Here is a 72,089-nt window from a genome sequence, read left to right as displayed (position 1 = left end):
GTGGGCTCACATTTAGGGGCTGCTGTGTCATCTATCTAAGGGACTGCTGTGACATAAAAGGGGCTGCTGTGGACTCACATTTAGGGGCTTCTGTGTCATCTATCTAAGGGGCTGCTGTGACATAAAAGGGGCTGCTGTGGACTCACAATTAGGGGCTGCTGTGTCATCTATCTAAGGGGCTGCTGTGAAATCTAAGGGGCTGCTGTGGGCTCACATTTAGGGGCTGCTGTGTCTAAGAGGCTGTTGTGTCCTCATACAAGGGCTGCTGTGTCCCCCAGGGGCTGCTCTTTTTGTCAAGGGGGTGCTCTGTCAAGGGGTGCTCTCTGTCAGTCCATCCAGGGGCTCTGCCCCAGTTTAAAAATTTTTTTTAATTCTAGTGTGTGCTGTACCCCAGTATACTGTACATCCAGAGGCTGCTGCTGTTGGTCCATCAAGGGGCTGCTCCATCCATTAAGGGGTGCTCTGTTGGTCCATCCAGGGGCTCTGTCCAAATGTTAAAAAATATATAAAAAATATATATTGAATTCTATTTTGTGCTGTACCCCAGTATACTGTACATCCAGAGGCTGCTGCTTTTGGTTCATCAAGGGGCTGCTCTGTCCTCTAAGGGATGCTCTGTTGGTCTATCCAGGGGCTCTGCTCCAGTGTTAAAAAAAAAAAAAAAAAATATATATATATATATATATATATATATTTAATTAATTCTATTTTGTGCTGTACCCCAGTATACATCCAGAGGCTACTGCTGTTGGTCCATCAAGAGGCTTCTCCATCCATTAAGGGGTGCTCTGTACGTCCATCCCGGGGCTCTGCCCCAGTGTTAAGAAAAATAAGAATATATATTTAATTCTATGTAGTGCTGTACCCCAGTATACATTCAGCGGCTGCTGCTGTTGGTCCATCAAGAGGCTGCTCCGTCCATTAAGGGGTGCTCTGTCCGTCAATCCAGGGGCTCTGCTCCAGTGTTATTTTGTACTGTAGCCCAGTATACATCCAGAGGCTGCCGCTGTGTCCGTCCATCAAGGAGCTGCTCCATCCATTAAGGCAGGATGGGGAACCTTTGGCCCTCCAGCTATTGTTGAACTACACATCCCAGCATGCCCTGCAACAGTTTTAGCATGGCCAAATAACAAAATTGTAGGAAGGCATGCTGGTATGTGTAGTTCAACAACAGCTGGAGGGCCGAAGGTTCCCCAGCCCTGCATTAAGGGGTGCTCTGTCCGTCCATACAGGGCTCCGCCCCAGTGTAAAATTAAAATAATAAAAGCTAAAATCAAAAAGCCTAAAATTATTATTATAAAAAATATATATATATTTTTTTTGTTTGTGTTGTACCCCAGTGTACTATACAATTTTTATGTTATTTTCATAAGTACTGTAACACTGCCGGTCAGACCGCAGTATATTATTTCCTACTCATAAACACATTGTGCGATGCTGTTGATGCAGTCAACCACAGTGTGTAATTATTATATATATATTTCTGATTCATTTGTGCGACACTGTAACCGCCGGTGTGTGATATAAAAAATAATATATATTTTGATTTAAATTAATATTTTGTGCTGTGTTATCCCAGTATACATACAGCGACTGCAACTGCTCCGTAAATCTAGGGGTGTTCTGTCAGTCCACCCAAAATAAAAGATATCTTTTTCATATTTTGTGCTGTAATCTCCCAGAATACATCCAGACATGCTCTGTCCATTTCAGGGTGTGGTGTCCGTAGCTCATATTCTTATGTTATAATTTATTGTCCTATTTTCATAATTCTTCTTATCACCACATTGTGATTAATTCAAATTAATATTATTAATAATAATTATAAATTAGCTAAATTTAAATTAAATGAATATAAATAAACTCTCCACACTTAGATACTGAACTTTCTCCATATCGAAGATATCTTTTAGGAAATGAAGAATTTGATCCTAAATAAATGAAATAAAATAAATGTAATTAAATTAAATTGAAATTAAAATCAATTAAATTAATTACATCTAAAATATTGTCTTTTTTATTCTTCTTTGCCTAAATCATCTTTTTGTGAACTGAAATCTTGAGTCTTGTCTAATGCGTTGTTTTTTTTTAAATACAATCTTTTTTTAATATTTTGTCCTCCCAGTATTTACATCCAAGGGCTGCTGCTTCTCCAAAATGGAGAATGAGCTTCAATACAGACAAGTGTAAGGTAATGCACTTTGGTAGCAAGAACAAAAATAACACCTACATACTAAATGTGGTAAAATTAGAGGATTCTGTACTGGAAAAAGACTTAGGTGTTCACATAGATAGCAAACTAAGCAGCAGTACCCAAAGTGGAATTGCAGCAAAGAAGGCTAACAAGGTCTTAGCATGTATAAAGTGGGGAATTGACGCAAGGGATTTGAGTGTTATATTCCCATTATATAAATCCCTAGTGAGGCCACATCATGAATACTGTGCACAATTTTGGGTACCGTACTACAAAAAGGTTATTTTGGAACTAGAAAAGGTTCAGAGGCGGGCAACCAGACTAATTAAGGGGATGGAGATGCTGGAATATGAGGATAGGCTTGCAAGGTTAGGCATGCTTACACTGGAAAAGAGGAGACTAACAGGGGACACGATCTACATTTACAAATATATAAGGGGACAATACACAGAGCTTGCGGGAGATCTGTTTTTGGTAAGATCAACACAGAAGACGTGTGGACACCCACTTATGTTAGAGGAGAGGAGATTTCACACACAGAGACGTAAAGGTTTCTCCACAGTAAGGACAATACGTGTTTGGAATTCCTGCCTGAGAGAGTAGTAATGGCGGACTCGTCAACACTTTTAAGAATGAGCTAGACAAGTACCTAATGGATAAGGACATACAGGGTTATGGTGCGTAGACACGCACTATAGTTATAAAAAAAAAAAGAAGCATGAACAGAACGGTTGACACTAGCAACAGACAAAATTAGTCCTAAAAATAATACAGCATAGGAGACCACAAATAGGTTGAACTCAAAGAACAAATTGTCTTTTTTCAACCTCAGAAACTATGTTACTATGTTTCATTATGAATTAATAGAGATGTATCCTCATACATCTTTGCTGCAAAAAATCCTGCTCCCGCTTCAGTACACACAAAGTTGCAATGCAATTTCAAGCAGCGGGAATAGGACATACACAGGGAGGGGAAGTCAGCGGCATTGTATGGACACAGATGGTGGGGTGATATGCTCCCGCTACCCATTGCTACATGTTACTTTTCACGGAAACATTTTCATGGAAACATTTGCAGGTGTGTGCGTATGCGAGTAGTAGCAAAACAAAGGGTTGGTGGGGGTGCACGTTCCCGTGATGCAATGCTATGCCATGTTGCATTTTTCAACAGGACACATCTGTATATATGCAGTGTTATTAAAATGTGTTTGCTATGGACAATATCTCAAGCAAAAACATATTACATTTAAAAGTGAAGTATCATTTCAAAGTAAATTTAAAGTAGTCATAACATGTGCCAGGGTAACATAGAAACATAGAATTTGATGGCAGATAAGAACCCTTGGCCCATCTAGTCTGCCCCTTTGTTTATACTTTAGGTAATCTCAACCCTTATTGAACCTTAATTCTTTGTAAAGCAGGGGCGTAGCCAGAACTTTGTGGGCCCCATAGCAACATTTTTAAGGGGCCCCGTCCCAATGCTTCTAGAGAGACACTTCTCTGCAGCAGTTGTAAATTTTATGCCCTATAATAGAGCCCTAGTTCATTTTCTGAACCATAGTAGAGCCTTATTTAATGTTACGCCCCATAGTAGTGCCCTAGTTTCTTTTATGAATTGCAGTAATGTTTAAATTCACCTTATGTCACATTTCAGAGCTGCCAGTACACATTATACGGCACAGTCACTTTATGATATATAGTGCTCCCTATTCATATTGTGCCTCATTACAGAGCCCCAGTTCATATTATATAACATTAAAATGCCTTCCAGTTCATTTTATACCACAATACAGTGAGCAGGTCCAGGGACATACCTAGGTATATTGCAGGCCAAAAGGAAAAAGTTTTAAAGGACCCCTACGTAACACCCAATGGCGAAAAATGTATATAACACATGTAACTTTGACAGGGAAGGTGGGCCCCTCTCAGCTCTGGGCTCCATAGCAGCTGCACTGCCTGCACCTATGGTAGCTACGCCCTTATTGTAAAGATATTCATATGCCTATCCCAAGCATGTTTAAAATTGCTCTACAGTCTTAGCCTTTATTGTGTTTTCAAAAGGTAACAGGGAGTTAGTTTTTCAAACTGATGGGAGGGGCCGTGATTGAGAGTCTCACTCAGTGCGTGTCGTGCAAGATGTATGCGCACCTGGAGCAGCTGACCCAGGGTGAATACATATTTGCGAGATGTGAGCGAATGGTTGCCCTGGAAGCCCAGGTAACTGATCTAGAGCAGACCGTTATGCGACTGAGGGATATTCACAATCTCGAGCGAAGTTTAGAACGGTGGAGGAGTTGCAGCAGGGGTCACTGGTAGACGAGGATAATCAGGTAGGCAGTTGGGTCACTGTTAGAAGGAAGAAAAAGAGGGGGAGGCACAACATCTCGGATCTATCAAACCCGAACAAATTTGCCCGATTGGACGAAGATTCGGTGGATGATAGCGACGAAATGATGGAGCCGGAGGAGACTGCTTCCTCTAGCAACCGGAGGAGTGGTCCCTCTGGCTCAGATGGGATGAAAGCTAGAGAGGCGCACAGGCAGATGGTGGTGGTAGGGGGACTCTATCATTAGGAAGGCAGATAGTGCAATCTGCTACCGGGATCGTGATCGCCGTATGGTCTGTTGTCTCCTTGGTGCTCGGGTACGGCACATCGTGGACCGGGTAGATAGATTGTTGGGAGGGGCTGGGAAAAACCCGGCGGTCTTGGTGCACGTTGGCACCAACGACAAAGTTAGTGGTAGGTGGGATGTCGTTAAGAAAGATTATAGGGACTTAGGCCAGAAACTAAAAAAAAGGACATCTAAGGTAATATTCTCTGAAATATTACCAGTGCCACGCGCTAGCCCAGGGAGACAGAGGGAGATTAGGGAGGTAAATGTGTGGTTTAGGGACTGGTATAAGAGAGAGGGGTTTGTGTTCTTGGAACACTAGGCGGAATTCTCAGTCAGGCGCCATCTTTATTCTCGTGATGGATTGCACCTGAATGAGGAGGGGGCTGCGGTGCTGGGGGGTAGGATGGTTAGTAGGTTGGAGGAGCTTTTAAACTAGGAGCCTGGGGGGTTGGTTTAGCTAGAAACTATGGGTCATACAGCGAGTATAGTAGGGATGGTGGTAGTGTGATAAAAGGGGGTGGAGAAGGGGGGAGGAAGTGCAGCCGGTAAGGGTATTTACATGGGTTCTAATAAGGGTATTATGAAAGGTATTGCCAAAGCATTAAATAATAACAATTATGTGTTATCATTACAGTCTATAGAAAATGTTGTACGGGACTTAAGGGAAAACACTTATGTCAGGGCGGTGAATTTAGGCGGGAACATTGGGTTGACCAAAGAGAAAAGTAAGGTGGGCAATAAGTACGTTGGGATTGGAGAGGGAGCGAGAAGGACGGTCTGTATCAGTAACTCTAGAGATGCACTAGTAAACCAGGATGGGATATCTTTAAAAAACAAACTAATAAAGGAACCGATAAACTAAAATGTATGCTTGCAAACGCAAGAAGTCTAGCAGGTAAAATGGGGGAATTGGAATTGTTAGCATCAAAGGCTGAGTATGACATTAAAGGTATTACGGAAACATGGTGGGACGACTCTCATGACTGGGTTGCAAACTTGGAGGGGTATTCTCTTTTCAGGAGGGACAGGGCAAACAAAAGAGGAGGAGGTGTATGTCTTTATGTTAAACCATCACTTAAACCATACCTAAACCAAGAGCGTGCCCTTTTTACACATAACGGCAGACAGCGTGCCCTTTTTACACATAACGGCAGACAGCGTCCCCTTTTTACACATAACGGCAGACAGCGTGCCCTTGTTACACATTTCGGCAGACAGCGTCCCCTTTTTACACATTACGGCAGACAGCGTGCCCTTTTTACACATTGCGGTAGACAGCGCCCCCTTTTTACACATCACGGCAGGCAGAGTCCCCCTTTTTACACATTCCGTCAGGCAGATTCCCCCTTTTTTACACATTACGGCAGACAGTCCCCCTTTTTGCACATGAAGAAAGAAAGGGAAAGAAAGAAAGAAAGAAAGAAAGAAAGAAAGAAAGAAAGAAAGAAAGAAAGAAAGAAAGAAAGAAAGAAAGAAAGAAAGAATTATACTTATCCTCTCCGCTGCTTCTGGCAGAGATCCCGGGCAGGAGAGAAGGAGGAGGAGGGAGGTGGAGGAGGGAGCCGCAGCAGCACTGTGTTATTAGTGGAGGCGCTGCTGCTGCTGTCCCTCTGCTTCACTATAGGCTGTTCTCCGCCGCTGTGAATGCTGGGATGCACTTCACAGCGACGGATGACAGCCTATAGTGAAGCAGAAGGACAGCAGCAGCAGTGCCTCCACCAGTAACAAAGCGCTGCTGCAGCTCCCTCCTCCACCTCCCTCCTCCTCCTTCTCCCCCGTACCGCTGCGCTCCTCTCCTCTCTGTCCAGGCGGCTGTGTGCTGCGGGCAGCGGTTGCCCGCAGCACACAGCGGCATGTAATGAGTCAGTTTGACTCATTACATGCTTTGGGCCCCTAGACAGAGGCGGGCCCCAGTGCAACGCACTGGTTGCACTGGCGGTAGTTCCGCCTCTGGTTTAAGCGAAGAAGTAGTCCGGGAGAGACTAAGCAAAATTAAGATTAATAAATCACCTGGTCCTGATGGACTTCACCCGAGGGTACTTATGGAGCTTAGTTCACAACTAGCACGACCCCTATACTTGATTTTCAATAGTTCAATTAGATCAGGCATGGTACCGAAGGATTTATTTAAAAAGGGATCCAAAAATCATCCGGGAAACTACAGACCAGTTAGTTTGACATCTATAGTCGGGAAAATATTGGAAGGAATTCTAAGGGATAGCATACAGGAGTATCTACAGTCCACTAGGATTATTTGCAAGAACCAGCATGGGTTTGTGAGGGACAGGTCATGTCAGACTAACTTAATTAGCTTCTATGAGGAAGTGAGCGATAATCTTGATCAAGGAAAAGCAGTGGATGTGGTCTTCCTAGATTTTGCAAAAGCCTTCAATACAGTTCCTCACAGGAGACTGATGATCAAATTAAAGGAGCTTGGCCTAGGAAAAACTATTTGCACATGGATAAGCAACTGGTTGGATAGCAGGGTACAGCGAGTAGTGGTCAACGGGAAGTCCTCAACCTGGTCCCCAGTAGTCAGCGGAATACCACAAGGGTCCGTACTCGGACCACTACTATTCATCATATTTATCAATGACCTAGAAAAAGGCCTGGGCAACACAGTGTCAATCTTTGCAGATGATACTAAACTGTATAAGGTAATTAATTCAGAATTGGATGTGGAGTCCTTGCAGAATGATCTATCTAAACTTGAACTCTGGGCGTCTAAATGGAAATGAGGTTCAAAACAGACAAATGCAAGGTTATGCATTTTGAGACTAAAAACAAACTCACAACCTACATATTAAATGGGGAACGCCTAGGGGAAACAGAGTTGGAAAAAGATTCATTGATAATAGGCTAAAATAACCATACACAATGTCAAAATGCAGTAAAGAAGGCAAGTAAGGTGCTAGCGTGCATAAAAAGGGGAATTGAGACAAGGGACTCGGATGTAATCCTGCCGCTGTATAATGTATTGGTACCGCACCTGGAATATTGTGTTCAGTTTTGGGCATCATTGTATAAAAAAGACATCAGTGAACTCGAAAGGGTTCAAAGGCGAGCTACTAAACTGATTAAAGGCCTAGAGGGACTGGATTATAAGGAAAGGCTTACTAGGCTGAATATGTATACACTAGAAAAGAGGCACCTAAGAGGAGATATTATTAATATCTTCAAATATGTAAAGGGACATCACAAAGAGTTATCAGAAGAATTATTTATTAAAAGAACACAGTTTAGGACACGTGGGCACTCGCTGCGGCTGGAGGAGAGAAAGTTCCGAACGCAACGGAGGAAAGGGTTCTTCACTGTTAGGGCAATTAGGATGTGGAATTCCCTGCCAGGGAAGGTGGTAATGGCGGACTCTGTAATTGGATTTAAAAAAGGAATGGATACATTTCTGAATGAAAATTATATCCAAGGTCATAATATTTAAAATATCAACATGGTTAATTCGGGGGTAACATGAGTTATAGTAGTTAACTAGTCATAAAACATTATTCAGCGGGTATGTAGAATCATCACAACTTAATACAGGTTGAACACGATGGGCAATTTACCTCTATTCAACCTCAATTACTATGTTACTATGTCATACCTCCCAACTGTCCCGATTTTCGCAGGACAGTCCCGTTTTTTGGGGACTGTCCCGCTGTCCCACCCGCGGGCCACAGTGTCCCGCGGTGGGGGGGTCAGTTGGGAGGCTCTGTCAATCGCTGCTCTGCTAAGCAGAACAGCGGTGAATAGACGCTGTGCGCATGCGCACAGCGTCTATTCAGTGGAGTCAGAGGGAGAGGGAGCATGCCAGCGGCTCACAGAGCGCTGGGCATGCCCCCTCAGTGACAAAAATGGGGCGTGGCTCGCGAGTCATCACATGAAGCCACGCCCCTTTTCATAGGCCACACCCCCTTTTCGGGAGCACGCGCGAGTGTCCCGCTCCACAAGTAAAGAAAGTTGGCAGGTATGCTATGTTACCTCTGATGGGATGCTGTTCCACTTGTCCACTACCCTTTCTGTTAAGTAATTTTTCCTTAAATTTCCCCTGAACCTGCCTCCCTCCCTAACCTGCAATAATAATACTCATTATTTTTATATTTGCATCACAGATCACTTGCACATTAGTGGAGTGTGATGGATGATGTTATAAATAGATGGTTTGTCTCCGACTAGGTCAGAGCTGGATTAAGCCTATGGGGGGCCCGGGGCACTTCAAACAGTAGGGCCCCTAATGAAAAGGCAGACAGATGAATTACACACATTAGACATACAACAAAAAAACCAATACAGCCAGCTTACTTTTTGCTCTATTGCTGGTGACACACTCATTCCTCTCTGTGTCTCCCCAGCCTGGGGGGCAGTCACAAGGAAGTGGCCTGGCCAGCAATGTAAAAATGGGTGTTACAATAATGTTGGTGGTATGGTTTGCGTAATGTGTGGTTTAAATAGCTAATTAAATATTTAAAAAATTGTTATGACAAAGTGCTATAAAGAAATACATTACCTACCAGCCCTATCTGACTAAAGCCCCTCCATACACCAGCGATGGATTGGGGCATCAGGGGATTGGGAAAAATGAAACATATTTAAAAATCCCAATTCCCCCGATCTGTACCATATAGCTGGCGAAAAAACACCAAGGCCTGCACTGTGGTGAACGGCTCCCGAGCGAGCTGGAGCACACTAACACCAACGTTGCCTGATGGGTGTAGTATGTTATGCCGGCGGTCGTGACCCCGGCGCCCAGCATACCGGCACCGGGATCCCGACCACTGGCATACCGGCAGTGGGGCGAACTCAAAAGAGACCCTTGCGGGCTCGCTGTGCTCGCCACGCTGCGGGCATGGTGTGCTATGCGCGCCACGCTATTTATTCTCCCTCCAGGGGGGTCGTGGACACCTCAAGAGGGAGAAAAGTTGTTGGAATGCCGGGTGTCGGGATTCCGGCGCGCCGGGATCCCAACAGCCAGTATATCAAATACCACCTGGTCTGATAACTGCAGCCCTAGTACCAAGAATCAGTCTTGAAATTTCTACACCCATGCAGGCTTTGAAACATAAAAGAAAATACTCTCTAATGCAACCTGTTTCGTCAAACTGACTTTCTGAAGGAGATATATATATATATATATATATATATAGAGAGAGAGAGAGAGAGAGAGAGAGAGAGAGATGGCACTCGGAGGACGTTGCTACAGTATTTACTATGTATTTATTGCATCCGACATATGTTTCGGGCAGCAGCCCATCGTCAGGGATGAATGTACAATACAATAGTGCTGCTATGTACTTTCATCCCTGATGACGGGCTCCTGCCCGAAACATATGACAGTTTCAAAAAATACATATTAAATAGCAACGCCTTCAGAGTGCCGCCTCAACCTCTCCATATTTACTTTCTCATACACCAATGGAGGGCACTGGAGCAAGTAGACACGTATAAGAGGATGGAGTGCCGGGCTTCTCTCTCTCTCTCTCTCTCTCTCTCTCTCTCTCTCTCTCTCTCTCTCTCTCTCTCTCTATAAAATCTCCCCCCAAAAAAAACAAATTATAAATGCACATAATAATTGTGCAAGGCTGACCCATCTACTTAAAGTGGGAGCCCCAATGACCGGTCTCCGGAGTAAGCAGGCCCTGCGATTGGGGGGGGGGGGGGGGACGACAAAGGGGACACCAGTGCCGGGCCCCGAGGGTCAGATGGGCCCCCGGGGATCAAGAATAAAAAATATGAGGCTGCAGTGTCTATTGTTACTTGTTAAAAACCATCTCCTGAACGTCTGCCCACCAATTACTTTGTTTAAGACCCTGGCTGCTCTGGACATCCATCTCCCAATTCTCTCCCCCACCCCCTGCATACCCTAGTACTTGGTCTGTTCCATTGGTGACGCTGCACCGGCCCTTCCCACCCTGTCTCTTTCCACCAGCACCACCGCGGCATCGCCATGACCGAGGAGCCCAGCAGTTATAGGTGTACTGTGGTCAGCCTTCCACATCCCCAACGCACGAGGGTAGTGGGTGTGACAGACTGCAGCAGCCCCACTGTTATACTCAGCTGTCCTTACAGACAGAGATCCTTGCTCTGCTGAGTCCCTTGTGGTTCCTGGCATATATACGTATATATATATATATATATATATATATATACACACAGTACATATATATATATATATATATATATATATATATATACACACACACACACACACACACACACACACACACACACATGTACGAATACTGCTGTCACACATATACATTCACATCATTAAAGTTGGGTCATGTGTGTGTGTTGAGGAGTGGGAGGGGGAGGGGGAGGGGGAGGGGGGGGCAAGGGTGTTGGTTAGGGGCACAGTGATATCTGTGTACTGGGCCCCAAGATTTCTGTTGCTGGCCCTGGGGGTAAGTATCAGAGCGCTGAGGGGGGATTGTTGAGATGGAACAGCAATGGGTGGGGGGGTGTTGGGACGGAGCCACGATGTCTGCAGTCTGCCACCTGCATGTAACACCATTCGAGGAGAGGCACTGGGGCAAGTTATTAGTGACATTCACAATTGTGTACCAGTCATAAGAGAGCACAGATAGATAAATAGATACACATACATGCATATACATATGTACATATATATTTACACACACAGGTATACACACACAGAACAAACCAACCCCCCCCCCCCCCCCTTTGCAAAGTGTATCTGCTCCACAGTACAAACCACCCCAGGTACTTACTGTCACTGAACCAGCCGGCAGGAGAGTGGAGACCAGTGCTATATGAGGGAGGATATCGGTAGACAGCAGAAGAGAGGCCAGCCTGAAAGGAGCTCCGCTCTGATGGCTGGTCCCAGGGGAGGGGCCAACCACGATTAAAGCAAAACAGTGGCTAAAAGGGTCTGGCTCCGCCTCTAATAATCCCGGACAGGAGATCAGCAGTGTAGATCAGGGAATTGTAGCCCTGACTCATCTGCTCTGCCTGCAAAGCTAGCAGTACAGTCTGCATGCCTCTCGACCCCGGCCTCTTTATATGCGCAAGTGCAGCGCGGCTGCAGCACTTTCATGTCTGCGACTGCTCCCCAGGCATCACGCACCCTCCGCTGGCTCCAGTCCACACTTCTTTCCTGCAGCCTGCCCTGCGCGCCAAGCCGCAGGCTACTACTGTACACACCATTGGACAGCTGAGCCGTCGCTCAGCTGTCCTATACTGCTATGCGGCGCCGCGGTTTAGGTTGCCAGGGCAACCTATAGGGAGACGCAGCGCTGCAGATCGGATCAGCAACAGAGATCTGATCTGTGGCGGGGGCCCTTTTAGAAAGGGGGGCCGGGGTACTTATCCCCTGGGCCCCCCCCCCCCCCCCCCCTTAATCCGGCTCTGGACTAGGTGGTCTTAGCCCATCATGTGTGCAATCTATTGCGCCAAGAACATTGGGCATTTCAGCAATGCAAAAGAAGGCCACCCAGACTGCATGCCATTGTGACTTCTGGGTAGGGAAGCAGATAGAGGCGTCTATGTGGGGCTGAAATGCATCCAGCACTTGAGTCAGATACCAGGAGAGGGCAGACTGTGAGACTGAGATCCCTATCACTCTGCCAGTGACACACTGGAAGCTGCCAGTAGTAAGAAAATGCATCACAGGCATGGTTTTGTGCAGGCCTAAGACAAAGCGTGAGCGTGCTGTCTCAGGGTCCAGGTCCAGTTCACCTTGGTCATACAGATGGAAAAGGTTGTTATGAATGAGACGGAACATCCATATAACTTCGCCATTGAACAATGTGTTCAGGTTCAACCTGCACAAACTGCTGACCATGTTCAGTTTCAGGACACTGGTTTCTTCCAGAGTCTCAGGTATCCCACAGCACCCATACAAGCACAAAAGCCAGTGAACAGGATGCAGGTGCTTTGTCCGCTTTTATAGGCATCATAGTTGAGTTGTCAGTGATAGGTAACTATTCACACATGTCAAATACGCCACCAAAAGCAGTTCTATTTGAAAGTTCTAAGGGGGTCATTCCGAGTTGATCGCTCGCTAGCTACTTTTAGCAGCCGTGCAAACGCATTGTCGCCGCCCACCGGGGAGTGTATTTTATCTTTGTAGGAGTGCGAACGCCTGTGCAGCAGAGCACCTGCAAAATCTTTTTGTGCAAAACAAGACCAGCCCTGTAGTTACTCTTCATGTGCGTTGATTCTAACGATGGAGGGACGGCTTTTGACGTCACACACCCGCCCAGCGTTCGTCCGGCCACACCTGCGTTTTTTTTCCGACACGCCTGCTTTTTTATAAGCACTCCCTGAAAACGGTCGGTTGACACCCAGAAACGCCCACTTCATGTCAATCTTCCTGCGTTCAGCCGTGCAACTGAAAGCTTCGCTTGAACCAGTGCAAAACCATGATGCTCTTTGTACCCGTACGTTACACATGCGCATTGCGGTGCATGCGCAGATTAGCCATTTGTTTCACTGATCGCTGCGCTGCGAACAACGGCAGCTAGCGATCAACTCGGAATAACCCCCCTTTTCTGTACGAAATCCATACTTTTGTAGCCGTGTTTGAGTAAATTACGGCCGCTATTGCAAATACGAATCCAAAGTAAAATACTGTGTTCTACGAGGTGTATGTGAAAATCCAACCGTGTTTGGCCAATGGTGTAAGTGTTCAAACATGTCAGGACAGCCATAAACTTCAATATGAATTGGTCAATCTCTGCCTTGTTTGGTTAATTACTGAGATGCAATTTTCGGCCATGAATGCTATCTTGAATGGATTTGGGAGCTTAGTAAATTTACCTATTAGTTTTCCTTCTGAATCCAGTATGTATCTCTACCTCCTCATGTGCTAATTTAGAACATAAGTCTGCAAACTCGGTCCTCATTACCCTACACAGTGCATGTTTTGCAGGTCTCCTCACAGAATCGCAAGTGCAATAATTAACTCCACCTGCGGACCTTTTAAAATGTGTCGGTGAGTAATTAATACACCTGTGCACCTGCTGGGTTACCTGCAAAACATGCACTGTGTGGGGTAATGAGGATTGAGTTTGCAGACCTATGATTTAGAATAAAGATAGAAACTGTCCCTGTCCACTAGATGTCACTGTCTTCACATATAAGCGCTACACACATGGTTAGTACGTACAGTAAATGCATTTAAGAATGTAAACTTGTACTGGCTGACAGAGGTTTTTATCCTTGATATGATCTGGATTACTTTATATGGCCTCTATATGTATTCAATATGGATAGAATGAGTTACTGTGTTTAGCTTGGCTGCCAAATTCTAAATACACTATATGGACAAAAGTATTTGGTCACACATGTTAATTATTGATTTCAGGTGTTTCAATCAGACCTGTTGCCACAGGGGTATAAAATCAAGCATCTACCCATGCAGTCTCCATTCGCAAACATTTCTGATAGAAAATGGGTCATTCTGAAGAGCTCAGTGACTACGTTGTACTGTCATAGGATGCCACCTTTGCAATAAGACGGTTCATGAAATTCATCCCTGCTGGATATTCTATGGTCAACTGTGATATTATTAGAAAGTTGAAGCATTTAGGAAGAACAGCAACACAGCCATGAAGTTGAAGACCATGTAAAATCTCAGAGTGGGGTCAACAATTGCTAAGGCTCATGGTGCGTAAAAGTCAACAACGCTCTGCTGATTCCATAGCTGAGGAGTTCTGAACTTCCTCTGGCATTAATGTAAGCACCAAAGCTGTGTGGCGGGAGCTTAATGGAATGAGTTTCCACGGCTGAGCAGCTGCATGCAAGGCTCACATCACCAAGTCCAAATTCCAGCGTCAGATGGAGTGGTGTAAAGCACACCGACACTGGATTGTGGAGCAGTGGAAACGTGTTCTGTTGAGTGAAAAATCATGCTACTCTGTTTGGCAGACAGATGAGCTAGTCTGGGTTTGGTGGATGCTGGGAGAATGTTACTTGCCGGACTGCAGTATTCCGACTGAGAAGTTTGATGGAGGAGGGATAATAGCATGTGGTTGTTTTTCAGGGTTTTGGCTAGGCCCCTCATCTCTAGTGAAAGGAAATCTCAATGCTTCAGCATACCAAGTCATTTTGAACAATGCTATGCTTCAAACTTTGTGAGCCGCGTGGAACATTGGAAAGCAAGCACCGGATCCCCCATTAACCACAGTCGGAAACAGTAAAGAGACTGCACCAATTATTAGCGGTATTCCCCCAATTTTTGATGCAGGATGGAGAGTAAGAGTACTGCACATATAACAACTGTGTGCTAAATGCTCTCAGACAAATATTAAACTTAATGGCGGTATCCTGCGCCAGCGGGCACTGCTGTTAGCCAGCGAGGGGATAGAGTTGGGCATCAAGCCCAGAGCTTCAGGGAACGCTGTGTTGCCGCGCTCCGCGGCTTCCGGGTTTGGGGCTTCCGGCTTCCGGTTGCGTTCCACCTGCATTCCACAGTCGTGTCACAGTCACCTGACGCGTTTCTCTGCCTCTAAAGGGGATGGTTTCATCAGAGGTAGCCTATGCATGAGAACTAAGCTTTATACAACAGGCTATGTGTATGACTGTCAGCAAGTCTTGAGATACGGGACATTTGTCTTTTGAATTGCATAATTGCTTTTATGTTGTGATTTAGAATTTAAGGTGTATAGTGTCTATTTTAAATTATTTTTACCATTAAAATTTGTATATTTACAAAACCAGCAGCTGTTGCACAATCATCTTTTTAGAGCGCCCACATTTGTTTTTATTTTGTTGCTAAATATTAAACTATCTGCCTAAAATATCAGGATCAATCGCACTAAGGGGGTAATTCCAAGTTGATCGCAGCAGGAAATTTTTTAGCAGTTGGGCAAAACCATGTGCACTGCAGGGGGGCAGATATAACATTTGCAGAGAGAGTTAGATTTGGGTGGGTTATTTTGTTTCTGTGCAGGGTAAATACTGGCTGCTTTATTTTTACACTGCAATTTAGATTGCAGATTGAGCACACCACACCCAAATCTAACACTCTCTGCACATGTTATATCTGCCTCCCCTGCAGTGCACATGGTTTTGCCCAACTGCTGAAAAAGTTCCTGCTGCGATCAACTTGGAATTACCCCCTAAATACTCTGCTGTGTGGAAATACTTTAATAATAAGTATTACAGGTTGAGTATCCCATATCCAAATATTCCGAAATACGGAATATTCCAAAATATCGAATTTTTTGAGTGAGAATGAGGTAGTGAAACCTTTGTTTTCTAATAGCTCAGTGTACACAAACTTTGCTTAATACACAAAGTTCTTAAAAATATTGTATTAAATTACATTCAGGCTGTGTGTATAAGGGGGGTCATTCCGAGTTGTTCGCTCGGTAAAAATCTTCGCATCGCAGCGATTTTCCGCTTAATGCGCATGCGCAATGTCCGCACTGCGACTGCGCCAAGTAAATTTGCTATGCACTTAGGAATTTTACTCACGGCATTTTCATCGTTCTGGCGATCGTAATGTGATTGACAGGAAATGGGTGTTACTGGGCGGAAACAGGCCGTTTTATGGGCGTGTGGGAAAAAACGCTACCGTTTCCGGAAAAAACGCAGGAGTGGCTGGAGAAACAGAGGAGTGTCTGGGCGAACGCTGGGTGTGTTTGTGACGTCAAACCAGGAACGACAAGCAGTGAAATGATCGCAGATGCCGAGTAAGTCTGAAGCTACTCAGAAACTGCTACGAGGTGTGTAATCGCAATATTGCGAATACATCGTTCGCAATTTTAAGATGCTAAGATTCACTCCCAGTAGGCGGCGGCTTAGCATGAGCAAATCTGCAAAAATTCACTTGCGAGCGAACAACTCGGAATGACCCCCAAGGTGTATATGAAACATAAATGCATTCTGTGCTTAGAGTTGGGTCCCATCGCCATGATATCTCATTATGGTATGCAATTATTCCAAAATACGGAAAAATCCGATATTAATAAAAATACTTCTGGTCCCAAGCATTTTGGATATGGGATACTCAACCTGTATGCCTAACTAATATAGTGAACCAGAAATAATATTGGAGCTTTTTTTAATGAATATTTTTGGACTCTTTTATTTTTTATTTTTTTTAACTGACAGGTGTGCCACTATAAAGCATATACTGTATTTTATTAAAAATGAATGTGATGGTATACATTTAATAAATAATATCTACTGAATTTCTTTTTGTAGCGTATAAATACTTGTGTGTGGTGGTTACTTCAGCCATATCAGTATATAAGTGTAGTGATAATTTTACTTTATACTGGTATCTAGGTTTTCAGGATTCCCCTGTTTGGTGCATACTTATTCCATGGTAGTGTGCATACACAAGCATACTTAATCACTGCAGCTGAGTATTAATTGATCAGTAATACACAGAAGACAAGCTTGGTTTTAAAATAGCACCTACAATTTGTTCAATAACCAGTTTGAGCATATCTCCCAACTGTCCCGATTTTCGCGGGACAGTCCCTTTTTTTGGGACTGTCCCGCTGTCCCACCTGCAGGCCACAGTGTCCCGCGGTGGGTGGGGGGGCAGTTGGGAGTCTCCTGCACTTGCTGCGCAGAGCAGCGGTGAATAGACGCAGTGCGCATGCGCACAGCGTCTATTAACTAGAGGCAGAGAGAGAGGGGGCATGCCAGCGTCTCACAGAGCGCTGTGCATGCCCCCAAAGTGACAAAAACCGTGAAGCCATGCCCCCTTTCTGGAGGCCATGCCCCCTTTTTCCCGGCGGGGCGCTGCTACGCCGCGCCGATGTCCCTCCTTGACAGCCACAAAAGTTGGGAGGTATGGTTTGGGGAAGACACTTTTCTATTCCAACATGACTGTACCATAGTGCACAAAGCAAGGACTATAAAGACATGGGGAGTCATTCAGACCTGATCGATGCTGTGCGTTTTCGCACATCAGGCGATCAGGTCTGTACTGCGCATGCGTATGCACCGCAATGCACAGGCTCAACTGACCGCAGTAACGGGGATCGCCGGTCAGCGACGGGTTCGTGCGAAGAATCCATTCGCACGGGCGAACGCAAGGATATTGACAGGAAGAAGCCATTTGTGGGTGGCAACTGAGTGCTTTTAGGGAATTCCGGAAAAATGCAGGAGTGTTCAAGCGTTTGAAGGGAGGGTGTCAGACATCAAATCCGGTCCTGAATAGGCTGATGTGATCGAAGCGGCTGAGTAAGTTCTGGGCTGTGCAGAGACTGCACAAAATCAGTTAGTGCAGCTCTGCTACACAAGCGATCGCACACTTGCACAGCTAAAATACACTCCCCTGTAGGCAGCGACTATCTGATCGCAGGGCTGCAAAAATTGCTGCCTAGCGATCAAGTCTGAATTACCCCCATGGTTTGATGAGTTGGGTGTGGAAGAACTTGACTGGCCCAGGCCCACACAGAGGGGGTCATTCCGAGTTGATCGCACAGTAGCACTTTTTTGCAGCCGTGCGATCATATAGTCACTGCCTGTGGGGGAGTGTATTTTAGCATAGCATGTATGCGATCGCTTGTGCAGGGGAGCTGTGCAAAAAGTTTTTGTGCAGTTTCTTAGTAGCTCTGAACTTACTCAGCCGCTGCAATCACTTCAGCCTGTCAGGTCCCGGAATTGACGCCAGACACCCGCCCTGCAAACGCCTGGACACGCCTGTATTTTCCACGGCACTCCCAGAAAACGGTCAGTTGCCACCCAGAAATGCCTTCTTGCTGTCAATTACCTTGCGATCGCCTCTGCGATCGCTTTCTTCATAAGGTCCCACACTGCCTGGCATTTCCCGTCGCTGGGCAGCGATGCACCTGCGCATTGCGGTCGCGGCGCAAACGCAGTTCAGACCCGATCGCACTGCTGTATAAAACTGCAGCATGCGATCAGGTCAGAATGACCCCCAGAGCCCTGGCCTCAACTGCATCGAGCTGCTTTGGGATGAACTGGAATGGAGATGGCAAGCCAGGGCTACTCATCCAACATCAGTTTCCTTACCTCATAAATGCTCTACAGAATGAATGGGCACAAATTCCCACAGAACCACTCAAAAATCTTATGGAAAGCCTACCAAGAAGAGTGGAAGCTGTTACAGTTGCAAAAGACGGGCCAACTCCATATTAAAGTATATGTATTTGAATACAATAGCATTACAGTCCCTGTTGGTGTAACAAATTACATGGCCCCATGTGGTCACTGCTATCATGTAATAATTTTCTAATGTTTTTAATGTGCCGAAGGGAAATGTAGTGGTGGGACTTGCAAACCCCCCCCCCCCCTCTCTGTCTTTTTGTCTGTGACCCCACCCTCTTTCCAGCACCTGATACATAATTATCTCCAGGAATGATCAAGCATTTACCATTGTTTGTCTGCTTGTGTGCGAGAGGAATTGAATGGGAGCAATATTTGGAAGGCATGCTGTTCCTTGTAGTGCCAATGGGAGATCCTGGGGGTGTCTCCTGGGTCAGTTAGCTCTCTGTCTGGATGTGTTTTAGTAATAGCCTTTATCATGAGGCCTACTGTGACAAATTACATGGCCCTATGTGGGCACTGCTATCATGTAGTGTTAGGACTGCCGACATCGGAGAAGCCGTGAAGTGGCGCAGCATCTTAAACATGTGTTTGCAAACATGTGTAAACTAATTCTCTGAATTTCTATTACCAGATAGGTTCAGGTATGGTTACAGGTAATTTTTTAGTGTGCTGAAGGAAAATGTAGGGGTGGAATTTGCAACCCCCCCCCCCCCCTCTCTGTCTGTTTGCCTGTTGGTGTAATGGTCAGGTGTATGAATACACTCGTATAGTGTATTATAGTGCATATTGGAATTTCTCTTTCAGCAAGGCTTTTGGGACACTGGACAGTGGGATTATAGGTTGGGCTGGAGTTTGGCACTTAAACTACTGTAACTTTAAAATGTAAGCTCCCCCCATTCCTTTTGCAACCCTGTCATGTCAGTGGTCTTTAGGTGCCTCAAGGAGTAGGGCACATTTTGGGAGGTTGCTATTCAGCCTCTTTTATAGAAAGTTTATTTAATGGGGTTTGTTTTGTTTTTGTATTTGTTTTTATTCTACTTTATAGTTACTGTAGGTGCTGTGCACTGCTTGTTGAATGCAGTGGTTGCAGAGAGTTGTTCCCAGCTTGCTGAGTGGCATCCACAGCAGTGGGGTGGGGCGCTGCCGGCTGGGGCCCCCCTTAGCGCTTTGATCTCTGTGCAGCCCATCTGGACCTGGGGACAATGCGCACGCTCACCTTTTTCAGGGAGTACCAGGCGGTGCCACCATCTTGCTGGGTTTTCCTCAGAGCAGCTCATTTGTAGAAGCATGCCAGGAACAGGCTGCATAGTTGTAGGGGCATACTGAGTGCTTTCCCTCACAGTGGATTAGCACTTCAAGGAGAGTGCGCCCAGTGTAATCTTGAATTATTGTGTGCACAGGTGGACTCTGTGGTGTTGTGCGTGAACTGTCAGACAGGGTCTAGTGTTGTGCAAGCATTCGAGACCACTGTGTCTGCCCTTGCAGAGCCAATGTGGACACGTGCTCTAGGATGGTCGGTGTCTTACTTGGTGAAGCTTGTATCACTTCAGCAGGAGAATCCGTCTAGGGCTGTTGCTGCGCCTGTGTGCATGTGGCTCCCAGTTGCCTGCTCCTGGCGAGGCCGACTGAACAATCTGTGTCTGTTCCTCCCTTGCTCCGTACCATGGAGCCTATGAGATCAGGGGTTTAACGTTTTCTCTTATTGGGAACTTTGAAGATACTCAGCAGTGTGCGGCACAAAAGCGTCTCCCACCTTCCACGGCTCCATTTTGGATTCAGATAAGGTGGAGGATGAACTTATGGAGACTGGCATTATCCCAGAGGGTGAGTCACTAGAGTCTTCCTCCAGTCATGAAATGGAATACCTCATTGCTGCTGTGCACCATTTCTTAGAAAATGGGTCTTCAACCTGCTGTCATCCAGCTGCTGTGGAACTACATTTATCAGCATGCCCTGCCACAGTTTTGCTATTAAGGCATGCTAAAATAAAGGCAGGGCATGCTGGGATGTGTAGTTCCACAACAACTAGATGGCCGCAGGTTGAAGACCCATGCTTTAGACTACACTGGATGTAAATTCCCAAGAGGAGGCTGTAGGTCCATTCATGCATCGACACAAGAAGGTTCTTACTTTTCCATCTTCATCAGCTCTTTTCTTACAAGGAGGCCTGGAAGGTGCTGAATAAAAAGTTCTCTGTTACTAGCAAATTTGCTTAACTTTTTCCACTTCCGGGGGATCATGTATCCAAGTGGGAACTGCCCCTAAAGGTTGACACTGTAGTGGTGCATCTAGCTAAACACAAAAAAACAGAAGGTTGGTTGTCTCAAGTCCATTGTCCATTATTATAGGCTCTGTGGTCGTTATCTGACCTTTACTAGCATCGGCATGGGGGGCTCTAGCTATGGAGAATTGGGCCAATAAACTCATTCAGGGCCTTCACAGTGATGTGTCCAGTGATTCCTTACTGGAATTGGCTTCGCAGTGCAGCTGAATATATGTGTAAGGCCATGCAAGATGGTGCTCAGGTAGCTTCCAGGGTTTCAGCTATGGCTGTCTCTGCACAAAGAGCCCTTTGACTCTGCACATGGACTGCAGATTTAGAATCAAAGTGTTCTTTGGAATTTTTCTGTATGGTGGGGAGATCTTCATCATATGAACAGAATGTGTCATATTTACAACTCTACAGCTCTGAGTTATACCACTGTACAGTAATATCTTCAATTAGCTATGTATAATATATTCCTCTAACCCAGGGGCACATAAAGAGAGAAGGGGGGATGTTTGCAGTCTCTGTCTGGGCACTCTCCTCTCTAGCCAGTACCTCAGTAGACAATGAGCACTAGGGTCACAAGGAGACCCTAGTGATGTACCAGAGTCTAGTGCGCATACGTAGGCCTCTGGAGAAATGGCGTGGTGGCCATTTTCCCAGTGATTTTCCTACTGTGCATGTACAAAATGACAGCAGAATAGCCATGCCATTGTCCCAGAGATCTGTGCAGTGCTGCTAGCACTGATGTGAGACTCCGGCGGGGTAAGTATTTAAGAAATGGGTGTGCGGCGTGGACCCCCCTGGACCCAAGAACCCATGTGCACTGCACAACTCTGCAGCCATTATAGATACACCACTGCTCTAACCATTTTGCTTTGAGGTATGTTATATCTGATGTTTCTTTAAGGTCAGACATTATTTCATTTTTGTTATTGATGGATCTGGCATTGCACAGAGCAATTTTGATTGGGAACACAAGGGAGTTGGTTACACAACTCTATCTATTAAGTGATGTGTCTCTGGGAGCTGCTACCAGGCACGATGGTCTCTGGTGAATATTACTTTAAGAAGTAAGAGTAGGCATGTGTTCATTTACTAATAGATTTACTGTGATTTCCTGGTTCTGTATCTGAGCTGTGGGGCTGGTTGTATTACTGTACCCTCCTGGCAGATATCCCGCTGTTACTCTTCTCATCATTGCAAACCTCTATAGAGCTTTCTGAAACAAGTCCATGGATTTTAGGAAATGGCGCAGCTGGGTCCAAATGCAGATCTTAAAATTTTCTTTACATATGGTGGCAGTTAATGTTATATGTAGGGCGGGCAGTTGATTTTGCCATACTGTGCATATTTAACATTTACATCTTCATTGCACTAAATATATATAAAAGGGGGACGGGGGTATGAGCGACCAATAGTGTCACACAACAAGTATCAACATTCCGGCTAAAAAAGATCAGATACCCAGTATATAAAAGTATATATACAATTTATGACAACAAGAAAAGTAAAAAATTAATAAAAAGAGAGCATATAAAGGTTTAAGACAAGTAAGAGGTATATCTTTGTTGTCATAAATAAATTGTATATACTGTATATTAGACTCCTCACAGTGATTTACCATCACTGTGCACTTGGGGGGCAGGGATGCCCTTACATACTGGGGAGTGTCTTTCTTTCATTTTGTATTAAATTAATTTGTGATTTTATTATCTAAGACTATCAGGCTTTTTACAAGTGGTGCAGAGTACTTTCCCATTGCCTATACATACAGCGTGTGTGTATATATATATATATATATATATATATATATATCTATCTAAAAATAAAGATGAGGAGAAGGTGCGCTCATAGTGCAAATCAATACTTTAATGGATAAAACAGCAATATGTAACATCCAGGACAGGTAATTCAAAGACTCGTACCCTGATTACCCACACTGTGGGCTGATTACCACATGATTTAAAAATTTCCACAAGGCTGTAGCTGTGATCGCCTACCGCAGTCCAGGACAAAGCACCGTGTCCGGCCGTGGATAGACCAGGACCCGTCAAGCCACCGTGCCGAGGTTCCAAAACGAACTGCTCGTCCCAGGAATCACTCCAGCTCCGGTTGTTGTGAGACCCGCCCGCTGCCGTGCCCGTGCTCCAGGAACTTCAGGGGCTGCTGCGGCGTCTGGTCAAAGTCTCCCCGTTCAGATGACGGAGCTTGCGGCCGTTGCCTGGTGACCGTCCTCGGGATTCCGGCTAGTGCGGTCACGTGTGCGCATCACGTGATCGCAGTACTTCCTCCTGACGTACGTTTCGCATACAATGCTTGATCACAGGACGTCCTGTGATCAAGCATTGTATGCGAAACGTACGTCAGGAGGAAGTACTGCGATCACGTGATGCGCACACGTGACCGCACTAGCCGGAATCCCGAGGACGGTCACCAGGCAACGGCCGCAAGCTCCGTCATCTGAACGGGGAGACTTTGACCAGACGCCGCAGCAGCCCCTGAAGTTCCTGGAGCACGGGCACGGCAGCGGGCGGGTCTCACAACAACCGGAGCTGGAGTGATTCCTGGAACGAGCAGTTCGTTTTGGAACCTCGGCACGGTGGCTTGACGGGTCCTGGTCTATCCACGGCCGGACACGGTGCTTTGTCCCGGACTGCGGTAGGCGATCACAGCTACAGCCTTGTGGAAATTTTTAAATCATGTGGTAATCAGCCCACAGTGTGGGTAATCAGGGTAGGAGTCTTTGAATTACCTGTCCTGGATGTTACATATTGCTGTTTTATCCATTAAAGTATTGATTTGCACTATGAGCGCACCTTCTCCTCATCTTTATTTTTAGAAAACTTATCTCCTGGAGTTCGGAGTGAATATAGGAGAGACGTGCTGCGGTAATTAAACTTACCTGTGCTCCAAGCCCGGACTGTTGGTCTGTGGATTGCCTATCATAGAGTCACCAGCGCACCTGTACATGCTTTTCTAAACAAATATATATATATATTGTCAAAGTCAGAAAAATGTCTCTATGCACATTGCCATATTTGCACCGCACACTGGTCCGCGCTGCGCATGCGTACGCTCTCCCGTGAAGGCGCATACCCGCGATAGCGTGCACTCGCAGGCGCGGTATGCGTATTTACGGTAGAGTTTATGTAGTCGTAGCGTGCGACTCATTCGTTACAAATGTTCACAATTAATGTAGTTTGTAGATCATGGTCCCCTTGATAGATTCTGAAAGTTTGGTTAAAATAGAAGGTCCCTGTTTAAAGGAATCCCTCTTTGTATTGTACGAAGGGTCTGACAGGAATCATACAGCCGTGTTTGGTACCCATCGGAAGAGTATTTAATTAGTAATATTCCGGTGTTGGTTTGGAGCGTATTAATCGCTCGTGCGAATAGTTATGGACATAAGAAGTTTATGTCCATTTCTATTATTTACACATACTCAGGTATGCGGCGGGAAACCCAGTTTCCCACCCACCTGAGCTGTTGGAAATCGTCACAGCCCACCTGTATGAATCACCCTATGACCTTTTGTTATGATGCAGGGCCGAATTCCTTCGGCCAATGGACAATGGGATTGTAGGACCAGGAGATTGCATTGTGTGTGGGGCATAAATAGGCAGGCCGACCACATCCAGCTCTCACTCTCTCATCAACGGTTATCTGCTGATAGCCGGGAGCTGGATATCGAGGCGCAGGCGATCATACCCTTTGTGCGTAAGTTTCTCTCCGTAATCATTGTCTTTCTGTGAGCCAATTTCTCTCATCTCTCTCTCTCTCTCTCTCTCCCTGTTCTGTTCTCTCATATCTCCCCTAGACTAGGCTAGTATTGTATTGTATTAGATAGTATTGTATTGTATTGCATTTAGGTCAGTGTAGTATTGTCCTTTTGTATTTATTGTTTAGTTCTGTGGCTAGGAAGTCTCTGTTATATTGTAGTGTATCATTTGTACTGTTATCCCCTTTTACAAATATATTAGATATAATACAGTTAATAGGCTTTGGAACCTAAACCAGTATCTGTGTATTTTCTATAGTGTTAAGTGTTCACTTGAGCGTCGGTGACGCTCAAGCAGCTTTGTAGTTAGTCAGGTTACACAAGGTTGCACTTACACCCTGTACTCACATTAAGGTATTCTGTGTATTTCATTGGTATAAGGTTTAAACATTAAGGTATAGCGTTGTGAGCGTCTGCGCCGCTGGTGACCTCCTCGTGGTCTCGAGCGTATGCTACGCCATAGCGAATCATTACTCTAGTCATAGCCAATAACGTGTCCTGTGATCACTGGGCCGTGAGCGAACGTGACGCTTGAGCGTCTCGCCTACGGCTGAGCGATCGTTACGCAACTAGCGTACCATTACGGTACTTCTTAAGCAAACAGCGTACAGTGTTCTTAGACTTCATAAAGGGTTGTTTATACGACAAAGGAATTTAGCATTGTCAATTGGGGACTCGTCCTATCCTTCTCATATCTGCACTAGGTAGATCAGCAGACATTATCCCCCTTAGCAAAGGGTGGGAGGTTGTCTCCCAGTGCTGACGGGATAAGCGTCTGCTTCGCTTAGATAAAGAGTGCTGAAGGAATCCGGGAACCGGAAGTAAGAACAAAACGCTTGTTTCTTTTAAAACTGTTTTATTTCTCTTCTGTCTTGCGTATACACGCACGCATACATTTATCTGCATTTCTTTTTCAATTTCGTATATCACTATTCCTGTTTGCCAATTTTTATAGTTGATAGAAAGTGCAAAAAAGAGATTTGCTGTTATTTCATAGTAGAGGTAATAGTTAAAGTATAGAACAACACACGATCTGCCTGGGAGATAAGGCAGTCAGTGTGGATTGCGGTAGATGATCAGGGATCATTTACATTGATAAAAGTATATATTGTGTTACGGTGGATCTTTGCATTGCGTACACGTGTCGCTAACAAAGACTAGCGTACGCAATCCAAAAGGCAGACGCACGCAGCGTACATTACGCAACGTAGCGTCTGGTTACGCTCACGTAGCTCAAGTCACGAAAAAGGTGAATTAGCGCAAAGCGAGAATTAGCGCAAAGGCGATAAGTAACGCACAGCGGTAGATAACGCGAAGCGGTAAATAACGCAAATCTATTTTTGGAAAAATCTGAAATTTAGTTTAACAGATCCTGCTCCTAATTGGTAACACTGTTGGACTGAAGACAATTTCTGCGCAGAAATAGATATAGAAACAAAGTGTACATGTGTTGAGTGAGTGTGGTTTTGTATACATAAGTTTATACAACTTTAAGGTGGAACCAAAAGGAAAGCCGGGTACTCGTCAAGGGACATACGTGTAAGTGACATATACGGTGGCTAGGGAGGCATCCCTGGTTAAATAATATTTGAGCATTAGAGTATAGCGGACCATAAGGTAACAAGACCAGGAGGTCATAAGGTAACAAGACCAGGAGGTCGTAAGGTAAAAGGTCCGCTATAAAAGTCCAGTGGCACAACGCCTGGGGTGTTGGTGCAGAACCCATATAGGCCATACAAGCTCTTGCTGAAGGAATCGCGGCCGGAAACATCGATTCCATTGATCATTCAGTACATAACAAGTAGTGCTTGTGTACTGAACGATTGGACCGCACGTAATTGTGTGCAGTAGTTAGTAATCTGACCTAATACCATTAGAGTAAAGTGGTCACAAACGCTATTTGTACATTCTGACGTGATTTGTGTAATTTTTTATTTTTGGAAGGGAAGTTCGCTGGTCACTCAGGAACTATCTAACAACCCCACCTTTACTGGAAAGAGTAAGTGTCCTGCGGGTAACCCTCATATGTTCCAGTAAACTGAAGGTTCCATAGGGGCCCTGTATCGAGTACGCCAGCACCACGTCGGTGTGATCAGGTCGTATTGGTCGAGGTTGGCGAGTGAGTGGGGTACTCGGTAAACCGCCACCGCCGGCCTACTGTGGAGTAATTTGGTTGTCTGAAAAGGCTTGCTGAAAACCTTGATACAGAGATCCAAGGAGGACTAAGCAACACCTGCAGACTATGGGGGCCAGTTGCTCAGGTAGGGGGCGATCAACCTTGGTTCAGGTTGATTCTGTGAACCGACCAGTTGGGTCGGCACGATATGTAATGTGTGAAAAATATGGAAGTCACACCGAATCTTTATGTGATGAATGGGAGAGAATGACTGTACAAGACAGGGACAAATTCCCAAGAATAGGTAGCTTTAGTCCAGAAGTGTTACAAAATTTAAGGAGGAGGATATGTCTCGTAAAATCAGCAAAGAGACGAATTCAGCATCATGATTATTTACAGTTATGGCACCAGGAAGGTGAGATACAGAGAGGTTTGGCTCTGGCGGCAGGATCTGGGGCAGTCAGGAAGCTGATAGCCACAGCTCCTCCTCCACCATACATTGCAGGAGAGAAGTTGATTACGGAGAGAAACGCACTGGGTTATAAAACAAAAACTCTTAGTAACCTTGTAAATGTTAATGATGTTAACCAAATAACTCATGCAAGTATTAACCCGTGCAAGATGTACCCTGTTTTGAACCTTCCTCAGGAGTGTGATCAAGAAGACGATTCAGCAACAATTTCAGCTCTCTCTCTTGCAGCCACCATAGCAGAGACCACAGTAGGCACAGCGACACCCACGAGATTAGTGAAAGCCCCTAGCGGAGGGATAGGTGAGGTCGTGTCAACGGGTAAGTACGGCACCATGCACTACACTGAAACAATTGTACCACAACAAGCTGTAGAATCTACACAGGAAGAGGCTGTTAGAATTGCTCCTGTAAGGGTAATAGCAGTTCCCAATGGAAAAACAGATGTGTCTGGAGCCACTCCCATAAGGAACATTGCCATGTACACTCCATTTTCCAGAATGGAATTAAGAACAATAGTGTCCGAATTTCCTGACCCCAGGAAGGATTTAGTTGCTAGCCAAAAATACATCAGGGATCTAGGTAACACTGTAGAACCCAACAACAAGGACTGGCAGATACTGCTAAGAGCTTGTTTACCTTCCAATGTTGACGCAACTCAATTTTTAGCTGACTGTGCATTGGATAAAGATGTACCGCTTACAGACGTGTACAACAAGGATAATGTAAAAAGGATAAATTTACAGCTAAAGGAGTATTTCCCAGCCGTTGTTAAATGGAATAAAATATTTTCCATTAAGCAAAAGGAGTCCGAAACGGCAACAGAATATTTTCACCGGGCACTATTAGAAATGGCAAAGTACACTGGTATAGAAGACATTAAGACCAACCCAAACCATCGAGAAGTAGCAGTATCTGTACTGATGGATGGTTTGAAAGAAACATTAAAAGCTAGGGTACAGACCACGCAACCATGCTGGCGAGGTCTGTCAGTGTCCACATTGAGAGAGGCTGCTATTGATCACGACAGAAACATCACTAGGCACAGGGAGTCGCAAAGTGATAAGTTGATGTCAGTAAGTATACAGGCGCTGACCACAAGGCAGCCTGCGTATGTACCACCGAATCCTGTGGGTAAGGCAAGTGTAATAACATGTTTTTCTTGTAACAGACCGGGACACTTTGCACGAGAATGTAGAACAAAGAATGTACAAAGATCTTTTCAACCCCCTAGACAACGACACGACACACGACATTGGGAGCAGGGTCCACAGAGGCGGAGTTTTGAGCCACATACAGGGGAAACAAAAAGATATCCCCCGAACAGAGATTGGCATGCCTCTGGTAGTTCCCAGCTAACCCCCGCACAAGTAGTCGCTGCCAGCGGGATTCAGGGAGGTCAGCATACCCAATAGGGGTGTGGCCATACCTGTAATCTGCACCCAGTTAAGTTGATTGCTAGTCTTGGAAGCGAACCAGAGATTGCAATCAATGTAGCTGGTAAAACTTTAAACTTTCTTGTAGACACAGGGGCGGCCAAGTCAGTGATAAATTCGACAGTGGGCATGAGAACCACTGGTAGGACAATTCCAGCCATGGGAGTAACAGGAGTAGTCCAGCACTACCCTGTTAGCAAACCAGCCGAGATTACAATAGGGCCTTTGCATACCAAGCATTCCTTTTTGCTGGCTGCATCGGCACCAACTAATCTCCTGGGAAGAGACTTACTATGTAAAATGGGTTGCGTCATTTATTGTACTCCTGAAGGTGTATTCTTGGACATCCCTGAGAATCACGCTCAGGAAGTACGAGACATGTTAGACTCCCCATCAAAATTAATGTCACATTCCATTATGACAAATAGGAACCCATCCCAAGTAGAAGAGATGACATCTCAGATACCAGAGTCACTTTGGACAAAAGATGGACAGGACACTGGATTAATGGCAAACGTAGCTCCAGTAGTTGTACAAGTAAAAGATGGTAGGATAGCTCCAAAAATCCCACAGTATCCTCTGAAGCCAGAGGTGGAGTTAGGAGTTTTTCCCGTAATAGAGCGCTTGCTACAACAGGGCATTCTAGTAAGAACGTCCAGCACAGCAAATAGTCCCATCTTCCCTGTTAAAAAGAGTGGGGGGAGGGGTTACAGGCTAGTGCAAGATCTAAGGGGGATTAACAAAATAGTTGAGAGTCAGTTCCCCGTAGTGCCTAATCCAGCTGTCATCCTAATGCAAATTCCTCCCACTGCCAAATTGTTCACTGTTATTGACCTCTGCTCCGCATTCTTTTCGGTACCTCTGCACCCTGACAGACAATATTTGTTTGCATTCACATACAGAGGAGTCCAATACACGTGGACTCGGTTACCCCAAGGTTTCATAGATAGTCCAAGTATATTTTCTCAGGCTTTGCATGATTGTTTACAGTCTTTCCAACCGGAGAGTGGATCAGTGTTGATACAGTACGTGGATGATCTACTACTGTGTTCTGATTCATTGGAAGCTTCCCTGAAGGATACGAAACAGCTCCTGTTTCATCTTTCAGACACAGGTCACAAGGTTTCCAAAGACAAGTTACAATTATGCCAAACTAAGGTAAAATATTTGGGACACTGTCTAACACAAGGACTGAGACACCTGACCGCTGATAGAATCCAAGCCATTAGAGACATGACACTGCCACAAACCCAGCAACAGATCAGGACGTTTCTAGGAATGTGTGGGTATTGCCATAATTGGATCCCAGGGTTTTCCATATTGGCGCTACCTTTGCAGGAAATGGTCTCTTCAAACAAACCTGATCGGATTTCGCATACAGACGAATCTGAAACAGCATTTGAGAGACTCAAGCAATGCCTAACGCAGGCACCAGCACTAGGTATGCCAGACTATGGGAAACCCTTTGAACTATACGGAACAGAAAGTGCTGGGTGCGCAGCAGGTGTACTAACACAAAAACACGGTGATGCCAGCAGGCCAGTTGCATATTACAGCGCTCAGCTAGACACGGTAGCGCGATCCCTCCCCACATGCTTGCGTAGCGTTGCGGCGATAGCATTGCTAGTGACAAAAAGCGAAGATGTCGTGCTAGGCCACAACCTCACAATCCATACACCGCATGCGGTATCTGCCTTATTGAATTCTGCCCAAACCAGACACGTCTCATCAGCAAGGTTTACGAGATGGGAATTGGCATTAATGGCCCCAGTAAACATCACCATAAGGAGATGCAGTGCATTAAACCCTGCAACATTTCTCCCAGGTGTGCCTGGTCAGGCACAAAGGGTGGAAGGTGAGAGTGATGGGGAAGGAGGATTTAATGCAAAGGAAGATACACATGATTGTATGGAATATTTGACCCAAAATTTTACCGCAAGGCCTGACATCAGTGACAATCCACTGGAAGATGCAGAACTCACGTTCTACACGGACGGTAGTTGTCACAGACAGTCAGACTCGGGAGACTTGTGTACTGGATACGCAGTCGTAGATGACCAAGACACCATAGAAGCGGAACCGCTAGGCCCACCTCACTCAGCCCAGGTTGCTGAACTGGTCGCCCTAACCAGAGCATGTGAATTGGCTAAGGGTAAGTCAGCCAATATCTACACCGATTCTAGATACGCCTTCGGGGTAGTCCATGATTTCGGAGCCCTATGGCGGCTCAGAAATTTCATGACGGCGACTGGTACACCGATAGCGCATGCAGCTCACATAAAAAGGCTTCTAACAGCGATACAGGAACCCGACAGAGTGGCTGTTATCAAATGTAAAGCACATACATATAATCAAGACCCAGTGTCACTTGGTAACAGCCGAGCAGACGAAGCCGCAAAGCTTGCAGCTGCTACCCCCATACAGACAGACACCACACAACTGATGGTATTTAATACCATCAACACACAAAAGTTGTGTGAGATGCAGAATTTGTGTTCCACACAGGAAAGAGCAGTCTGGAGGGCAAAGGGATATGGCCAGGAGTCCTCAGGGCTCTGGACGGATGGACATGGTAAACCAGTGGCCCCCAGGGCATACCTTCCATGTCTGGCTGAAGCAGCTCACGGGCTGACTCATCTAGGCAAGGAGGGGATGTGCAAATTGGTAAGAGCATACTGGTGCGCCCCAGGATTCTCCTCTCATGCGAGTAAAAGAGCAATGTCATGCCTTACCTGTCTGAGAAAGAATATTGGAAAAGCAATACCTACAGAACCATCCCATATCCCACCTGCCGGCGGCCCTTTCCAGGTAATACAAATTGACTTCATTCAATTACCCCCATGTCGAAATTTGAAATATGTACTTGTCTGTATAGATGTTTTCTCGAATTGGGTCGAAGCATTTCCAGCAGCTACAAATACTGCCATGTTTACAGCTAAGAAAATTGTGCAGGAATTTGTATGTAGATATGGTATCCCTAGAATCATTGAAAGTGATAGGGGTACCCATTTTACAGGTGATGTCTTTCAAGGAATGTGTAAGTTGATGGGAATTGATAGTAAGCTGCACACTCCGTACCGTCCACAGGCGAGTGCGAAGGTCGAAAGAGTGAACAGCACTATTAAAAATAAATTGAGTAAAGTAATGACAGAGACAGGATTGACGTGGCCAGAAGCTTTACCCATTGTTTTGTATAGCATCAGAACCACTCCCAGGTCCCCTCTTAATCTGTCTCCTTTTGAAATCTTGTTTGGTCGACAACCGCACGTCATGATTAACCCTCAGGATGATTTGAAATGTAACAATGAAGTAACTGTAAAGTACTTAATTAACATGAGTAAACAGTTGAGGAATCAAAATGATAATCTGAAGTTGGTGATTCCTGATTTACCAGGTAGTAATTGTCATGACATTGAACCTGGGGATTATGTAATGATACGAAATTTTCTACGCTCAGGTTGTCTTATTGATAGATGGGAAGGACCATACCAGGTCTTATTGACTAGCACCACAGCATTGAAGGTTGCTGAGAGAGAGACTTGGGTCCATTCATCCCACTGCAAAAAGGTTGCTGATCCAGAGAAGTCCCGTGATAAGGAACAGACGGTAGAGGTTGTATCACTAGAGTGTCTGTTCCAGGAGGACTGAGGCGGCACCTGAGCCTTGAAGACCGGAAGCAGTTGTCGACTCCCCTCTCCCTTTTATTGTTTTTCTCCACTTCCCAGCCCCTCTCCCTTAAAAATTTCTTTTTCCCCCTTCTCATTCTTCTCTATTTCCTCCTCAAAGATGGACTTGCCCCAAGAGACTGTGATCCGGATTTTGATGTTAACCATGATGTTGACCAGAGCAGTCTGTTCCGGCGAGAGTACCATAGAGGTCGAGAGAGGTTCTGGAATGGGTTCCGATTATGATGATGGAAGCGTAGTTTTCCAAGATCAACCAAACCAACAAGCAAAGGCGAGTATCAGAAAACGATCCGATAGAAGAAATTGTGATGGATTGTTAGCTGAAGAAAATTGTATCTGTAGGCTCTGTGATAATCTGGTTGAAGATGGGTGCATAAAGAAATGCCAATCCAGTTTTAATATCCATATGGACCGGCATCCATTGAGTGACTATCACTCCTTAGTGGGTAACGTGTTAAACCAAACAGATTGTTGGCTATGCTCTCAAGTACCTCAGGGTCACAGCAAATCAGGGCTAGTACCATTTCCTTTAACGTTAGGGGAGGTACTTGAGCTAAGTGGTGGGAGACCGGTGGACCGGAGGTTTAACATCTCCACCCTCCTAGTTTGAAGCTCCACCAATACCATGTGGATAGGTCCCTCATATGTTTTAACATCTCCAATCCCAGAAAACCGGGAAATTGGGAAGTGTCATGGAGCAACCTTACCATGACCTTTTCACACAGAGCAGATAGAATGCCTACAGATACAGAGCTCGTACGCCACATAGCCAGTAGAGGAAAATCTTTCCGGTATCGATATACCTTAGGAAATAGGATTACTAAAGTTGGAGAGGTATCACCAGGATACTGTGCACATATCGTACAAACTGATACGTGCATTAAGCAGATGGAAGAATTAGGGTCAGGAGATTTCACCTGGAAGGTTTGTAACATGATCATGTCCTTCTCCGTCCCTTATGTTCTCCCCGATGATGCATATTTCATATGCGGGAGAAAGGCGTACAAGTGGCTTGCCCCAAACTCTGAAGGATTGTGTTATATTGGAAAAGTATTGCCTGAAGTGATGACTGTAACACATGACAAAATGAAGGACATACACCGTGGTGCCCAAGCTCCTTATACTCACACTCATTACGAGCACCGAGTTAAAAGACAACTGTCAGAAAGGTTAGAGCATCCGGCCTCTGATCTTATCCATGAATCCACCGGGATTCAGGTTCTGGTAGCGTTAGATTTCACTCGCACCGCTCGAGGTGTGATGAATTATAGATACATTTCCGCACTCGCCAATTTGTTAGATAATATCACTGAAATGTATGATGACACGTTTAGATACACTGGAAGAGAACTTCAAGCTTACAAAACAGAACTAGTTCAGCATAGGATGGTTCTTAATTATCTTACAGCAGTAACAGGCGGATATTGTGTTACATTGGCAACACAGTACGGCATAAAGTGTTGCACGTATATCACAAATAGCACCGAGGATCCGGTAGAGGTCATAGACCAAAAGATGGATGATATTCTGCAATTAAAGTGGGAATTTCGTCGAAAACACAATCTCACCCTTGCTGCTGTAGGTAATGAGCTGACTGGTTGGGTGTCATGGTTGAACCCGCGAAATTGGTTCTCCGGTTTGGGAGACTGGGCTCAAGGAGTCATAATGGATGTTGGAAAGTTTCTCCTATGTATCTTGGGTGTTGTTATATCGATTGGATTGATATTTAGATGCGGGCAGGCTTTAATGAGGTGCAAACAAAGTACAAGAGTGATGAGCTTGAGGAGCGAGGAAACTGTAATTAACCTGGATTTGATTTATGACCCAATGATAGAAACCAGAATGTGATGAAAATGCGATTATACGGTCCGTTTCTTTCACCTGTTTTTCTGCTTTTCTCCCAGATACAAAGACCCCCTTGGACGAGGAAGCTGACGAGACGAGATGTATACAGACAACGGATTGACCAAAGAAGAAGATTTGACAACTTTAAATATGGACACTTGATGAACTTTGCCATGGATCCCCAGTTTCCCTAGTATTTTTAAACTCACGCTAGCCCAACATTTTTTGTAAATCTGATGGCTCAGACAAAGCTATTTGCTCATGCCCAAGGAGCAATACAGCGCAAAGAAGACGACTCTCAACAGATACCGAACACAACTTCAACAACAGATGTACATTTCCCTGACATAGAATATCATTGCATTTTTCGTAAGTGTTCTTTATCTTCATCTCTACAACCCCCAGGTAACGACACACATAGACGATAGGGAATACAGGCACAGATATCAGCAACCACATACCTCCCCCATTCATGTATCATCAACTAAAATGTGCATCCCCATTTTGTTACAACCACAGCCGAAATGAGCTCGGTAGAGTTTGACAGCCCATCCACAGACCTGTACCACAGGATAAGAAGGAATTCAAATGTATACTTCGCAATACCTCGAAGCTTGATTTACCACACGTACGGCACGATGATACATGACCCTCCAAACATGGACTCATACACACATGCTTCTACTTTCTCACTAGGTCATACCCTTTTCACACCTACTCCTCTCTTCTTCCTTACCCCACCATGGAAATCAATTAACCCCTGACTTACATTTTTCTCCTTAAATATTTTAGAAGGTGGCAGTTATTATTGACTGCCAAAGGGTGGACTGTCAAAGTCAGAAAAATGTCTCTATGCACATTGCCATATTTGCACCGCACACTGGTCCGCGCTGCGCATGCGTACGCTCTCCCGTGAAGGCGCATACCCGCGATAGCGTGCACTCGCAGGCGCGGTATGCGTATTTACGGTAGAGTTTATGTAGTCGTAGCATGCGACTCATTCGTTACAAATGTTCACAATTAATGTAGTTTGTAGATCATGGTCCCCTTGATAGATTCTGAAAGTTTGGTTAAAATAGAAGGTCCCTGTTTAAAGGAATCCCTCTTTGTATTGTACGAAGGGTCTGACAGGAATCATACAGCCGTGTTTGGTACCCATCGGAAGAGTATTTAATTAGTAATATTCCGGTGTTGGTTTGGAGCGTATTAATCGCTCGTGCGAATAGTTATGGACATAAGAAGTTTATGTCCATTTCTATTATTTACACATACTCAGGTATGCGGCGGGAAACCCAGTTTCCCACCCACCTGAGCTGTTGGAAATCGTCACAGCCCACCTGTATGAATCACCCTATGACCTTTTGTTATGATGCAGGGCCGAATTCCTTCGGCCAATGGACAATGGGATTGTAGGACCAGGAGATTGCATTGTGTGTGGGGCATAAATAGGCAGGCCGACCACATCCAGCTCTCACTCTCTCATCAACGGTTATCTGCTGATAGCCGGGAGCTGGATATCGAGGCGCAGGCGATCATACCCTTTGTGCGTAAGTTTCTCTCCGTAATCATTGTCTTTCTGTGAGCCAATTTCTCTCATCTCTCTCTCTCTCTCTCTCTCTCTCCCTGTTCTGTTCTCTCATATCTCCCCTAGACTAGGCTAGTATTGTATTGTATTAGATAGTATTGTATTGTATTGCATTTAGGTCAGTGTAGTATTGTCCTTTTGTATTTATTGTTTAGTTCTGTGGTTAGGAAGTCTCTGTTATATTGTAGTGTATCATTTGTACTGTTATCCCCTTTTACAAATATATTAGATATAATACAGTTAATAGGCTTTGGAACCTAAACCAGTATCTGTGTATTTTCTATAGTGTTAAGTGTTCACTTGAGCGTCGGTGACGCTCAAGCAGCTTTGTAGTTAGTCAGGTTACACAAGGTTGCACTTACACCCTGTACTCACATTAAGGTATTCTGTGTATTTCATTGGTATAAGGTTTAAACATTAAGGTATAGCGTTGTGAGCGTCTGCGCCGCTGGTGACCTCCTCGTGGTCTCGAGCGTATGCTACGCCATAGCGAATCATTACTCTAGTCATAGCCAATAACGTGTCCTGTGATCACTGGGCCGTGAGCGAACGTGACGCTTGAGCGTCTCGCCTACGGCTGAGCGATCGTTACGCAACTAGCGTACCATTACGGTACTTCTTAAGCAAACAGCGTACAGTGTTCTTAGACTTCATAAAGGGTTGTTTATACGACAAAGGAATTTAGCATTGTCAATATATATATATATATATATGTAGAAGGGGGGATAAGGGTTTCAGCGGCCAACAGTGTCTGATAAAATATGGTATAAATATGAAGAGACTTACTGGATACGTATAAAATAACAATAAATGTATTTATACAATCTAAAAATTAATATCAGGGTGGGTTAAAAGCCGGAGGATATATACTGTTAACTAATACCAGGTAAAAAGATAGCTAAAAAACTAGATAAATTACATATAATAAAAAGCAATAAATAATTAAATATCGGATAAGAGAGTGCTGCTTATCTTTAAAAGTGGAGAGTCAATTGAGGTACACCCAACGCGTTTCGTCAATCAGACTTCATCAAGGGGTAAGGGACCACTAGGCAGGCACTCTTATTTATAGCACATGTAATTAGAAATGGATAATTGTGACATCACTTCCTGTAAGGACTGATATTACTGTTCCATGTGAATTTTTTAAACATAAACATAAGTAAATGGTAGTGAGCAAAGTAACAACCTCAGAGAACTATATATAGTGTAAAAACGAGTTTTAGAATGTGTGATATTTGTTAAAACAGTCCGGGGACGGGTCCGTCGTCACTTCCGCCCCACTTCCTTTGTGAGAATCTTCTTATTGTGCGTGCGCGTTTGCGCCACGCTTCCAGTCAGCGGATCAGTATAGTTGTATTCCTCTGCCCTGCTTCCGATCTGGTCGTCACGTCACTTCCTGTCTCGGCCGGAATCGTCGTCTGTGTTGTGTATAGGCTGAGGCAGGTTGTCAATCATCGCGGCGGCCATCTTGTTGAAGTCTTTAGCATCCAGGACATATAACAGTGCTGAGTTCCATCCTGTCTCGGCCGGGATTATCATCTGTGTTGTGTATAGGCTGAGGCAGGTTGTCAATCATCGCGGTGGCCATCTTGTTGAAGTCTTTAGCATCCAGAACATATAACAGTGCTGAGTTCCATTGTGGAAACAGCTCGCATATACAAAAATAAAGAAATGCATATATTAGTGTCTATTTTTAATAAGTTTAGTTATTATTATACTGTAGCCTGATTCTTTATATTGGGGGAGACTGATAATAATCTAGATAGATATTCCTACAAAAACGGGGTGTTTCTAGCCACATAGCGAGGTAGATAATATTGGTTAATTGGGAAATTAATCCGTACAGTGCTACGTTTATACGATTTGCTGTCATATTGTAGCGTATATCAGGATATTTAAACCAATTCTGGTCTTAGGGTGTAGAGTAGTATATTATAAGGTACCCGTCATTCTCCATAGAGGCATAGGGAATAAGGATGGTTTAAAAGAGGTGGTGGTAGATGAAACTATTCAGTTTAAGAATGAAACCCAACAATAATTATGTGCATATGTGCTAAATAATGTGGGATTATAATATACAGGAGGATATAATTAGTGAAATCATAGTGGGAATAATCAGTCATATACTAATTCTTGGTGACATATATAGAGAAAGTGCATCTGTGTATGACTGATAATAGAGATTTATTTATACTCAATTAATTATAATCATTTAAGATAATAATAAACCTCTGTGCAGTGATGATATATATATGTGTATCCATGTTATAAATATTAATACTACTATATATATATGTACAGTACTGTGCAAAAGTTTTTGGCAGGTGTAGAAACAATGCTGCAAAGTAAGAATGTTTTGTTTTTAAAAGTAGTAGTGTTAAAATAGTTTATTTTTTATCAACTAACAAAATGCAAAGTTAATGAACAGAAGAGAAATATAAATCAAATATTTGGTATGACCACCCTTTGCCTTCAAAACAGCATCAATTCATCCAGGAACACTTGCACACAGTTATTGAAGGAGTTGAGCAGGGAGGTTTTTCCAAACATCTTGGAGAACTAACCACATAGCTTCTGTTGATGTAGGCTTGCTCCAATCATACTGTGACTACTTTGCGACTACTGTATATATATATATATATATATATATATATATATATATATATATATACTGCTCAAAAAAATAAAGGGAACACTTAAACAACACATCCTAGATCTGAATGAATGAAATATTCTTGTTAAATACTTTGTTCTTTACATAGTTGAATGTGCTGACAACAAAATCACACAAAAAGTATCATTGGAAATCAAATTTATTAACCCATGGAGGTCTGGATTTGGAGTCACACTCAAAACTAAAGTGGAAAAACACACTACAGGCTGATCCAACTTTGATGTAATGTCCTTAAAACAAGTCAAAATGAGGCTCAGTAGTGTGTGTGGCCTCCACGTGCCTGTATGACCTCCCTACAACGCCTGGGCATGCTCCTGGTGAGGTGGCGGATGGACTCCTGAGGGATCTCCTCCCAGATCTGGACTAAAGCATCCGCCAACTCCTGGACAGTCTGTGGTGCAACGTGGCGTTGGTAGATGGAGGGAGACATGGGGGTAAATTTACTAAGGTGGGAGATTTTTAGAACTGGTGATGTTGCCCATGGCAACCAATCAGATTCTACTTACCATTTATCTAGCTGCTTCTAGCAGATAATAGATATAATCTGATTGGTTGCTATGGGCAACATCACCAGTTCTAAAAATCTCTCACCTTAGTAAATTTACCCCATGATGTCCCAGATGTGCTCAATTGTATTTAGGTCTGGGGAATGGGCGGGCCAGTCCATAGTATCAATGCCTTCATCTTGCAGGAACTGCTGACACACTCCAGCCACATGAGGTCTAGCATTGTCTTGCATTAGGAGGAACCCAGGGCCAACCGCACCAGCATATGGTCTCACAAGGGGTCTGAGGATCTTATCTCGGTACCTAATGGCAGTCAGGCTACCTCTGGCGAGCACATGGAGGGCTGTGCGGCCCCCAAAGAAATGCCACCCCACACCATTACTGACCCACTGCCAAACCGGTCATGCTGGAGGATGTTGCAGGCAGCAGAATGTTCTCCTTGGCGTCTCCAGACTCTGTCACGTCTGTCACATGTGCTCAGTGAGAACCTGCTTTCATCTGTGAAGAGCACAGGGCGCCAGTGGCGAATTTGTCAATCTTGGTGTTCTCTGGCAAATGCCAAACGTCCTGCATGGTGTTGGGCTGTAAGCACAACCCCCACCTGTGGACGTCGGGCCCTCATACCACCCTCATGGAGTCTGTTTCTGATCGTTTGAGTAGACACATGCACATTTGTGGCTTGCTGGAGGTCATTTTGCAGGGCTCTGGCAGTGCTCCTCCTGTTCCTCCTTGCACAAAGGCGGAGGTAGCGGTCCTGCTGCTGGGTTGTTGCCCTCCTATGGCCTCCTCCACGTCTCCTGATGTACTGGCCTGTCTCCTGGTAGCGCCTCCATGCTCTGGACACTATGCTGACAGACACAGCAAACCTTCTTGCCACAGCTCGCATTGATGTGCCATCCTGGATGAGCTGCACTACCTGAGCCACTTGTGTGAGTTGTAGACTCCGTCTCATGCTACCACTAGAGTGAAAGCACCACCAGCTTTCAAAAGTGAACCAAAACATCAGCCAGAAAGCATAGGAGCTGAGAAGTGGTCTGTGGTCACCACCTGCAGAACAACTCCTTTTTTGGGGGTGTCTTGCTAATTGCCTATAATTTCCACCTGTTGTCTATTCCAACAGCATGTGAAATTGATTGTCAATCAGTGTTGCTTCCTAAGTGGACAGTTTGATTTCACAGAAGTGTGATTGACGTGGAGTTACATTGTGTTGTTTAAGTGTTCCCTTTATTTTTTTGAGCAGTTTGTATATATATATATATATATATATATATATATATATATATACATACACATATGCAGATGGAGCCACATCTGTGCCATTCCCTTGAATGGGAAGATGCACTACCGGGGTGACTAGGCGGACTGATCGCCTAGTCACGCCGGGAACACTACTATGCGATGGAGCCGCCTCAGATGAGTGCGGCTCCATCTGTGTATATACAGTGCATCCGGAAAGTATTCACAGCGCTTCACTTTTTTCACATTTTGTTATGTTACAGCCTTATTCCTAAATGGAATACATTTATTTTTTCCCCTCAAAATTCTACACACAATACCCCAAAATGACAACGTGAAAAAAGTTTTTTGAGATTTTTGCAAATTTATTAAAAATAAAAAACTAAGAAATCACATGTACATAAGTATTCACAACCTTTGCTCAATACTTTGTTGATGCACCTTCGGAAGCAATTACAGCCTCAAGTCTTTTTGAATATGATACCACAAGCTTGGCACACCAATCTTTGGCCAGTTTTGCCCATTCTTCTTTGCAGCACCTCTCAAGGTCTATCAGGTTGGATGGGAAACGTCGGTGCACAGCCATTTTCAGATCTCTTCAGAGATGTTTAATCGGATTCAAGTCTGGGCTCTGGCTGGACCACTCAAGGACATTCACAGAGTTGTCCTGAAGCCACTCCTTTGATATCTTTGCTGTGTGCTTAGGGTCGTTGTCCTGCTGAAAGATGAACCGTCGCCCCAGTCTGAGGTCAAGAGCACTCTGGAGAAGATTTTCATCCAGGATGTCTCTGTACATTGCAGCATTCATCTTTCCCTCTATCCTGACTAGTCTCCCAGTTCCTGCTGCTGAAAAACCATCCCCACAGCATGATGCTGCCACCACCATGCTTCACTGTAGGGATGGTATTGGCCTGGTGATGAGCGGTGCCTGGTTTCCTCCAAATATGATGCCTTGCATTCACGCCAAAGAGTTCAATCTTTGTCTCATCAGACCAGATAATTTTGTTTCTCATGGTCTGAGAGTCCTTTAGGTGCATTTTGGCAAACTCCAAGCAGGCTGCCATGTGCTTTTTACTAAGGAGTGGCATCTGTTCTGCCACTCTACCATACAGGCCTGATCGGTGGATTGTTGCAGAAATGGTTGTCCTTCTGGAAGGTTCTCCTCTCTCCACGAGGGAATGCTCTAGCTCTAACAGAGTGACCACTGGGTTCTTGGTCACCTCCCTGACTAGGGCTCTTCTCCCCAGATCACTCAGTTTAGACAGCCCGACAGCTCTAGGAAGAGTCCTGGTGGTTCTGAACTTCTTCCATTTATGATTGATGGAGGCCATTGGGCTCATTGGGACCCTCAAAGCAGGAGATATTTTGCTGTACCCTTCCCCAGATTTGTGCCTTGAGACAATCCTGTCTCGGAGGTCTACAGACAATTCCTTTGACTTCATGTTTGATTTGTACTCAGACATGCACTGTCAAGTGTGGGACCTTAAATAGATAGGTGTGTGTCTTTCCAAATTATGTCCAATCAACTGAATTTACCACAGGTGGACTCCAATTAAGCTGTAGGATCAGCTCAAGGATGATCAGCGGAAACAGGATGCACCTGAGCTCAATTTTGAGCTTCATGGCAAAGGCTGTGAATACTTATGTACATGTGATTTCTTAGTTTTTTATTTTTATTAAATTAGCAAAAATCTAAAAAAACAAAAACTTTTTTCACGTTGTCATTATGGGGTATTGTGTGTAGAATTGTGAGAACAAAGTGAAGCGCTGTGAATCCATTTTGGAATAAGGCTGTAACATAATAAAATGTGGAAAAAGCGAAGCACTGTGAATACTTTCCGGATGCGCTGTGTATATATATTCCAATAGAGGCGACACTCAGGAGACTTAATACTCCTTAGAAAGTTTTAATTCATAGTGTCACAGACTGTGACGCTATGATTTAAAACTTTCTCAGGAATATTCAGTCTCCTGAGTGCCGCCTCTATTGGAATCTTGATACTAGGTATTGTTATACCGTGGAGGGCACCAGAGCATTTACGCTACACGAATTGTGTGAGTGGCGGGTACAGAACTGTATATATATATATATTAGAGATGTGCACAGGAAATTTTTCGGGTTTTGTGTTTTGGTTTTGGATTCGGACGCGTTTTGGCAAAACCTCCCTGAAAATTTTTTGGCGGATTCAGGCGTGTTTTGGACTCTAGGAGTAGCACTGCAGTGTCAGACAGGATGGCACTTTAAAAAATTGGCCCCAAACAGCACATGATGCAAAGAAAAGAGAAAAAGAGGTGCACTGTGGTCGCTGGACGGCCAAGCTAAGCGACACAAACACCTCAATTTCACAGGAATTATTCGTTCTAATCAGTGGTATTATTGGTCCAAATCACTGGAAGAAAATTACAAAATCACTGGAATTATTTGTAAACATTTGTAGAAAGTCGCTGCTTTCTGATTACAGAAATGCTCAGATATTCCTGCGAATCCACAATCCCTTCCCAGAGGAAAAAGAAATTGAGAAACCGTTGTTTGAGAACGTTTGTTCTCTTTCCCTTACAAAGGAACAAACCACTTTCCAAGAAGGCTGACATTTTTGGAATTATGGAGACATAATGTTTTTGAATATAAATCCTAAAGCAGGTGGTGTATTAGAGCAAAAGAGTGCAAGAGACCAGCCATGCAGTTTCTGAAATATTATGACAAAATGTTACTGTATTTCATAAGCACTCATTCCTAACTCTGCTAAGTACTATTTGGTATACTGTATCTGGCTTCCATGAGGTAGTTGTCCATTATTTCAGCTTCCATTGACCTTTTTGAAAGTGGTAGAAGTTGTCGATTCTTCCCCCCCCCCCCCCCCTATTTTTAATTTTCTCCTGCATAGCCCAGTAAAATGTTGCAATGTTAAGTATTGACTTGTGCCTTCTGGGGGTCCACTTCTTCACCAAACCCAGCCAAATCTCATCCTAACCCTCTGTTCCACGTTCTCTATGTACCCCATCTGTGTCACCTATGTCTGTCTACCCCTCCCCTTTAGATTGTAAACTCTCACGAGCAGGGCCCTCTTCCCTCATGTGCTTATCCTTTGTCTTACTTTAATAATCTTCAACTGTTCCACATCCAGCAGTCTTCTGCCACTTGATACTTATTCCAGTGTCATCTGCTGATTTAACTATGTTTATTTACCCTGTAGTTGTCCTATACTGTCATCAACTGTAAATTGCTGTTTTCCTATTTGATTATTTATGTACTCTGTAATTGGGCGCTGCGGAACCCGTGTGGCGCCATATAAATAAAAGATAATAATAATAATATAGGGTGTATAATCCCCAGGTGTATCTCACACATCACACAGTACAGTATATAGGATGTATAATCCCCAGGTTTATTTTACACATCGCTCAGTACAGTATATGGGGTGTATAATCCCCAGGTGTATCTCACACATCGCTCAGTACAGATTACAGGATGTATAAAATCACCAGGTGTATAACACACATCGCACAGTACAGTATACATACTGGTCACAACAATGCAGCAGATATTGAGCACTGATCAGGATACTAGAAGTGACACAGAGCTGCAAGATACAGCAATGACCTACTGTACTGTACTATATGTATACTGCTGGTCACCAAAATGCTGAACTGTCCTACTATATACTGCTCACAATAATGCAGCACAGCGATAGTATACTTGACACAGAGCTGCAAGATACAGCAATGGCCTACTGTACTGTACTATATGTATACTGCTGGTCACCAAAATGCTGCACTGTCCTACTATATACTGCTCACAATAATGCAGCACAGATATGGATAGTATACTTGACACAGAGCTGCAAAATACAGCAATGTCCTACTGTACTGTACTATATGTATACTGCTGGTCACCAAAATGCTGCACTGTCCTACTATATACTGCTCACAATAATGCAGCACAGAGATAGTATACTTGACACAGAGCTGCAAGATACAGCAATGGCCTACTGTACTGAACTACTATAATTATATACTGGTGGTCCCCAGTCCCCACAATGCAGCACACTGAGCACAGATATTTGCAGCACACTGAGCACAGATATAGAGCATTTTCAGGCAGAGAACGTAGATATTTTCAGCACACTGAGCACAGATATTTGCAGCACACTGAGCACAGATTACGGAGCTTTTCAGGGAGAGAACGCAGCCACGTCCTTTCCGTTCAATCTCCAATTCACGAGTGAAAATGGCGGCGACGCGCGGCTCTTTATATAGAATACGAATCTCGCGAGAATCCGACAGCGGGATGGTGACGTTCGGGCGCGTTCGGGTTAGCCAAGCAATGCGGGTAGATCTGAGGCTGCCTCGGAACCGTGTAAAATAGGTGAAGTTCGGGGGGGTTCGGATCTCGGAGAACCGAACCCGCTCATCTCTAATATATATAGCCGGTTAGCCGCATTGCTTCTTTTGCCTGCACCCACCATGTATTATACCATTTATAAGTAGTAGGTACTGTTGACACTGGATTCGTCACTTTGGGATGCACACGTCTTTGATTATGTGTTAAGGTATGTTTGTCTATGGTACGGTCTGATTATCTGTCTATTTGGTTGTATTTACTGTCATACCACACTGGTCAAGCCCGACACCATCCGAACTTGGAAGCTAATCAGTGCTGGGCCTGGTCAGTACACGCTAGGGGGACCTCGTGGAATACCAGGTACGGTAAGTAACATTATCCGCACAGACAGTTGTGCTATTGTTGCACTGGTATGGCGCAGGGCCAGGTGGGTTTCCTCGACGACAACCTACTCGCACAAGCTGAACACAGTGTGATTTCCCTTACTGACGATGATGCGGAGAAAGTCTTATTTGACACACTTCCGGCAGAGACTCCGACTGATCTATACCATCAACTCCTCAGACTAAGGAGAAGGGAAATAGACCTTACCTTGTACAGACAGTTTTTGTCTGAGTATCATAGGAAGAAACAGATACCCAGGGGTTTCAGGGTTAATAACATCCCGACACTAGGTAGAAACAACCCCACTTTTTGTAGCCGGTGGTGTGGGGTCCTTAATAAATGCTCCTTGGACCTTATGCTTTTGGTTATAGAGGAGGTCGGTACTGAATTGAAGAAAGTCAAATCACAAATTCATACCTTTAACGATACACACCTGGTCACCATTAGGAACGACAAGACTATCAACTTGATCGATAAATTACAGACACAGATAGACACTTACAAAAAAGAGATTACCGCATTCAAACGAAGTAAACTTTCCACTGTTACGTCTGATTATCAAAATCACACGGTGTATAGGTGGCTGATTGGCAATTCTAGATCCAATAGACCACAAAGGCCCTATAGAACACGTAGACCAGGGCGTAGACAGCTTAACTTCAATGATACTGGTTCCTCTGCATCAGCTTCTGAGACAGAATCCACCAGAGGCGGAACTACCGGCAGTGCAAGCAGTGCGTTGCACTGGGGCCCGCCTCTGTCCAGGGGCCCAAGCATGTAATGAGTCAAACTGACTCATTACATGCCGCTGTGCGCTGCGTGCAACCGCTGCCCGCAGCGCACAGCCGCCCGGAGAGGAGAGGAGCAGCGGCACGGACGGGGGAAGGAGGAGGAGGGAGGTGAAGGAGGGAGCCGCAGCAGCGCTTTGTTACTGGTGGAGGCGCTGCTGCTGCTGCCCCTCTGCTTCACTATAGGCTGTCTTCCGAGAACAGCCTATAGTGAAGCAGAGGGGCAGCAGCAGCAGCGCTGCTGCGGCTCCCTCCTTCACCTCCGTCCTCCTCCTTCTCTCCAGCCCGGGAATCGTCTGACGCTGCACCGAGGAGCCTGAGCCAGCGGAGAGGGTAAGTATAATTCTTCTTTCTTTCTTTCTTTCTTTCTTTCTTTCTTTCTTTCTTTCTTTCTTTCTTTCTTTCTTTCTTTCTACTGCCTGCTGCTATGTGTAAATATGGGGGACTGCCTGCCGCTATGTGTAAAAATGGGGGACTGCCTGCCGCTATGTGTAAAAATGGGGGACTGCCTGCCGCTATGTGTAAAAAGGGGGAATCTGCCTGCCGCAATGTGTAAAACTGGGGAATCTGCCTGCCGCAATGTGTAAAAAGGGGGAATCTGCCTGCCGCAATGTGTAAAAAGGGGGAATCTGCCTGCCGCAATGTATAAAAAGGGGGGACTGCCTGCCGCTATGTGTAAAAATGGGGAATCTGCCTGCCGCTATGTGTAAAAATGGGGAATCTGCCTGCCGCTATGTGTAAAAAGGGGGAATCTGCCTGCCGTAATATGTAAAAAGGGGGACGCTGTCTGCCGTAATGTGTAACAAGGGCACGCTGTCTGCCGTAATGTGTAAAAAGTGTACGCTGTCTGCCGTTATGTGTAAAAAGTGTACGCTGTCTGCCGTTATGTGTAAAAAGTGTACGCTGTCTGCCGCTATGTGTAACAAGGGCACGCTGTCTGCCATTATGTGTAAAAAGGGGACGCTGTCTGCCGTTATGTGTAAAAAGTGCACGCTGTCTGCCGTAATGTGTAAAAAGGGGGATGCTGTCTGCCGTAATGTGTAAAAAGGGGATGCTGTCTGCCGTAATGTGTAAAAAGAGGAATCTGTCCGCTGTAAGGTGTAAAAGGGTCTCTACCTGGTGTAGTGGTGCTACTGTGCGGCGTAATTTGAAGAATGGAGACTACTGTGCACCGTTTTATGAATTGGTATTATTTTGTGGCCACACCCCTTCCCCACGAAGCCACACCACTATGTATTTTTGCGCGCGCCTACGGCGCGCACTGCCCCTGTTTTGCATGCAGGGGTGGGGCTCCGATGCCGTTTCTTGCACACAGTGCTAAAATGTCTAGTTACGGCACTGTTGCTAGGTATCCATTTCTCTGGCCCTGAGCAGGTCCCCCTCACCAGATCCAGGAGAGGTCCAGGGGTGAGGGGGTGGACTTGGATGGGATGTGGGGGGGGGGATGTGGGGGGGGGGCCAAAGCATTTTGTCGCACCTGGGCCCACCGCTCGCTAGTTCCGCCACTGGAATCCATTGATAGTCGCCCACCACAAAGACCTTTTTTAGATCATACCACCACTGCCAGCCGACCTCCAGCCACAAACCGCGTAGACCGCACCCAAGGAAGGGGAGACACATGGCGCAAATGCAGAGACAAGACCCTGAACTAGTTTTTAATTTATCCAGCAAGACCCTGGATGAGGCCACATTAAAACTTCTCTCCAGAGGCCTCTCATTCGTCCCCACGACTCCCCATAGCCAGTTTGACACTACAGTTGATATATACAAATTTGGCCGCAAGCTCAGACTACGGGAATATTTTCCCACAGACTTGGAGGCAGAGAGCACACGTTTCCATAGGCCCTCTACATTCGATCCGGCCTCCTCTAACCCTAGCATTAGGACCTTCACTCGGCTCGTTGAACATGATGCGCGTACACCTACGCCTAATAAACGCTTTGATAACTTGTCCAGCTCAGAACGTAAGGCCCTTACTGCACTGAAAAAGACACCAGCATTGTTATTAGGCCAGCTGACAAGGGTGGTGCGGTTGTAGTGCAAGATTGGGATGACTACAACACAGAAATAGTGAGACAGCTGACTGATGACATGACCTATACCTGTCTCCAGAGCAACCCCATCCCAAACATAAAAACAAGGGTGGATGACCTACTGCGTATAGGATTCCAATCACAGCATATCGACAAAAACACATATGAATTTCTGACTGTTTACTACCCGGTATGCCCCATTATTTACACCATCCCTAAGATTCAAAAGACTCTCTCACATCCACCTGGCAGGCCAATCATCTCGGCCAGAAATTCGCTTCTACAACCACTTGCCATCTATATTGACACCTATTTGCAACCCATAGTACAACTTAGCAGTAGCTATGTGCGGGACACTTCAGATTTCCTCCACAAATTGTCCACTCTACCTCAAAATTTGGACAACATCATACTGGCGACAATGGATGTGTGTTCCTTATATACCATCATTCCTCACGAACAAGGCCTTCAAGCATTGGAAAGGGCCTTACAACAACAACAACCACCCATCGGACCACCAATAGAATTTCTTCTGGAACTAGCAAGTTTAGTCCTTAAACAAAACCATTTTTTGTACCGAGTAAAGTATTATCTGCAACGAGAGGGGACAGCCATGGGATCGAACCTCGCACCGGCCTATGCCAACATATTTATGACTGAATATGAGCAATCCCACATCCTGCCCGTATATGGAACACAGATATTATTCTATAAACGATTTATAGATGACATTTTCCTACTGTGGAAAGGCCCTATGGAAATGTTTAATCAGATGATTAGCTCCTTGATTGGACTAGAAAACCTGGTCAAATTCACCTATCATAGCGACTCGCGATTCATCAATTTTTTTGACATCACGGGCACTTTAGAGGGAGGCCGCATCAGCACGAGTCTATACAGAAAACCCACGGACAGAAACACTCTGCTACTCTCAAGCAGTCAACACCCATCGGCTTTAAAAAATAACCTCCCAGTCTCACAATTCCTCAGGGTGATGCGGAACAATTCTGAAAATGAGACTATGGAGAGCCAATTATCTGAGATGACAACGCGATTTCTGCAACAAGGCTACAAGAAGGAGACAATCGCAGGGTGTCTAACGAAAGCCAGGAGGAAGTTTGCAACACCTTCAACCAACACACAGGGAACACCAACCATGAATCGGATGGTATTTACCACCACATACAGAAACCAATCCAACATTGTTAGCAGATCAATTCGTAAGCATTGGCCCATTCTCACAACAGATGACCATCTTAGATTGAAAAAGAGTGCTCCTCCTATGATGGCCTTCCGCAGAGCGGCAAACCTTAAACAACTACTGATGAGACCCCTGGCTGAACACAACACCTCCACGACTTCAACATGGCTCCATGAACGAAGCCCTGGGTGTTTCAGATGCACAGGGTGCACTACCTGCAGGGGTATGCTTACAGGACCCACCTTTCCTCATCCCCACTCTGGACGGCCGATAGCGATTAAATATGGACTGCACTGTATGATGGACCATCTCATCTATATCCTAACCTGCCCATGTGGACTTTACTATGTCGGGATGACCTCCAGACGATTCCGCGATAGGATGGCCAACCACAGAACGTCAATCCACCAAGCAATCTCATCAGGGACTGCTACACTACCAGTAGCCCGGCATTTTATGACATCTCGACACCAAGTATCGGACCTCAGATTGAAGCTGATTGACTGGATCCCCCCACCACCACAGGGGGGGGGGGTGGGGGGGTGATTGAACCCTTTTGCTTAGAAAAAGGGAAAGCTCATGGATTTATAGACTGGACACTATTGCCCCTAGGGGCATGAATGGAAACAACCCATTGTCTATTTTCTTGAAATAACTTTGAACCTTTATATGTATTCAGTTGGTGAACCAATCCATGTACCCCTTACCCCCTGATACACATAGTTTCTACCAGTGTGTATAGTTATCACTGTATTTTGCACAGTATTGTTCCATTGTTGATTAACACACGTGTGTTTTCCCCTTAGTGATCTCACAGGTCTCTGTATATACCGTTATTTTAATTAACTTTTTTGATGTTGCTTTATTTCTTATAGAAATTTAAAGGAATAAACAGAACAGGACACCTGTCCCTAACTGTTATTCTTCCGGCGCTGATATCAATTAGTGATTAATTAATAGTGCATCAAAAGCAGCTGAGTACAGTGGCGCGCCCAGGGGGGGTTTCCGAGTACCCAGAAACCCCCCTCCACTAAAAAAAAAAAAAAAAAAAAAAATTTTTTTTTTTTTTAGCTGCATGAGTATTATTAATGACTGTCTAGCATCTTCTGCAGCCTGCTGTCTTCCTGGTGGCACTTGCAAGTGGCACTTGCAAGTTTATTTTAATTATAGTACATATATATCCATGTGCCTACATATATACACATGTATATACATACATACATACATACATACATATAAACACACACACACACACACACACACACACATATGATAGATATATATATATATATATATACATGTGTATATATATGTGTACTGTATGTGTGTGTATATATATATATATATATATATATATATATATGTATGCATGTTTAATATGCTATGTATATGTGTATATGGGTTCACTATGATCTCCCGGCGGCCGGCCTCCCGGCGACCAGCATACCGGCGCCGGGAGGCCGGCCGCCGGCTTACCAACAGTGTGGCGAACGCAAATGAGCCCCTTGTGGGCTCGCTGCGCTCGCCACGATACGCGCGCCACACTATTCTATTCTCCCTCCAGGGGGGTCGTGGACCCCCACGAGGTAGAATAAGTGTCGGTATGCCGGCACACACAGACACACTAGTTTTACGGACCCAGCATATACTGGGTCACCTCAGTCCCCACCCCCGTGATTGGCTCCGCCCAGTTCTGGAAACCCCCCCATGCAAATCCTTTGTTTGCTACTGGAGTAAGACAACTAGCTAGGTTGCCAACTATATAGAAACAGAGAAAAAGTGTATACTCAGCGCTATATGTACACTGTATTTAGTTAAACTATAGTGTGCAGTCTGTCATATAGAATAATTGACTCAGTAGAACTAAAAAGATACGTATAAATGAATTCTTTATCCAATATCATTAAAAATGACACATTTCAAACAAACAAGCAGCATATAATTAGCAACAAATAATTAATAAGTATTAATGATAATTAATATAGCATACAATATGGTGGACTATCTTTGTTATAATGCCGTATAAAATTGAAATACACTGGCGTCCCAGTGTTTAATAAAATGTCCCGCAAGGCATAATCACAGCCTTATAATGGTGCGCTTTTATATAAATTGGTGTATAGTTACCCATGTGCTGGTTCCTGAGAATTTAAATGAACAGGGTCCGTTTGAATATCTGTGCACATATAAGGGTATGTATTTAGTTGAGCTGATTATAGCTGGTTTAGAAACTGCCGTGTAATATCTACGGCTGTACTCCGGGCAAATGGAGATTCTTGATAGCCTGTATATAGGACTCCAAAGAACTCGCTTCCTCGTCACGGGTGTTAGACCTCACTGCAGAGGCCAGCAGCAGTCACTCAGTGCGGGTGAACGGAGTCCCGGATGTCTACAGCACAACACAGAAATCGATGTCGGTGCTCCAGCTGAAAGCCGCCGGCTGAAGCGCCCGGCGTTTACCAGGCCGTGATGGATTGTGGCTGTGAGAAGCCATATGCAGGATCAATCAGCGGGTATAGCCGAACAACTGGACATAGAAAGTGGGCGTCAACGCGTTTCGTCTTCTTGGCAACCGGAGACTTCCTCAAGACTGTGTTGTGCTGTAGACATCCGGGACTCCGTTCACCCGCACTGAGTGACTGCTGCTGGCCTCCGCAGTGAGGTCTAACACCCGTAACGAGGAAGCGAGTTCTTTGGAGTCCTATATACAGGCTATCAAGAATCTCCATTTGCCCGGAGTACAGCCGTAGATATTACACGGCAGTTTCTAAACCAGCTATAATCAGCTCAACTAAATACATACCCTTATATGTGCACAGATATTCAAACGGACCCTGTTCATTTAAATTCTCAGGAACCAGCACATGGGTAACTATACACCAATTTATATAAAAGCGCACCATTATAAGGCTGTGATTATTCCTTGCGGGACATTTTATTAAACACTGGGACGCCAGTGTATTTCAATTTTATACGGCATTATAACAAAGATAGTCCACCATATTGTATGCTATATTAATTATCATTAATACTTATTAATTATTTGTTGCTAATTATATGCTGCTTGTTTGTTTGAAATGTGTCATTTTTAATGATATTGGATAAAGAATTCATTTATACGTATCTTTTTAGTTCTACTGAGTCAATTATTCTATATGACAGACTGCACACTATAGTTTAACTAAATACAGTGTACATATAGCGCTGAGTATACACTTTTTCTCTGTTGCTTTATTTCTACCAGTAATGGGCAAACACAGGCGGATCTCCATGGTAACGTGGCTAAACCTCCGTTATTTACCGGAAGTGACGTTTGCGATCCATGCATGCGTTCCACTTCCATCCCAATCTCAACATCCGCCATTAGATCATGTTATATGTGACCTTATATGTACCCAACACCCAGGCAGGCGCATACATTGTCTAACAATAAGCTCCTCTTGTAACCACTCTGTTCGGATCATAACGTGGCTCACTTCCGGTTATTACCGGAAGTGACGTCAACGGTCCACGATTGCGGTTCACCATCGCATTAGTGCGATGGAAACCGCTGTGTCTAAGTAAATAAGAGCCCCACGCACATACACTGTGCCTCACATGATATGCATGCCGCTTGATGTTTAGTTTATGCCCGTATACTGCTCAGCATCGAGACGCAGCTCACTTCCGGTACTGACCGGAAGTGACGTCTGCGGTCCACTGATGCGTTCCACCCCGTCTCCGCGCCGCTGGAGGCAGAACTAGCGCCTTTTTGTGGTATATAACAGGGGCCTGTGAGGCTGTTATCTGGTGCTCCAGTTTCCTACCATCACCTTGACTTGTGCTGCAATACTGAACCTATTGACACAGTGCTGCCTTAAACCTTGAAAAAGGTCCAGGTGTGGACCGAAACGTTGGACATTTCCTGGAAACTGTGAGATTGACTTTGAAATAAATGTGAACTTTTTTTGACTTATTTTGATACTCTAGTCTGAAGAGTGCTATCACTTCCACATAGTGGAGATACTGTATGTTATATATATATATATAGTTATCGAAAAACGGCGGCACTCGGTGAGGACTTTCACAACCAAATAACGTTAACGTTATGCTGTTAACATTTCAGTAATTAAACTTTAGTCAGAACAACAGGTCTATTACAGAAAACATACCTTTATACCCTCACCGCATCACCCTCTCTTCCTGTGGCGCGACTACCCGGCGGGTCCAGATGACGTCACCACCCACATGTGCGGCGCGCTCCTTTCCTCGTCAGAGCGCCGGTCACCTAGGCAACGTGTACACAAATAATACATTCCATTAAAACACAGTAAAACAATGCAGAAAACAACATCTAATAGACCCCTGCTGCCCAGAAGTATACTCTAACCGGTAATATATATATAACTATTCATAAATCATTCACATTCAATATTCAAATTACATTATTATGGTTCTGTAAAAAACAATGCAATCCCAATTGCTCATTTAAACCTGCCGGTACTAGAGTATTCAGGCGATGTATCCACCTCGCCTCCCTGCGGAGGAGCGCTCGGTTTCGATCACCACCCCTGATGCTAGCTGGTTGCTGGTCTATAATTTTGTATTTTAAGGATGCTAAATTATGCTTGTAGTTCTTAAAGTGCCTAGCCACCGGTTGTGCTTGATGGTCACCCTCCAAGGCAGCCCTGATGGCCGATCTATGCATTGCCATCCTTTCACGGAACTGCCTGGAGGTCTTGCCAATGTAATACAGCCCACATGGGCATCGTATAAAGTAAATGACATGGGTGCTGGTACAGGTGAGAACTTTATCGATTTTAATGAATTTACCTGTATGGGGATGGGAAAATCCTGGGACAATCTCCATATAGCTGCAGGTTGTGCAGCCCACACACTTATAGCACCCTGGTTTTCTTGCTAGAAATGTTACCACTGGTGCCGGTTTATATCCAGAGATGTCATTATGGACCAATAGGTCTTTTAAATACTTGTTACGGGTATAAGAGGGTAATAAAGAACTGTTTTTGAACATCGGTAGGTCCTTATCAGAGGTGATAATAGACCAACTCTGGCGGGTAACCTTATTAATCTCCTTGCTGAGATGGCCATACTTTTGCACAAAAGGAATCCTATTCTTAAGGGAATCTGCTTTAGACTGAGCACATTGAAGGGCATCATCCCTCTTCATGTTCAAGACCTTGTCCTTGGTTTCCATCAACTTTGACCAATCATAGCCTCTCGATTTAAAATCCAGGGCCATTTTGGTAATCTCCCTCTCAGTTTGTACAAGGTCATCAGAAATACGATGTATTCTCAAAAATTGAGAATACGGCAAACTATACTTAGTATTAGGCGGATGGAAACTTGAAGCATGCAACACAGTATTCTTATCAGTAGGTTTTTTATATAAGTTGGTATGTATCCTACCCTCGGATGACTGTGATCTCTACATCTAAATAATTTACACTAGTATCACTAACCGTAGCCGTAAATTTTATATTGGCATCAACACTGTTAATTTGCTTCAAAAACAGATCAAATGACTCCTCTGCACCCCGCCAAATTAAAAATAAATCATCTATGTATCTGACAAAAAAAACAATATTATCTGCTATCCTACTGTCAGAAAAAAACATATCTTTTTCAACCTCAAACATGAAACAGTTGGCAAACGCTGGGGAGACACAACTGCCTATGGCGCCTGACCAGGAATCCTCTAGTGATGACTATACCTCCCGGAGTGATAGTGATGCACCAGCAAGCACTAGCAGTGGCAAACCCCCTTTAGGGGTCAATACACGAGCCATGCGTGGCGTAAAAAAAGACAGCGCACGAGGCGCGGGGGCCAGTGCCAAAGAATCGAAAAAAGGCACAAAGGGCAAGAAAACAGCATAGTCTTTAATCTGTCTAAGAAAGTTTTGACCACGGATGAGTTATCCCTCCTCAATAAAGGACTTTTGTTCATTCCAGTCCAGAGGTTTGATGAATTCCAGTGGAAGGTGGATTCTCACAAGGTCAATAGACGATTACGACTTAAAGAATTCTTTGCCAATCAACCAGCGACAACTTCAAATCCAGACGTCCCAAAAAATTTAAAGAAGATCTCGTATTTTGACCCCAATACCAACAGTACTTCCCTAAAATGTTTTGCGAGAGTGTTGGATTCACAAGTGATGGGACTGTCCAAACAAGTCCCACAGTCTAGGGACAATTTAACGCCCTTCAATGTGCTCAGTCTAAAGCAGATTCCCTTAAGAATAGGATTCCTTTTGTGCAAAAGTATGGCCATCTGAGCAAGGACATTAATAAGGTTACCCGCCAGAGTTGGTCTATTATCACCTCTGATAAGGACCTACCGATGTTCAAAAACAGTTCTTTATTACCCTCTTATACCCGTAACAAGAATTTAAAAGACCTATTGGTCCATAATGACATCTCTGGATATAAACCGGCACCAGTGGTAACATTTCTAACAAGAAAACCAGGGTGCTATAAGTGTGTGGGCTGCACAACCTGCAGCTATATGGAGATTGGCCCAGGATTTTCCCATCCCCATACAGGTAAATTCATTAAAATCGATAAAGTTCTCACCTGTACCAGCACCCATGTCATTTACTTTATACGATGCCCATGTGGGCTGTATTACATTGGCAAGACCTCCTGGCAGTTCCGTGAAAGGATGGCAATGCATAGATCGGCCATCAGGGCTGCCTTGGAGGGTGACCATCAAGCACAACCGGTGGCTAGGCACTTTAAGAACTACAAGCATAATTTAGCATCCTTAAAATACAAAATTATAGACCAGCAACCAGCTAGCATCAGGGGCGGTGATCGAAACCGAGCGCTCCTCCGCAGGGAGGCGAGGTGGATACATCGCCTGAATACTCTAGCACCGGCAGGTTTAAATTAGAGATGAGCGCCTGAAATTTTTCGGGTTTTGTGTTTTGGTTTTGGGTTCGGTTCCGCGGCCGTGTTTTGGGTTCGAACGCGTTTTGGCAAAACCTCACCGAATTTTTTTTGTCGGATTCGGGTGTGTTTTGGATTCGGGTGTTTTTTTCCAAAAACACTAAAAAACAGCTTAAATCATAGAATTTGGGGGTCATTTTGATCCCAAAGTATTATTAACCTCAAAAACCATAATTTACACTCATTTTCAGTCTATTCTGAATACCTCACACCTCACAATATTATTTTTAGTCCTAAAATTTGCACCGAGGTCGCTGTGTGAGTAAGATAAGCGACCCTAGTGGCCGACACAAACACCGGGCCCATCTAGGAGTGGCACTGCAGTGTCACGCAGGATGTCCCTTCCAAAAAACCCTCCCCAAACAGCACATGACGCAAAGAAAAAAAGAGGCGCAATGAGGTAGCTGTGTGAGTAAGATTAGCGACCCTAGTGGCCGACACAAACACCGGGCCCATCTAGGAGTGGCACTGCAGTGTCACGCAGGATGGCCCTTCCAAAAAACCCTCCCCAAACAGCACATGACGCAAAGAAAAAAAGAGGCGCAATGAGGTAGCTGTGTGAGTAAGATTAGCGACCCTAGTGGCCGACACAAACACCGGGCCCATCTAGGAGTGGCACTGCAGTGTCACGCAGGATGGCCCTTCCAAAAAACCCTCCCCAAACAGCACATGACGCAAAGAAAAAAAGAGGCGCAATGAGGTAGCTGACTGTGTGAGTAAGATTAGCGACCCTAGTGGCCGACACAAACACCGGGCCCATCTAGGAGTGGCACTGCAGTGTCACGCAGGATGTCCCTTCCAAAAAACCCTCCCCAAACAGCACATGACGCAAAGAAAAAAAGAGGCGCAATGAGGTAGCTGACTGTGTGAGTAAGATTAGCGACCCTAGTGGCCGACACAAACACCGGGCCCATCTAGGAGTGGCACTGCAGTGTCACGCAGGATGTCCCTTCCAAAAAACCCTCCCCAAACAGCACATGACGCAAAGAAAAAAAGAGGCGCAATGAGGTAGCTGACTGTGTGAGTAAGATTAGCGACCCTAGTGGCCGACACAAACACCGGGCCCATCTAGGAGTGGCACTGCAGTGTCACGCAGGATGTCCCTTCCAAAAAACCCTCCCCAAACAGCACATGACGCAAAGAAAAAAAGAGGCGCAATGAGGTAGCTGACTGTGTGAGTAAGATTAGCGACCCTAGTGGCCGACACAAACACCGGGCCCATCTAGGAGTGGCACTGCAGTGTCACGCAGGATGTCCCTTCCAAAAAACCCTCCCCAAACAGCACATGACGCAAAGAAAAAAAGAGGCGCAATGAGGTAGCTGACTGTGTGAGTAAGATTAGCGACCCTAGTGGCCGACACAAACACCGGGCCCATCTAGGAGTGGCACTGCAGTGTCACGCAGGATGTCCCTTCCAAAAAACCCTCCCCAAACAGCACATGACGCAAAGAAAAAAAGAGGCGCAATGAGGTAGCTGACTGTGTGAGTAAGATTAGCGACCCTAGTGGCCGACACAAACACCGGGCCCATCTAGGAGTGGCACTGCAGTGTCACGCAGGATGTCCCTTCCAAAAAACCCTCCCCAAACAGCACATGACGCAAAGAAAAAAAGAGGCGCAATGAGGTAGCTGACTGTGTGAGTAAGATTAGCGACCCTAGTGGCCGACACAAACACCGGGCCCATCTAGGAGTGGCACTGCACTGTCACGCAGGATGTCCCTTCCAAAAAACCCTCCCCAAACAGCACATGACGCAAAGAAAAAAAGAGGCGCAATGAGGTAGCTGACTGTGTGAGTAAGATTAGCGACCCTAGTGGCCGACACAAACACCGGGCCCATCTAGGAGTGGCACTGCAGTGTCACGCAGGATGTCCCTTCCAAAAAACCCTCCCCAAACAGCACATGACGCAAAGAAAAAAAGAGGCGCTATGAGGTAGCTGACTGTGTGAGTAAGATTAGCGACCCTAGTGGCCGACACAAACACCGGGCCCATCTAGGAGTGGCACTGCAGTGTCACGCAGGATGTCCCTTCCAAAAAACCCTCCCCAATCAGCACATGATGCAAAGAAAAAGAAAAGAAAAAAGAGGTGCAAGATGGAATTGTCCTTGGGCCCTCCCACCCACCCTTATGTTGTATAAACAAAACAGGACATGCACACTTTAACCAACCCATCATTTCAGTGACAGGGTCTGCCACACGACTGTGACTGATATGACGGGTTGGTTTGGACCCCCCCCAAAAAAAGAAGCAATTAATCTCTCCTTGCACAAACTGGCTCTACAGAGGCAAGATGTCCACCTCATCTTCACCCTCCGATATATCACCGTGTACATCCCCCTCCTCACAGATTATCAATTCGTCCCCACTGGAATCCACCATCTCAGCTCCCTGTGTACTTTGTGGAGGCAATTGCTGCTGGTCAATGTCTCCGCGGAGGAATTGATTATAATTCATTTTAATGAACATCATCTTCTCCACATTTTCTGGATGTAACCTCGTACGCCGATTGCTGACAAGGTGAGCGGCGGCACTAAACACTCTTTCGGAGTACACACTTGTGGGAGGGCAACTTAGGTAGAATAAAGCCAGTTTGTGCAAGGGCCTCCAAATTGCCTCTTTTTCCTGCCAGTATAAGTACGGACTGTGTGACGTGCCTACTTGGATGCGGTCACTCATATAATCCTCCACCATTCTATCAATGTTGAGAGAATCATATGCAGTGACAGTAGACGACATGTCCGTAATCGTTGTCAGGTCCTTCAGTCCGGACCAGATGTCAGCATCAGCAGTCGCTCCAGACTGCCCTGCATCACCGCCAGCGGGTGGGCTCGGAATTCTGAGCCTTTTCCTCGCACCCCCAGTTGCGGGAGAATGTGAAGGAGGAGATGTTGACAGGTCGCGTTCCGCTTGACTTGACAATTTTGTCACCAGCAGGTCTTTCAACCCCAGCAGACCTGTGTCTGCCGGAAAGAGAGATCCAAGGTAGGCTTTAAATCTAGGATCGAGCACGGTGGCCAAAATGTAGTGCTCTGATTTCAACAGATTGACCACCCGTGAATCCTTGTTAAGCGAATTAAGGGCTGCATCCACAAGTCCCACATGCCTAGCGGAATCGCTCCCTTTTAGCTCCTTCTTCAATGCCTCCAGCTTCTTCTGCAAAAGCCTGATGAGGGGAATGACCTGACTCAGGCTGGCAGTGTCTGAACTGACTTCACGTGTGGCAAGTTCAAAGGGCATCAGAACCTTGCACAACGTTGAAATCATTCTCCACTGCACTTGAGACAGGTGCATTCCACCTACTATATCGTGCTCAATTGTATAGGCTTGAATGGCCTTTTGCTGCTCCTCCAACCTCTGAAGCATATAGAGGGTTGAATTCCACCTCGTTACCACTTCTTGCTTCAGATGATGGCAGGGCAGGTTCAGTAGTTTTTGGTGGTGCTCCAGTCTTCTGTACGTGGTGCCTGTACGCCGAAAGTGTCCCGCAATTTTTCTGGCCACCGACAGCATCTTTTGCACGCCCCTGTCGTTTTTTAAAAAATTCTGCACCGCCAAATTCAAGGTATGTGCAAAACATGGGACGTGCTGGAATTTGCCCATATTTAATGCACACACAATATTGCTGGCGTTGTCCGATGCCACAAATCCACAGGAGAGTCCAATTGGGGTAAGCCATTCCGCGATGATCTTCCTCAGTTGCCGTAAGAGGTTTTCAGCTGTGTGCGTATTCTGGAAAGCGGTGATACAAAGCGTAGCCTGCCTAGGAAAGAGTTGGCGTTTGCGAGATGCTGCTTCTGGTGCCGCCGCTGCTGTTCTTGCGGCGGGAGTCCATACATCTACCCAGTGGGCTGTCACAGTCATATAGTCCTGACCCTGCCCTGCTCCACTTGTCCACATGTCCGTGGTTAAGTGGACATTGGGTACAACTGCATTTTTTAGGACACTGGTGAGTCTTTTTCTGACGTCCGTGTACATTCTCGGTATCGCCTGCCTACAGAAGTGGAACCTAGATGGTATTTGGTAACGGGGGCACACTGCCTCAATAAATTGTCTAGTTCCCTGTGAACTAACGGCGGATACCGGACGCACGTCTAACACCAACATAGTTGTCAAGGACTCAGTTATCCGCTTTGCAGTAGGATGACTGCTGTGATATTTCATCTTCCTCGCAAAGGACTGTTGAACAGTCAATTGCTTACTGGAAGTAGTACAAGTGGGCTTACGACTTCCCCTCTGGGATGACCATCGACTCCCAGCGGCAACAACAGCAGCGCCAGCAGCAGTAGGCGTTACACGCAAGGATGCATCGGAGGAATCCCAGGCAGGAGAGGACTCGTCAGAATTGCCAGTGACATGGCCTGCAGGACTATTGGCATTCCTGGGGAAGGAGGAAATTGACACTGAGGGAGTTGGTGGGGTGGTTTGCGTGAGCTTGGTTACAAGAGGAAGGGATTTACTGGTCAGTGGACTGCTTCCGCTGTCACCCAAAGTTTTTGAACTTGTCACTGACTTATTATGAATGCGCTGCAGGTGACGTATAAGGGAGGATGTTCCGAGGTGGTTAACGTCCTTACCCCTACTTATTACAGCTTGACAAAGGGAACACACGGCTTGACACCTGTTGTCCGCATTTCTGGTGAAATACCTCCACACCGAAGAGCTGATTTTTTTGGTATTTTCACCTGGCATGTCAACGGCCATATTCCTCCCACGGACAACAGGTGTCTCCCCGGGTGCCTGACTTAAACAAACCACCTCACCATCAGAATCCTCCTGGTCAATTTCCTCCCCAGCGCCAGCAACACCCATATCCTCCTCATCCTGGTGTACTTCAACACTGACATCTTCAATCTGACTATCAGGAACTGGACTGCGGGTGCTCCTTCCAGCACTTGCAGGGGGCGTGCAAATGGTGGAAGGCGCATGCTCTTCACGTCCAGTGTTGGGAAGGTCAGGCATCGCAACCGACACAATTGGACTCTCCTTGTGGATTTGGGATTTCAAAGAACGCACAGTTCTTTGCGGTGCTTTTGCCAGCTTGGTCTTTTCAGTTTTCTAGCGAGAGGCTGAGTGCTTCCATCCTCATGTGAAGCTGAACCACTAGCCATGAACATAGGCCAGGGCCTCAGCCGTTCCTTGCCACTCCGTGTGGTAAATGGCATATTGGCAAGTTTACGCTTCTCCTCCGACAATTTTATTTTAGGTTTTGGAGTCCTTTTTTTACTGATATTTGGTGTTTTGGTTTTGACATGCTCTGTACTATGCCATTGGGCATCGGCCTTGGCAGACGACGTTGCTGGCATTTCATCGTCTCGGCCATGACTAGTGGCAGCAGCTTCAGCACGAGGTGGAAGTGGATCTTGATCTTTCCCTAATTTTGGAACCTCAACATTTTTGTTCTCCATATTTTAATAGGCACAACTAAAAGGCACTAAAAGGCACCTCAGGTAAACAATGGAGATATATATATTATCAATATAGACTGGTTGATAAAGAGATAGTATACTCGTAACTAGTATGTATGTATAAAGAAAGAAAAAAAAACCACGGTTAGGTGGTATATACAATTATGGACGGGCTGCCGAGTGCCGACACAGAGGTAGCCACAGCCGTGAACTACCGCACTGTACTGTGTCTGCTGCTAATATATAGACTGGTTGATAAAGAGATAGTATACTCGTAACTAGTATGTATGTATAAAGAAAGAAAAAAAAACCACGGTTAGGTGGTATATACAATTATGGACGGGCTGCCGAGTGCCGACACAGAGGTAGCCACAGCCGTGAACTACCGCACTGTACTGTGTCTGCTGCTAATATATAGACTGGTTGATAAAGAGATAGTATACTCGTAACTAGTATGTATGTATAAAGAAAGAAAAAAAAACCACGGTTAGGTGGTATATACAATTATGGACGGGCTGCCGAGTGCCGACACAGAGGTAGCCACAGCCGTGAACTACCGCACTGTACTGTGTCTGCTGCTAATATATAGACTGGTTGATAAAGAGATAGTATACTCGTAACTAGTATGTATGTATAAAGAAAGAAAAAAAAACCACGGTTAGGTGGTATATACAATTATGGACGGGCTGCCGAGTGCCGACACAGAGGTAGCCACAGCCGTGAACTACCACACTGTACTGTGTCTGCTGCTAATATATAGACTGGTTGATAAAGAGATAGTATACTCGTAACTAGTATGTATGTATAAAGAAAGAAAAAAAACCACGGTTAGGTGGTATATACAATTATGGACGGGCTGCCGAGTGCCGACACAGAGGTAGCCACAGCCGTGAACTACCGCACTGTACTGTGTCTGCTGCTAATATATAGACTGGTTGATAAAGAGATAGTATACTCGTAACTAGTATGTATGTATAAAGAAAGAAAAAAAAACCACGGTTAGGTGGTATATACAATTATGGACGGGCTGCCGAGTGCCGACACAGAGGTAGCCACAGCCGTGAACTACCGCACTGTACTGTGTCTGCTGCTAATATATAGACTGGTTGATAAAGAGATAGTATACTCGTAACTAGTATGTATGTATAAAGAAAGAAAAAAAAACCACGGTTAGGTGGTATATACAATTATGGACGGGCTGCCGAGTGCCGACACAGAGGTAGCCACAGCCGTGAACTACCGCACTGTACTGTGTCTGCTGCTAATATATAGACTGGTTGATAAAGAGATAGTATACTCGTAACTAGTATGTATGTATAAAGAAAGAAAAAAAAAACACGGTTAGGTGGTATATACAATTATGGACGGGCTGCCGAGTGCCAACACAGAGGTAGCCACAGCCGTGAACTACCGCACTGTACTGTGTCTGCTGCTAATATATAGACTGGTTGATAAAGAGATAGTATACTCGTAACTAGTATGTATGTATAAAGAAAGAAAAAAAAAACACGGTTAGGTGGTATATACAATTATGGACGGGCTGCCGAGTGCCGACACAGAGGTAGCCACAGCCGTGAACTACCGCACTGTACTGTGTCTGCTGCTAATATATAGACTGGTTGATAAAGAGATAGTATACTCGTAACTAGTATGTATGTATAAAGAAAGAAAAAAAAAACACGGTTAGGTGGTATATACAATTATGGACGGGCTGCCGAGTGCCGACACAGAGGTAGCCACAGCCGTGAACTACCGCACTGTACTGTGTCTGCTGCTAATATATAGACTGGTTGATAAAGAGATAGTATACTCGTAACTAGTATGTATGTATAAAGAAAGAAAAAAAAACCACGGTTAGGTCACTGGTATATACAATTATGGACGGGCTGCCGAGTGCCGACACAGAGGTAGCCACAGCCGTGAACTACCGCACTGTACTGTGTCTGCTGCTAATATAGACTGGTTGATAAAGAGATAGTATACTACTAATATTATATACTGGTGGTCAGGTCACTGGTCACTAGTCACACTGGCAGTGGCACTCCTGCAGCAAAAGTGTGCACTGTTTAATTTTAATATAATATTATGTACTCCTGGCTCCTGCTATAACCTATAACTGGCACTGCAGTAGTGCTCCCCAGTCTCCCCCACAATTATAAGCTGTGTGAGCTGAGCAGTCAGACAGATATATAATATATATAGATGATGCAGCACACTGGCCTGAGCCTGAGCAGTGCACACAGATATGGTATGTGACTGACTGAGTCACTGTGTGTATCGCTTTTTTCAGGCAGAGAACGGATATATTAAATAAACTGCACTGTGTGTCTGGTGGTCACTCACTATATAATATATTATGTACTCCTGGCTCCTGCTATAACCTATAACTGGCACTGCAGTAGTGCTCCCCAGTCTCCCCCACAATTATAAGCTGTGTGAGCTGAGCAGTCAGACAGATATATATAATATTATATATAGATAATAGATGATGCAGCACACTGGCCTGAGCCTGAGCAGTGCACACAGATATGGTATGTGACTGAGTCACTGTGTGCTGTGTATCGCTTTTTTCAGGCAGAGAACGGATTATATTATGTACTCCTGGCTCCTGCTATAACCTATAACTGGCACTGCAGTAGTGCTCCCCAGTCTCCCCCACAATTATAAGCTGTGTGAGCTGAGCAGTCAGACAGATATATATATTATATATAGATAATAGATGATGCAGCACACTGGCCTGAGCCTGAGCAGTGCACACAGATATGGTATGTGACTGAGTCACTGTGTGCTGTGTATCGCTTTTTTCAGGCAGAGAACGGATTATAAATAAAAGTGGTGGTCACTGGTCACTATCAGCAAAACTCTGCACTGTACACTACTGAGTACTCCTAATGCTCCCCAAAATTAGTAAATCAAGTGTCTCTCTAATCTATTCTAATTCTAAACGGAGAGGACGCCAGCCACGTCCTCTCCCTATCAATCTCAATGCACGTGTGAAAATGGCGGCGACGCGCGGCTCCTTATATAGAATCCGAGTCTCGCGATAGAATCCGAGCCTCGCGAGAATCCGACAGCGTCATGATGACGTTCGGGCGCGCTCGGGTTAACCGAGCAAGGCGGGAAGATCCGAGTCGCTCGGACCCGTGAAAAAAAACATGAAGTTCTGGCGGGTTCGGATTCAGAGAAACCGAACCCGCTCATCTCTAGTTTAAATGAGCAATTGGGATTGCATTGTTTTTTATAGAACCATATTAATGTAATTTGAATATTGAATGTGAATGATTTATGAATAGTTATATATATATTACCGGTTAGAGTATACTTCTGGGCAGCAGGGGTCTAGTAGATGTTGTTTTCTGCATTGTTTTACTGTGTTTTAATGGAATGTATTATTTGTGTACACGTTGCCTAGGTGACCGGCGCCCTGACGAGGAAAGGAGCGCGCCGCACATGTGGGTGGTGACATCATCCGGACCCGCCGGGTAGTCGCGCAAAGGAACAGAGGGTGATGCTATGAGGGTATAAAGGTATGTTTGCTGTAATACACCTGTTGTTCTGACGAAAGTTTAATTACTGAAACGTTAACAGCATAGACGGAGTGTCTGTCTCGTTATTTGGTTGTGAAAGTCCTCACCGAGTGCCGCCGTTTTTCGATAACTACATATGCTATATCAGCTGGATGGCACCGGAGGCATCATTTGAATAGGTGGAGTGCCGGTAACTGCTTGTTTTATATATATATATATATATATATATAAGGTAGCAGATTCACTCGGCACTCCGCTGAAATAATATAAACATCTTGCCCGGTGCCCTCCTTCTGTGTGAAGTACAAATGCGGGTTGCAGGCGGCACTCATGGTCTTGTTTCAAATAAATAAACCAGACACTCCTGGGTTCAGTACAACGTTTCGGTTTTTATAAACCTACGTCAGGTATGAAAGAAAAACAAAGAACAAGCTTACCTTTAAACACAAACTAAGACACCAACTGAGAGACTCGTGCTGAATCACCTGACGAAGGTTTATAAAAACCGAAATGTTGTATTGAACCCAGGAGTGTCCGGGTCATTTATTTGAAACAAGACCGTGAGTGCCGCCTGCAACCTACATTTATATATATATATATATATATATTACACTTATACAATTAACCACACTCTTGCCATTAATTACAATAAATAACAAACTAAATATATCACTTATACATAAATGTCGACTCGTCACAAGTTACAAACATAGGGGGTAATTCAGACCTAATCACTAGGGTGCAGTTTTTGTATCCCTGCGATCAGGTAGTCGCCGCTTACAGGGGGAGGGGGAATGGAAATCGCTGTGCAGGTGTGCGATCGCATGTGCAGGAGAGTTGCATAAACAGAAGCTTGTGCAGTCTCTGCACAGCCCAGGACTTACTCAGCCGCTGCAATGATTGGGGCCAGAGCTGACGTTACGATTCCTCCCACAAAACACCGGGTCCCTCCTGCGTTTTTCCGCACACTCCCTAAAAATGGTCAGTTGCCACCCACAAACGCCCTCTTCCTGTCAATCTTCCTGCGATCGCCGGTGTGATCAGATTTTTCGCACCAACCCGTTGCTGCAGACCGTCACTCCTGCGCATTGCGGTGCATACGCAGTTCAGACCTGATCGCCCGCTGGGCGAAAACGCACAGCAGCGATCAGGTCTTAATTAGCCCCAAGGGGTCATTCCGAGTTGTTCGCTCGTTGCCGATTTTCGCTATATTGCGATTAGTCGCTTACTGCGCATGCGCAAGGTTCGCAGAGCGCATGCGCTTAGTTATTTTAGACAAAAGTTAGGTATTTTACTCACGGCATAACAAGGATTTTTCATCATTCTGGTGATCGTACTGTGATTGACAGGAAGTGGGTGTTTCTGGGCGGAAACTTGCAATTTTCTGGGCGTGTGCGAAAAACGCTGGCGTTTCTGGGAAAAACGCGGGAGTGTCTGATGAAACGGGGGAATGTCTGGGCAAACGCTGGGTGTGTTTGTGACGTCAAACCAGGAACGAAACTGACTGAACTGATCGCAGATGCCGAGTAAGTCTGGAGCTACTCAGAAACTGCTAAGAAATTTCTATTCGCAATTCTGCTAATCTTTTGTTCGCAATTCTGCTAAGCTAAGATACACTCCCAGAGGGCGGTGGCTTAGCGTGTGCAAAGTAGAGATGAGCGCCTGAAATTTTTCGGGTTTTGTGTTTTGGTTTTGGGTTCGGTTCCGCGGCCGTGTTTTGGGTTCGAACGCATTTTGGCAAAACCTCACCGAATTATTTTTGTCGGATTCGGGTGTGTTTTGGATTCGGGTGTTTTTTTCCAAAAACACTAAAAAACAGCTTAAATCATAGAATTTGGGGGTCATTTTGATCCCAAAGTATTATTAACCTCAAAAACCATAATTTACACTCATTTTCAGTCTATTCTGAATATCTCACACCTCACAATATTATTTTTAGTCCTAAAATTTGCACCGAGGTCGCTGTGTGAGTAAGATAAGCGACCCTAGTGGCCGACACAAACACCGGGCCCATCTAGGAGTGGCACTGCAGTGTCACGCAGGATGTCCCTTCCAAAAAACCCTCCCCAAACAGCACATGACGCAAAGAAAAAAAGAGGCGCAATGAGGTAGCTGTGTGAGTAAGATTAGCGACCCTAGTGGCCGACACAAACACCGGGCCCATCTAGGAGTGGCACTGCAGTGTCACGCAGGATGGCCCTTCCAAAAAACCCTCCCCAAACAGCACATGACGCAAAGAAAAAAAGAGGCGCAATGAGGTAGCTGACTGTGTGAGTAAGATTAGCGACCCTAGTGGCCGACACAAACACCGGGCCCATCTAGGAGTGGCACTGCAGTGTCACGCAGGATGGCCCTTCCAAAAAACCCTCCCCAAACAGCACATGACGCAAAGAAAAAAAGAGGCGCAATGAGGTAGCTGACTGTGTGAGTAAGATTAGCGACCCTAGTGGCCGACACAAACACCGGGCCCATCTAGGAGTGGCACTGCAGTGTCACGCAGGATGTCCCTTCCAAAAAACCCTCCCCAAACAGCACATGACGCAAAGAAAAAAAGAGGCGCAATGAGGTAGCTGTGTGAGTAAGATTAGCGACCCTAGTGGCCGACACAAACACCGGGCACATCTAGGAGTGGCACTGCAGTGTCACGCAGGATGTCCCTTCCAAAAAACCCTCCCCAAACAGCACATGACGCAAAGAAAAAAAGAGGCGCAATGAGGTAGCTGTGTGAGTAAGATTAGCGACCCTAGTGGCCGACACAAACACCGGGCCCATCTAGGAGTGGCACTGCAGTGTCACGCAGGATGTCCCTTCCAAAAAACCCTCCCCAATCAGCACATGATGCAAAGAAAAAGAAAAGAAAAAAGAGGTGCAAGATGGAATTATCCTTGGGCCCTCCCACCCACCCTTATGTTGTATAAACAAAACAGGACATGCACACTTTAACCAACCCATCATTTCAGTGACAGGGTCTGCCACACGACTGTGACTGATATGACGGGTTGGTTTGGACCCCCCCCAAAAAAGAAGCAATTAATCTCTCCTTGCACAAACTGGCTCTACAGAGGCAAGATGTCCACCTCATCTTCACCCTCCGATATATCACCGTGTACATCCCCCTCCTCACAGATTATCAATTCGTCCCCACTGGAATCCACCATCTCAGCTCCCTGTGTACTTTGTGGAGGCAATTGCTGCTGGTCAATGTCTCCACGGAGGAATTGATTATAATTCATTTTAATGAACATCATCTTCTCCACATTTTCTGGATGTAACCTCGTACGCCGATTGCTGACAAGGTGAGCGGCGGCACTAAACACTCTTTCGGAGTACACACTTGTGGGAGGGCAACTTAGGTAGAATAAAGCCAGTTTGTGCAAGGGCCTCCAAATTGCCTCTTTTTCCTGCCAGTATAAGTACGGACTGTGTGACGTGCCTACTTGGATGTGGTCACTCATATAATCCTCCACCATTCTATCAATGTTGAGAGAATCATATGCAGTGACAGTAGACGACATGTCCGTAATCGTTGTCAGGTCCTTCAGTCCGGACCAGATGTCAGCATCAGCAGTCGCTCCAGACTGCCCTGCATCACCGCCAGCGGGTGGGCTCGGAATTCTGAGCCTTTTCCTCGCACCCCCAGTTGCGGGAGAATGTGAAGGAGGAGATGTTGACAGGTCGCGTTCCGCTTGACTTGACAATTTTGTCACCAGCAGGTCTTTCAACCCCAGCAGACCTGTGTCTGCCGGAAAGAGAGATCCAAGGTAGGCTTTAAATCTAGGATCGAGCACGGTGGCCAAAATGTAGTGCTCTGATTTCAACAGATTGACCACCCGTGAATCCTTGTTAAGCGAATTAAGGGCTGCATCCACAAGTCCCACATGCCTAGCGGAATCGCTCCCTTTTAGCTCCTTCTTCAATGCCTCCAGCTTCTTCTGCAAAAGCCTGATGAGGGGAATGACCTGACTCAGGCTGGCAGTGTCTGAACTGACTTCACGTGTGTCAAGTTCAAAGGGCATCAGAACCTTGCACAACGTTGAAATCATTCTCCACTGCACTTGAGACAGGTGCATTCCATCTCCTATATCGTGCTCAATTGTATAGGCTTGAATGGCCTTTTGCTGCTCCTCCAACCTCTGAAGCATATAGAGGGTTGAATTCCACCTCGTTACCACTTCTTGCTTCAGATGATGGCAGGGCAGGTTCAGTAGTTTTTGGTGGTGCTCCAGTCTTCTGTACGTGGTGCCTGTACGCCGAAAGTGTCCCGCAATTTTTCTGGCCACCGACAGCATCTCTTGCACGCCCCTGTCGTTTTTAAAAAAATTCTGCACCACCAAATTCAAGGTATGTGCAAAACATGGGACGTGCTGGAATTTGCCCATATTTAATGCACACACAATATTGCTGGCGTTGTCCGATGCCACAAATCCACAGGAGAGTCCAATTGGGGTAAGCCATTCCGCGATGATCTTCCTCAGTTGCCGTAAGAGGTTTTCAGCTGTGTGCGTATTCTGGAAAGCGGTGATACAAAGCGTAGCCTGCCTAGGAAAGAGTTGGCGTTTGCGAGATGCTGCTACTGGTGCCGCCGCTGCTGTTCTTGCGGCGGGAGTCCATACATCTACCCAGTGGGCTGTCACAGTCATATAGTCCTGACCCTGCCCTGCTCCACTTGTCCACATGTCCGTGGTTAAGTGGACATTGGGTACAACTGCATTTTTTAGGAGACTGGTGAGTCTTTTTCTGACGTCCGTGTACATTCTCGGTATCGCCTGCCTAGAGAAGTGGAACCTAGATGGTATTTGGTAACGGGGGCACACTGCCTCAATAAATTGTCTAGTTCCCTGTGAACTAACGGCGGATACCGGACGCACGTCTAACACCAACATAGTTGTCAAGGACTCAGTTATCCGCTTTGCAGTAGGATGACTGCTGTGATATTTCATCTTCCTCGCAAAGGACTGTTGAACAGTCAATTGCTTACTGGAAGTAGTACAAGTGGGCTTACGACTTCCCCTCTGGGATGACCATCGACTCCCAGCGGCAACAACAGCAGCGCCAGCAGCAGTAGGCGTTACACGCAAGGATGCATCGGAGGAATCCCAGGCAGGAGAGGACTCGTCAGACTTGCCAGTGACATGGCCTGCAGGACTATTGGCATTCCTGGGGAAGGAGGAAATTGACACTGAGGGAGTTGGTGGGGTGGTTTGCGTGAGCTTGGTTACAAGAGGAAGGGATTTACTGGTCAGTGGACTGCTTCCGCTGTCACCCAAAGTTTTTGAACTTGTCACTGACTTATTATGAATGCGCTGCAGGTGACGTATAAGGGAGGATGTTCCGAGGTGGTTAACGTCCTTACCCCTACTTATTACAGCTTGACAAAGGGAACACACGGCTTGACACCTGTTGTCCGCATTTCTGGTGAAATACCTCCACACCGAAGAGCTGATTTTTTTGGTATTTTCACCTGGCATGTCAACGGCCATATTCCTCCCACGGACAACAGGTGTCTCCCCGGGTGCCTGACTTAAACAAACCACCTCACCATCAGAATCCTCCTGGTCAATTTCCTCCCCAGCGCCAGCAACACCCATATCCTCCTCATCCTGGTGTACTTCAACACTGACATCTTCAATCTGACTATCAGGAACTGGACTGCGGGTGCTCCTTCCAGCACTTGCAGGGGGCGTGCAAATGGTGGAAGGCGCATGCTCTTCACGTCCAGTGTTGGGAAGGTCAGGCATCGCAACCGACACAATTGGACTCTCCTTGTGGATTTGGGATTTCAAAGAACGCACAGTTCTTTGCGGTGCTTTTGCCAGCTTGAGTCTTTTCAGTTTTCTAGCGAGAGGCTGAGTGCTTCCATCCTCATGTGAAGCTGAACCACTAGCCATGAACATAGGCCAGGGCCTCAGCCGTTCCTTGCCACTCCGTGTGGTAAATGGCATATTGGCAAGTTTACGCTTCTCCTCCGACAATTTTATTTTAGGTTTTGGAGTCCTTTTTTTACTGATATTTGGTGTTTTGGTTTTGACATGCTCTGTACTATGCCATTGGGCATCGGCATTGGCAGACGACGTTGCTGGCATTTCATCGTCTCGGCCATGACTAGTGGCAGCAGCTTCAGCACGAGGTGGAAGTGGATCTTGATCTTTCCCTAATTTTGGAACCTCAACATTTTTGTTCTCCATATTTTAATAGGCACAACTAAAAGGCACCTCAGGTAAACAATGGAGATGGATGGATTGGATACTAGTATACAATTATGGACGGGCTGCCGAGTGCCGACACAGAGGTAGCCACAGCCGTGAACTACCGCACTGTACTGTGTCTGCTGCTAATATATAGACTGGTTGATAAAGAGATAGTATACTCGTAACTAGTATGTATGTATAAAGAAAGAAAAAAAAACCACGGTTAGGTCACTGGTATATACAATTATGGACGGGCTGCCGAGTGCCGACACAGAGGTAGCCACAGCCGTGAACTACCGCACTGTACTGTGTCTGCTGCTAATATATAGACTGGTTGATAAAGAGATAGTATACTCGTAACTAGTATGTATGTATAAAGAAAGAAAAAAAAACCACGGTTAGGTCACTGGTATATACAATTATGGACGGGCTGCCGAGTGCCGACACAGAGGTAGCCACAGCCGTGAACTACCGCACTGTACTGTGTCTGCTGCTAATATATAGACTGGTTGATAAAGAGATAGTATACTCGTAACTAGTATGTATGTATAAAGAAAGAAAAAAAAAACACGGTTAGGTGGTATATACAATTATGGACGGGCTGCCGAGTGCCGACACAGAGGTAGCCACAGCCGTGAACTACCGCACTGTACTGTGTCTGCTGCTAATATATAGACTGGTTGATAAAGAGATAGTATACTCGTAACTAGTATGTATGTATAAAGAAAGAAAAAAAAACCACGGTTAGGTCACTGGTATATACAATTATGGACGGGCTGCCGAGTGCCGACACAGAGGTAGCCACAGCCGTGAACTACCGCACTGTACTGTGTCTGCTGCTAATATATAGACTGGTTGATAAAGAGA

Source organism: Pseudophryne corroboree, chromosome 10 (assembly GCF_028390025.1).
Source record: "Pseudophryne corroboree isolate aPseCor3 chromosome 10, aPseCor3.hap2, whole genome shotgun sequence".
Lineage (NCBI taxonomy): Eukaryota > Metazoa > Chordata > Amphibia > Anura > Myobatrachidae > Pseudophryne > Pseudophryne corroboree.
The sequence above is the reverse complement of the archived record's forward strand: the minus strand, read 5'-3'. Positions refer to the sequence as shown.